We start from the raw sequence: 70,730 nt of genomic DNA on the forward strand, positions 1-70,730 counted from the left end.
AAAAGTTAGTTGTGCTAGCTAACTTCGCCGGCGCTCCTCTCGCCGCAAGATGCCCGCGGCCTGCTCCAGGAGTGAAGGACGTATCCGCTGTTTGTATGCCGCCAATCGGGTGCCAAAACCCCATCGGCAAGAGTTCTTATGGACAGGGCTGGCCTAAGCACGTCCAGGCCCGGCCAGACCCAGGCTCAAAATTTAAATAATTAATAAAATAGTTAATCAATTGCATGGGCATGGGCTTTGAGATAAGTATAATTGTTTAAGAAAGGAGTACCTAACAGGTGATCATCAAGCAATGACCTCTTTATTTTATTTTAGTTATAGAAATATTGTGTGTTCTTACCCCTACTCTGAAGCTCAATTATGATTTTACCCTCGTTTTTGTCTACTTCGTGAGTTTACCTCTACTTTTTCAAAAATAAAAAGTCCGTTTACCCCTATTCTTAACTCCGTTAGTTGCATCTAGAATAAACAAAGTAAAAAAATTATGAAAACCCTTCAAAACAGGGTGAAAAAGACAACAATACCCCCTATCCCTTTCTACCCCATCCCCTCCCGAGTCCTGACGCCTCTCTTTCTCTCGATCTCTCTCCCGACGTCTCCCTCTCTCAGACCTCTAGCTCTAGCGGCTGCAATTCTAGCAAGGGTAGCAGGATTCCGGCGACTGGTGGGTGGCGAGCGGCCAGGGCAACGAGATTCCTGTGGCTAGCAGGCGGTGGGCGGCCAGGATGCTCGGGTGGGTGGGAGGCGCGGGAGGCTGGGGGCCTGGGCGCACTTCTAGTTGGGGGATTGAGCGTGGTGCGAGGCAGTCAAGGGGCACGAGCGCGCAGCCCGTCCAGTGGTGGCTTGGTGTCATGGTGGTGTCGTAGCTTCTCCGGCGTTGGAGCTCCGTAATCCCTCTGAGTTGTGGATGTACTCCGGCGACACGGTTCTTCATGGATGTGCTTGTGAGGGGAGAGGCAAACCCACCGGCCGGCTAATGGTTATTGCAAGCTCTTAATAGCAAGTTGGCACGAGATGCGCAAGCAGTTCTACTAGCTTGGACCTCATATTTATTTTCCTGTGAAAGTATAGGCCTGAATGTTCATTTTTCAAGTTGCTTTGTAGGATGAATTAGTTTCAGTTTTTAGGCACGAGATGCAAGCATTATCTTCCCTTTCAAACAGGCCTGAAATGTCCATTTTCATTTAAGTTGGTTTGTAGGATGAATTAGTTTCAGTTTTTAGGGCGATTCAATCTGAAAATACTGTCTAAATATTTGATGGCAAACAAATCACGAAGTTCTAGGGGAAGCAGGGGCACATTGGCAAGGACAAACTCATCTTCCTTCAGCTCATTTGACACCATTATGTACTGCTAACGGAGTAGGGATAAACTCTTTCTTCAAATTCAAAAAGTAGGGGTAAAATCATAAAGTGGACAAAAATGAGGGTAAAATCATAATTGGAGTTTAAAATAGAGGTAAGAACGCAACAGTCCATTAGTTATTATAGTCTTGGATGAGGTAAGGCAGCCAAGCAAAGCAAGGAAGCTTTAGGCGTGTTTCCCAGCTTATAGGTTGACCTGTATTTAATTCAGTTAATGGAGAACAGATTGTGCTGTAGAGAAGGAGCCCATGAACTCTGCTGAAAGAACTGCTTTCATGATTTGCATCTTAACGCAGACAACATGTTGGAAGACAAGAGTGTATATTGCACTGCAGTTTCAAGCGATCAACCTCTCTGCGCGGCAGCTTCCACTCACCTTGCTCCGGAATATGACAGCATTTTTCTGTGCTGTAGCTTGTCCAATAAGCATGTGTTTGGTTTGAGGATCAAGTGGGATGGGTTGGCTCCGTCACTGTTTTCTGGATTAGGTCCAACCCATCTCGTGTTGGTTGAGTGGGTTGGGTTCATTCTAATTTTTTGTTTGGTTAGATGGGTTGAGAAGGATGAATGATGTTATTTTCGATACCGTTAACACATTCATCAGCAAGCCCCACCAGTCATTTATGGGTCCCATATCTATCATCCACTCTATTTCTCATTTTCTTTATGTCTTTTTTTTCGATTGATGCTTATCTTCTTGCCGCGAGCTACCGCAGCTCCTCGCTAGCCAAGCACCGCCTTGCGCTCCTGCCCTCTGCCACCGCTAGCTCCCTAGCCCGCCGCTCCTCATCGGCCGCCCGAGTGCCGTCCTACCATCCGCCGCCGTGAGCTCCCCAGCCTCCGTCGTGCCTCCTCCCTCCCTGCTGGTCGGGCCTCCCCGAGAGGAGGCTGCCCCTGCTCCCTCCCTGCTGGCCGGGCCTCCCCGAGAGGAGGCTGCCCTTGCTGCACACCCACGCCTCAGCCCTCCCCCACCGGCCACCCTTCCCCGCCAACCAAGCCTCCCCGCGCGGGGGCTGCCCCGGATGCGCCTCGGCCCTCCCCACCGGTGGCCCTTCCCCGCCAGTCAGGCCTCCCCGCGCGGAGGCTGCCCCGACCACGCCTCAGCCCTCCCGACCGGCTGCCCCTTCCCTGCCGCTCCTCAGCCCTTCTTACTGGCAGCCTCTTCTCCCCGCGCCAGCCGTATCTCGCCCTCGCTCCAACCGTCGGAGAAGACGGAGCGCAACGGAATGGAAGTGGGTCGGGATGGTCCGCTCGATTTGGGCGGACCATCTCGACACAGATCTGGGAGGAATATTCTCTATAGGGATGGATCCAACCTACTTCATTTCTGAACCAAACATGGGTCCATCTGGGTCTGACCCGTCCCAACACACTTCAACCCTCAAACCAAACACACCCTAAGTGACGCCTCTAGTGTGGTTTACGATTAGTATTGCCTGTAGTGTGGTTTACAATTATATATTTTGCAGATTGCAGTTTCATAAGAATGAAATCAATCTATCTCTTCATCTAGAGCACTGATCTAGTGACGATATCCCAAGTCCCCAATAGACAAGCACTCTACCTTCCATTCTCTTCACCGATATAGAGTTGGCTAGTTGCCACGCCTACACAGCCTACTACCACCTAGGCACCGGCGCACCGCTTCGACTTGATTGGCATCCGACTTCTTGTTACCATGCGTTGATCGGTAGATACCATGCATGTTTTGGTAGGAGGTTGAACTCCATAACTTTCTCTCGTTTCAAAAAAAAAACTCCATAAATTGTCTATCACTTCTCTCACTTTTGCGCCTATTCTTCTTTCTCCATGACTCCATGGACATGTAAACATCTATCTAATGCACCTACCATTTTTCAGGTCAAAAGAAAAAAGTTGGATTCGTATGTACGTAGTACGTACGTGCCTTCCCTTCTATAGATCAGTCGTCAACAATGATATATTCCAAGTGTGAGCTGAGACGGTGCCGTGCATTTTAGCTAGCATGCACATGTGACTACTAAAGAACCCCTTATCAATACTGGCTTCGAAGCCTCCTTCACCGCCTGTATGACATTCGGCAGTGATGCGTGTACCCCATCACTGACGGTTCTGGAACCGGTGGTGATGACTTATTAGAAAAACAAAAAATGGCCCCACGCCCCACCCCGCTTCCCTTCCCCCTAGCCGCAAACACGCCGTTGCCACCACTCTAACCCGCCGCCGCCCGCCACCACCACTCTGACACGCCGCCGCCGCCAGCGCCGGCCCTGGGAGGGGGCACGGGGTGCGATGGCCTAGGGCCCACAGAGAGGGGGGGCCAGCCCAGGACCCCATGTATACGGTACAGGCCACAACCTGACAACCGGACTAGGCCACCAGCACCAGGCTTTTAGCGTGAGAAAGCCAAAACGCGTACGCTCGTCCGTCGGTCCATTATTCGTGAACGCGAATTGGCACGCGGCACGCCGTCCACCCGTGAGTCACCGAGTCACCGTCTCGCCGATTACCGTGCGTCCATGCCGCATTGCCGCCGGAGGGGATCGGCCTGCGTGGCTGCACTGCACAGTCTGACAGCGACACCGGCACACCGCGCGGCACGCGGCACCGCGCGTGCGGCACAGGCTGACAGGCGCACAGCGGGTCAGCCGCACAGGTATGATCTAGGTTTTTTTCTTGATCGTTTTTAATCTAAATTAATTCCTATGCTAGGTTTTTTTTCTTGATCGTTTTTAATCTAAATTAATTACTTCGGACTTCTAGTACTCGGTACTCATATAGTCGTATTTTTCTTCTAATTTAGGTGCTAGAAACTTAGAATGTTACCTAAGAAACATTTGTCGGGATCTCAGAAAAGAAAACGGAAAAGAGTAGAAGATCAATTTATTGAATCTCAAAAAGGTGCTATACATAAGTTTTTTTTAGCTTCAAACAGTGTTGTGCCTGATGATAATACCGTAGATGCACTTGATATTGAAGAACAAGGGCAGCAATATCAACAAATTAATGATAATTTAAGTGAGCAAGTTGATGACATTGATGATGCTACAGAGAATGAAAATTTACAGCCTTCCTGCAAACCTGAAAATTCAATTGATGATATGCAAGAAGCTTATATTCATGATATCTTTGATCCTAGAACTTGGGGAAATCTTGATAATAAAGGTAGAGATATATTGATTGAAAAGGGGCTGGTGAGAGAATTGAATCTTGAGTTCCCTACAGATGCTCTTAATAGACATTTTTCATATGCTTACTACTCCAGAAAGTTAAGCAATGGTGAGGTGGTTGATAGAAAATGGTTGGTTTACTCTAAACATGTGGATAAAGTTTTTTATTTTTGCTGCAAATTGTTCAAATCAAGTCAGAGCAAAAGTTTGCTAGCACATGATAGATTGAGGGATTGGAAACATCTTAGTTTTAGACTCAAACAACATGAGAATAGTGTTGAGCATATAACAAACATGAATACTTGGAATGAACTTAGGCTAAGGTTGAGCAAAAATAAAACAATTGATGATGATTTGCAACGAGGAATTGCAAAGGAGAGAGAGCGTTGGAGACAAGTTTTAGTAAGAATTGTTTCTGCTGTCAAGTTTCTTGCTAAACATAATTTGGCTTTTCGAGGGAAAAATGAGAAATTATATCAAGATAGCAATGGCAACTTTTTGGGCACAATTGAAATGATGGGTGAATTTGATCCCATGATGCAAGACCATATTAGGCGGATTCAAAATAGTGAGATTCATCATCATTATCTTGGGCATAAAATTCAGAATGAGATGATTTCTCTTCTTGCAGATTGTGTGAAACAAACTATACTAAAGATCATCAAAGATGCCAAGTACTTTTCTGTTATTTTAGATTGTACTCCAGATGTGAGCCATGAAGAACAAATGGCTCTAATTATTCGGTGTGTCAATATGTCAAGGAATGTTCCAAGGGTAGAGGAGTTCTTCCTAGAGTTCATGAAGGTAGATGACACATCAGGAGTTCTTCCTAGAGTTCTTCCTAGAGTTTTTAATGAACTAAAGAATGTATTGGCCTCTCTTGATTTGAATATTGATGATGTGAGAGGATAAGGCTATGATAATGGTTCAAATATGAAGGGTTCTCACCAAGGTGTTCAGAAGCGCTTGCTTGAAATTAATCGAAAAGCACTATACATGCCGTGTGCATGTCATAGTCTGAATCTTACTCTTTGTGATATGGGAAAATCTTGCAGGTAAACTATTATTTCTATTATACATTGTTTTCATATAATATGTCATGTTTTGGGAAAACTTTCAAACTTACTATTTGTTAAATCTTGCAGGCAAGCTATTTCTTTTTTTGGTCTCATCCAACGTATACACACATTGTTTGCAAAATCTACTAAAAGGTGGAAGATTTTAGTGGATAATGTTCCAGGATTGACAGTTAAGTCATGGTCTAATACACGCTGGGAAAGTCGAATAAAAAGTGTTCAAGCTATCAGATTCCAAACTCCTCAAATAAGATCAGCTTTAATAGTGCTAGAGCAGGCTTCAACTGATGATCCAATGGCAGTTAGTGAATGTCAATCTTTGGTGAGTGCACTAGAGAATTTTGAATTTTTAGTTGGTTTGGTTATATGGTACGATATTTTATTCTCTATAAATAAGGTGAGCAAGAAGTTGCGGTCTAAAATTGTGAGTATAGATGATACTCTCAAACATATTGAAGGTGTCATATCATATTTTAAGAAGTATAGAGATGAAGGTTTCACTTCTAGTATGGATACAGCAAAAAACATTGCATCTGAAATGGATATAGAGCCAAAATTTCGTACAAAACGTCAAGGAAAGAGAAAGAAACAATTTGATGAACAAGATGACCAAGATGAGGAAATACAACGATATGTTGTGGACTCATTTAGAGTAGATTACTTCAATGTTATGATTGATGTTGCAATTGCTTCATTGACTAGTAGATTTGAGTAGATGAAAAAATTTGATAACATTTTTGGGTTCTTGTTCAACTCAAAAAATTTGAAATCTTTGGATGAAGCTGATCTTTGGCTGCACTGCAAGAATTTTGTGGAAATATTTTCTCAGGATAACTCATCCGATGTTGAGATCAATGATTTTTTTTCAGAATTAAAGGTGCTACAAGTGACTTTGCCAGATTCTTTGATGTCAGCGCTTGAGATTTTGGAATTTGTTATAGCTGCAGATTGCTATCCAAATGTTTCAGTTGCCTATCGAATCCTCTTAACTGTACCTGTGACTGTAGCTTCGGCAGAAAGAAGTTTCTCAAAATTGAAGTTGTTGAAGAACTATTTGAGATCAACTATGTCACAAGAAAGGTTAAATGGATTGGCTATGTGCACCATCGAGAGGGATACCTTGGACACTATTGATCTCAATACCGTCCTTGATGATTTTGCATCAAGAAATGCCCGAAGAACTATCTTTTTATGAGAAGCAATGTATATTATGGAGTTCTATTCTTCCTTAAGGTAATCATATTAGTTTTAGTCTATATTATTCCTTGATAATTATCAAACATGTTAAATTAGAAATATATTATTGGGTTTGGTTTCGCTTTGTAAGAAAAATTAGCACTTATATGTATTATAAGATTTATATATAGTTTAGAGGGCCCTCGCGACGAGTTCGCCAGAGGGCCCTCGAAAGCTTAGGACCGGCACTGGCCGCCGCCACCCGGAGGGCCACGGCGCACCGGATCCGGCTGCCGCCAGAGCCTGCAGAGAGAGAAAAGTACCACCGCATCCCGCAGCTTGTGCCCGCCGCCCTGCCTGGTCCTTGGACGCCGCCACCACACCTCGCCCCGCTGCTGCTGCTCCTAACTCCCAGTGAGGGGCGAGTGAAGGGGGGACAGGAGGGGTAGCAAAGGGAGTGGAAGGGCTAGGGGAGGGAGGCGGAGAGAGAGGTGGAGGGAAGGGAGGCGCGCGGCAACACTGGGAGAGAGTGGCGGAGGGGAGGGAGGAAGGCGGAGAGGAGCTTGCGGGGAGAGAGAATCGAAGGGGAGGAAGAGAGAAGCAGAGGCTGGAGGGGAGGGAGGGAGGGAGGGAGGCGGAGGGGTTGGGTGGGAGGCGCATCTGGATAAGGTAGAGGGAGAGGGGAGGGCAGACGTGATTAACGAAAATGCCAGTTTAGAAAAATTTCAGGTCCGAAAGAGAGACATCATCGCCAGTTCCAATTTTTACTATCGAATTATGTACCGGCGGTGATGATAGGGCGGATTGCCGAAAACACTGCCGGATTGCCGAAAACCGGTGGTGATAGGGCAGTTGGGATGGCTCTCTCTAGTAGTGTTTTTGGAATCAAATTCCACCTTTCTTTTTAAAGTCATTACCGAGAGTCTGTTTTCTCAATTGGGTTCAAGTGCTAGCTAGCAGTTACATCTTACATGTTGTGTACTAGCATTTCTTAGCACCCCTGGACTTCTATCCAAACCTTGACGAATCACACTCCTCCGAAGAAAGCCTGCAGCAGCACATACAATAGCTTCTCTTATCTTATCTTACTATTACTAATTGGAGACTCCTTTTGAAACCTCCACATGATGCCACCTAGGAATTCTAGATGGACACTCTAGAAAAAGAGAGAAATTCTAAAAATTCTCTCAAGAAAGCAAAACACCTGGCCATTAGTACATTAGGATAATCATTGTAGCTATTGGATCTATTATGTTTTTGAAAAAATTACCCACCTATACCATTATGAAAATAGCCTAAAATAACCCCAAATTTATATCTAAATTACCCACATCTGCCATTATCTAAAATAAAATAAAGTAACCCCTCATCTTCTTCTAAATTAACCACTTATGCCATTATAAAATAATAATTTAAAATAGCTCCCCACCACTAGCATTATAAAAGAATAATTTAAAATAACTCCCCACCACTAGCATTAACGAAATATTTAAAGTAAACCCTTAAGTTTGTATCTAAACTATGCACATACGTCATTATTAAAAATAACATGTGATAAACCTAAATTTGAATCTAAATCATCTTCACTAAAAATATACGTAAAGGTACACCAATATATAATTTTAAATTATTTATTTCTTATATTGTTGGTATAGAAAATAATAATCAAGGTATATACGCATGATGTGCATCACCATTTATAGATATATAGTGTAAGTGAGGAGAATATATATTTTTATGTTAAAAATATAGCTCGGATTTAATGTCTATTAAACAAATTTAAGTGCATATCCGCGATGCAAAGTGAAAAAAGGAGAGATTATAAATGTGGATGAAAATATTATAAAGTAATTACTAAGTAAAATCTATCACAATTGTATGAAGATAATAAGTATATATCTTTATAAGTATTGTGTTAGAATATTTAATAAATGAGAGAGAGTTCAAAGTAGAGTTTTGATTGTTAGCTATATACCCTTATTTTTTTTTCAATTGGAGTCTCCGCATTAGTGAGACACGCTAGGATAAAAAAGATAAATCTTATGAATTGTTACGAAAATCATAAACATCAGGGTAATCCTATAGACTCTAATAATTATAGTCATTAGTCTATTATACTTATACTTTTCAAGGTAACAGTTTTGATTGTTAGCTATGTACCCTTATTTTTCCAATTGGAGATTCCGTATTAGCGAGACACGCTAGGAAAAAAAGATAAATCCTATAAATTGTCATAAAAATCATAAACATTCAGGTATCAATCATGTAGACTCTAATAATCATAGGCATTGGTCCATTATATTTTTAAAAATTACCTACCATTATCATTATAAAAATATTCTAAAATAAACTCCTAAACTTATATCTAAATTATCGAGCTTTGCTATTATAAAAATAATTTAAAGTAACTTTTACCTCATGCATGTCATTATAAAAAATAACTTAAGATACCATACTAAATTTATGTCTAAATTACCCACATACTTTGTTACTAAAAATAACCTAAAACAAACACCTAAATATTAATATAATTATCGGAATGTTCATTATACAGAAATATCAAAAAAATAAATATGTGATTCTAAATGTCTCGAGTTACAATTTTGATTATTTTTAAACAACTTTCTACTACAATAGCTATTAGAATTATTAGCCCGTGTACTAGTGAATACAAAACGAGAACATATTCCTTGGACCTACAAGACACGGCTTCTGGGGCCACCCATCAACAAAAACAAGGAAAAGAATTCACTGCCGACGCCCGACCGCCACCCAACGCGCGCACTGAATATAATTACCACCGGCAAGAAATGCGGCGTGCATCTAATTCTACTTTGGCGCAGCCGTTGAAATTATTTATCCTAACAGCCTGGTCACACTACCATGTCGACGGATCGCCCTGATGACCACTTTAGCTAACAGCGCCACAGCGTTAAGCACCAGTGCCGACTGCCGACAGCCTTATCGATCTGACCTTTCGCCGGAACCGGCCGGGCGGCTGCTAAATTTCATGCCAAGTTTTCCAACCGGCGACGAGGAAAGATTCGACTCGCGAGCATACGCAACGCAACTTGTCGGGCGATAGCATGCTCCACGCGCGCAAAGAGGCAAAAGCCAAACCCGATCGAGCAACGCGGCATCAAGTTTTCTAGCTTAAAGAAATCCGAAAAGAATATCTGCGCATGTGTCCGCGTGATAGGCTAGCTATATAAGCCTCGGCGATCTCGCGTCTTCTCATCACATAACCGATCGAGTAACTCATCAGAGAATTGTGTAGAGATTGATCTCCGTGCTATAAGCTAGATATCTTCAGAAGATTAGAACGAGACAGGGAGAGAGCTGAGTTGGTAGAAGCAGAACGTGAAAGAATATAATGGAGGGCGTCAACCACAAGAACCTGCAGCCCCCACTAGGTGATGCCTGCATGCATGGTCATTCCTAATTTAGGCTAAAATTGTCTTTCAGGACTTCACTGATCCTGTTCTTCGTCATTTGTTTTCTGCTTTCAACTTTCAACTGCTCTTTTATGAGTTTGCTGGCTGACCTGGTTTTGGGTTCCGCTCCATTAGGCTACCCGACGGTGGATTCGGAGCAGCAAGGCGCGGCGTCGCCGCGGCACGGACGAGCCAGAGGGCGGGGACGAAAGACGACTAGTTTCATCGATGGATGGTAAGTGTCACTATTTACTATAGTTATTAGCTTGCGCTTTAATTCAGCTGCCAATGTGACTTCAGTAGAGCACTAGTCCACCAGAGTTAAAATTCGATGCTCACTTTTATGCAAATTGGTCACTGACTGCTATATATGCGTTTGGTTTCATGTTTTTTGCAGCATTGCCGCCCTGTGCTGCTGTTGGCTCTGCGACCTTTGCTGCGAGTAGAGCAGACCAAGCCTCAGGCGGCGTGCACACAGTATTACAGACCGAGCGCCCGCCACATACAGCAAGTTCATGTACACGTATGTGCGTGTGTGTTGCATTCATTAGTTAAGAGCGGAGATGGTGTAAAAGTTTTCCACATTGTTTGTTTGGTAGTACAGCTCGTAGATTTATTTCTTTTTCTGATTGTTTTGAGTGTGGTTTGTGTGGACCTCGGCTTGTACTCTATCAGTTTATGTCCTTGTTCAAAGAAAGTATAGAACATGTATATGAGTTCTATCTTATGTGTCTGGTTAAGTTGGGGGCCGGATCAAAAAGGTTCAGTCATGGAAGTGGAGCTTGCTGCTACCTGAGCTAGAGATATAGGTTGGTTACCCAGTCGATTGAATCAACCCTTGGTGCTGACTTCGCTCCACAAGTCTGACTGTGATCCTTTGGAACATTAGGAAAGGATGAAATGCTCTGGTCTTTGAACATGTCCATCTCCATCCGAGGCTTTTGCTTCAAAGAATGTCTGTTGACCCTACTCTTTGGCAGCATAGAGCTGCCTCTCCTGAAGACTTTTGGTCATGTAGGCCTAGCGGGACAGATTTTGTATTGTAATAATCTAGTTTCTGCTTTCATTTCCCTTATTTATTCACAAATCTATTATACCAAAATATGCATATGCTATTAATGAAATGTTCAGGTTGGCATTTATGTCTAGTGTACGTTCTCATAAAAACACAAAACCTCAAAGAGAAGCCACCAATATTGAACAATGCTCTCTAGCAACACTATGTTTGTACCTTGATTGTGATCCATTACATACAGAATTGGCAATTGATGTGGACCCATGTCATGTTCATCTTAACAATAAATGCATTTATATTTTATTAACTTTACAAAAATATATTCAATAGCATGTTTCCATTGTTGCTCAATGGTTGTTGTGCATTCATTCTAGAATTAACTCCTCACTTGTGTAAATATTATTTTAAATAAAATCAATTAGCAGCCTTCTCTCTCTGCCATTAGATGTACAATCCATTCATTCCTTTGCGTAAGACCTCGTTTACAATTGACTAGATCTTGACAAGTAGCAACTGTCCAATGTCATGCTCTTGGTATATATATTATTGCCAAAACATGGGGATGGTATATTAGAGAGGTGTCATGCATAATAAAAGACGAAAGTATAATAGGCTATCCATACAAAGTAAAAAGTATCTACTATTTATACACACACGCACTTTTTACTCCCAAAACATGAAACACCATGTAAATAGATATGAAAATTCCAAAGTGTGCTATCACAAGCATTCATAGAATTTCAAATCAGAATGAAGTGTAAAACGAGTATGTCCTGGCCAAAAAAGTGTTTGGTCGCGTGCGGAGCATATCCCCTGGAAAGATTACCCTATGTTAAATTGCTAAGCAAGGCATCAACTTGTTTTGTTTCCTAACACTCTTTCTTTTGATAAGATATAACACTGAATTTCGATGGTCCATCCCCAATCTAAAGGTGGTGCTTCCTCCTACAATGACACATGTGCAACATTGCACCTAGTCATTTATTTGCAGCTTTCAACAATTATATGGCTATTACCTATTACCAGTAGCCACGCATGTGCAACACATAGTTTAAAAAAATTACAAAGGAAACCAAGCAGAATTTCGGGAGACCAAAGAGAGATGCTAAGCAATTGAGCGCCACATGAACAAGAAACAGAAATAATTTTATTTTTAAGCTTATATACGTGCTAAACATTAAAACTGTTATACAATCATTTGAGAACTAACATGTTGTGAACAGTAAATGTGTGTTTTTATAAAAAAATCAAATTAAGATTAATACATAAAAAAATAGAAATTGTTCATGATTGTGTTAGAACAAATAAACCCATAATTATGTCCATACCATGAAGGACCTTAATGATTACAATAACTATTCATGTATGCATGCAAAATACATCTAATTTTAAAAAATGAGAATCAATTTCTAGAGTTTAAAACAAATCTAGTACAGAAGTATACAAGATCTAGCCTGAGCCTTGAGGCCATAAACTCCTGCTTCATCACACTAATTCGCAAATGCAACAATGCAACAAAAGTAAATGACTATAGGACCATTTCGCTCCTCAATTCAATACTCAAACTCATCACAAAAATCCTAGCTGATAGGCTACAGGCTGCTATTATCCCCCTCATTCATGAAAACTAATATGGTTTTATGAAGAATACAACCATCCAAGATTGCCTTGTCTAGGCCTTTGAGTACATTCACCAATGCCAGCAATCAAAAAAGGAAATTGTAATCCTGAAGTTAGATTTCAAAAAGGCTTTTGACACAATAGAGCACAGTACTATATATGGAATGATGGACCAGATACGTTTCCCAGCAACCTGATGTGATTGGATCAAAAGAATCATGAGCTCTGGAAATTCTTCAATCCTCCTCAATGGTGTCCAAGGCCAAAACTTCCACTGCAAGAGGGGTGTGAGACAAGGAGATCCTCTGTCAGCTTTGTTATTTGTCATAGTTGCTGACCTTCTGTAATGCGTGGTGAATAAAGCTCATAGTCAGGCCTCTTCTCCTTGCCAATTCCAAATAATGCCTCTTGTGATTTTCCAATAATTCAGTACGCTGATGACACAATCTTGATAATTAAAGCATGTCAAACATAGCTTCACTGTCTTAAAGGGATTCTGGAAGGATTTTCTCAATCTACAAGGCTAAAAGTCAATCATGCAAAATCCTACTTAGTTCCTCTAAACCTCACCATAGAGAAAGCAATTATGTTGGCTGGAGTTTCTGGATGTCAGCTTGGATCATTACCTTTCACCTATCTAGGTCTGCCATTAGATACAATCAAGCTAAAGATTGAAGACATGTCGCCATTGGTTAATACAATGGAGAGAAGAATCACTGCAACATCAAAATTTCTGAACTATGCTGGGAAAATTGAATTAGTCAACACTTCTCTAACCTCTCTCCTCACCTACTCAATGTGCACAATCAAGATCCCTCTTGGCGCTATAGACAACATGGATAGAGCAAGAAGGCATTGCATTTGGTGAGGATCTGATATAAATGCAAGAAGTAAACCATTAGTTGCTTGGAAGAAAGTAAAACCTAAAGATAAAGGTGGATTAGGAGTAATCAATCTTAGAAGTCAGAACTGTGCTTTGCTTCTCAAACATCTAGACAAATTTTACAACAAGAAGAACATCCCCTAGGTAAGATTAATATGGAACACATACTACCCTAATGGAGAAATCCCACATGTTTCTACAGAGAAGGGTTCATTTTGGTGGAAGAACATTATGAGACTCTATGACATGTTCAGAGGCATTGCAACTTGCACAGCTGGAGATGGTACAAATGTACTATTCTGGAAAGATGTATGAAAAAATAATCATCTAGATGAAGCCTTCCCTCGGCTCTTCTCCTTTGCTAATAACCAAGACATCTCGGTGGCTAAATTCCTCCAAAATGATACAATTGAAGATCAGTTTCACATTCCTTTGTCCAGTGAAGCATTTCAAGAATATCAGGAACTTCAAAACCTGATTCAAAATATACAAATTCAAGAGAATGAAAAGGACAAATGGCACTACATTTGGGGAACAGACAGGTACTCATCCAAGCAGTTCTACAACTTGCCCTACAAAAACATCAAAATTCCTCCACCATTCCAGTGGATCCGGAACTCTAAGTGTAGCAATAAGATGAAGGTTTTTTCATGGCTTCTTCTAATGGATGGACTCAACACAAGAAATTTGTTGAGAAGGAGAAACTTTCAAATTGAAAATGGAAACTTCAACTATGTGCTCTGTAGGGAAAATATGGAAGAAACTGCTCTGCATCTCTTCTTCACATGCCCCTTTAGCAGAGCTTGTTGGGAAAAGATTGGAGTGCTATGAAATTTTAATTTATGTTTCTATAATATGATGAAAGATGCAGGGCAAAACAACAACTCCTTCTTCATGGAAACTTTTATCAGTGCTGCATGGGGAATCTGGATGCAAAGGAATAACCTTATTTTTGAAGGAAGAAGGCCCTCTCTTCGAGCCTGGACATCTCAGTTTGTGGAAGAAGCAATACTACAAGCACATAGACTAAAGGATAGCAACAAACAAGCCTTTTTATATTGGGTAAAGTCTATATAGTTAATGTATAGTTTTTTCTTTTCTTTTCAGTTTTCTCTTCGGTGGGGGCACTCTTGTGCTATTGTTGCCCTTCTTGGGCTCTGTACAACGTTTATTTTGTTTTCTCCTTTTAATATATATACCATAGTGGGGGTTTTCCTTGTTGTTTCTTTCAAAAAAAAGTATACAAGATCTTCATATTCATATAAAACATAGTAAATAATAGTTTTAAACTTATAACAAAGATGTGCATATAGCGAGCACTTTGAATGATATGTGCAATCATAAAAAATCATATCAAATTCTTTAAAATCAATCTTAGTGCATAGTGATAGCACACCAAATTATTTGCCAAATAATAATATCAAATTAATCATCTTGATGTCCACAACAAGTTTTCTGGGGATATCATATATATTTGCAAAAAAAATATCAATGATGGCCACAATAATTTTAGTTTAGTTTTTAATTAATTTTTTATTTGTTTATTGCCAGGTCGATTATTCTTTAGGTTTTGTCATTTTTTGTATTAGCCTATTCATTTTGTGCAAGAAATTTAGGTTTGATTTTTATTGAAATATGTCAGGAAATATGTTAGTGCTCATTATTGCCACCTTTTTAGTGCTATTTAAGTGGTATTTTTGGACTAAATCTTATAGTAACCCGCCACTTGGTACTTAAAATAACCCCATATTCCCATATGTGTTGTGTTTTGAACCATATTACCAAATCACAGGAAACACAACATAAATGAAGGGTTTTTGTACAAGATTGGATTTGGGCTCAGACTTTGGATATTGATAGACAAAATCAGGAACATTGGACTGCAGGTTTGCAGGAGCAGCTGAACTTGCACGGATGATATATTCCTCATCCGAACTCCAATTGGGGTGAATTTACTGAGAAAATTACATGCCTCGAAAAGATCTACAACTTTCGTATGAAGCACTCAAGCATTGGAGGCCTACAGAGGGCAGGCCAATCGGCCTATGGGGGTCCAGGTTGATTGGCCTAGCCCGTTTTCAGCCCCGATCGATATGCCCTTCACCCCACAATACCTCTGGACTATAAATATCCCCATTCTCTATCAGCAAGCGCATCCATCCACTAGAACTTGACGAAACCTAGGGCATTCACCAGGAGCTGAGGGCCGCTGCAAGTCTTCGAAGTTATCTAGGAGATGACTTAGGCCAAACCCTAACCACCATGGCCTCCCTGCACAGTTGTGCCATGGCAGAGTTTAGGAGCAGTAGTGGATCATCGATAGTATGTACTCGGAGGTGATGATCTAAATACATCTATTATGTGAGCAATGTTCTTCATGACATCCGATCTGTTAGTGACTCAATGCCTCCTTTTATGCTTTCTATCTATCATGGGTATGCTTGTTCCTAGTCTAGTTCCGGATTAGACTAAATAGCATGCTTTATGTAATCATGGTGATTAGATCTAGTATGCTGACCCTTCTTGATAGCTAGACATATTCCACCTGTGTTCGTGCCCTTAAACTGCGTGCACCAATAGGGGGATCGTGATGGGTCTGCTTCCGTGTAGGGTGTGGATCAGAGATCAACCTATGTTTGTGCAGTTGTAGGTTGATATGCATTTTGGCAATAACCCGTTATAGGTGCATCACTGCAACGGTCACCCACTTTGCATGTTCTGTGAGTCTAAGTTGCTAATCACTTTCTAGCTTGTGGCAATGTTGTCTTTGTAGAATAGACTGATGAGGTCAGTTTGGTTGTTGGTCATTTTTCGTTTTGCTGTTGGAAGCCATATTCCAGACATATCATGTCCTTATCGGAACATATCTGTTTCCTCAAACTCTATCCAAAATTATAAGTATCATCGATGTTGCCATTGATAAAGAACATCAAAACAGATTAGATGTAAGAGTTTTAAAATCTCTTGTTTGTTTCGTAAGAGTAGGAGTTTTAGTGTGATGGAAAATGGGAATTTAGGAGTTTAACTCCAATCATTACATCTTGGCCCTTTCTTATAACATATATTGCAATTTCACTATGCAATTTCCATCACAAATCAAACAAGGGACAAGGTCTAACATGCCCTCTATCAACTCCTACTTTTAATGGGCACGGCGATTAGAGGTCGGAGTTGAATTTGCATGTGAGTTGAACTCTAAGGGGCCATTTTGTTTGATCTTGTAGCTACCCCGCCAACATGTTGGCACACCTTTGTGCAAAGGATTTGGTTGTGGCATTTTCACCATCGTGCAGGAGACGAGATGAACTAGATGTGCTATGTCAAGTCAATTCAATGACTAATTATTTGGCCGGGCGAGTATATATCGACTCCCATGTTTGGTTCGTGCTTAGAATTATGGAGAGGAAATTTTCAGAGGCTCCTATATGGTTTTTGGTAGTTGGTAAGTGTTAAGCTTTAAAGCTCACTAGCTTAACTATTGCAGCCCAACACCCTTCCACCGTGAACGTCCTTCAGTATTCTTCTTACATTTAGTTCAACAATTTTAAAATTATGCGTTAACATTTTAGATAGGCTAATTTAATGTTTTTTGGGTATCAGTATGCATGCTTTGCTTCCCCACCTCGCCTATGTTTCTCCGATACATGTTTCAACATTTCTTATAATTGATTCAATAACTAATGAACTCTTGCTCAATATTCAAGATAGGATAATTTAACATTTTACCAAGATGAGGTACCATGTACTGGTCCCTCCACCTTATTTTAGTCATCCATTTACCATATTACAGATCTCAAACACGAGAAGTTTTATATGAAAAAAATCTGAGGAAGACATAAATTTCTCGACTTTTTGGTTCCTTTTAATTCTCCCAAGAAAAAACATCATGTTACATTCAGCCCATGATGTTATTTCATCTATTTGTTTTTTAGGAATTTCCATCTAATAGCCCAAATTTCCATCTATTGGTATTTTTTTAGTCTGGACTATTTGAACTGGGCTGCAGATCATTCTAATGGGCCGACAAATCACGGGTTTTAGCAGTCCCGCAGCCCGGACAAGCACGAGATCCTCCAGCTCCACGTTGCCCTTTCTCCCCCACTCGCCCGCCTGACCCCGAATCGAGAGAGGAAAACAATGGCGATGGCGGCGGCGAGGAGAGCCCTCTTGACCCACCTCCGCGTCCCGGTGGCGCGCACCGCAGCGGCGGCGGTAGCGGCGGGAACCGTCCCCGTCGCGGCCCGGAGGCTGTTGTCGTCAACTACGGAGGAAACGAAGGGGTCGTTCCTGGACAAGGGCGAGGTCGCCGACCGCGTCGTCTCCGTCGTCAAGAACTTCCAGAAGGTTGAACCCGCAAAGGTGAGCGCGATCTATCCCCTCGCGGCGGACGCTTGTGCGGCCGCCCGTACGTTTTGCTAAGTTCGTGGATCCGGATCTGTGCTGGAGGGTTTAGGGTTTTGAGCGCGCATCGCCGGATGTTGGCTTGGTTTTGTCGAGTGAATTAGGCGCTTCATGAAGAGCTAGGTGTAAATGTGTAAGAGGTTGTGAAGCATTAGTTGAGAAACCGAGTGATCTTCTTAGCAGTTCTCAGATTGGAGATGGAGACCTTATACAGAATGGACTCCACGGCTTCTTTACTGTTGACTATTCGATCTGGTAGTTATATATGTTTGATTCAGAAATTTCGAAGTTCCTTTATTAGTATTGATTAGTATGGCACTCAGTGGACACTAGTCACTGGATGTGCACGAGTCTAATTATCCATGTGGGTTAATAGATCCATAATATCATACTTGCCCCCTGAGTTGTCGAGAAGTGTGTTACCTTGTGCCAGGGCAGTGTTTCCTTGGCTCTGTTTTCAAAATCATGGTAGATTCTGCAGTTCTGAATTTACAGTAGCTTCTGCAGTTCTGAATTTACAGTAGCTTCTGCAGTCTTTGCTGCCCTGTTTCTTTTGTAGAATTGAGGAGCTGAGAAAATTATTGCTAAACCTAACCTCATGATTGCGAAGACGTCAAGTGGTGACTGAAATGACAAAATCTATGCTTAGATGGATGCTTGAGGCATTGTCTGTCATATGGGAAATTGAGCCAGTTTCTTATTAGTTATTTTTTGTAGTGCTTGGATGTGTTTGATACCTGAAATCACCAAATTGTGTAATGTCAGTATTTTCCACCTAAATATCTATAGGAGGTTATCAATGATTCCCCCTCTCTCCCCCCCCCCCCCCCCCCCCCCACACACACACACACATTGTATTGAATTCTTGTTGATAGGAGTTGACTGTTGTGCTTTTGTTCAAATTGTAGTGCACGTTGTTTCATGATATAAGCACCAAAGTTATAAATGAAAATAGACATTCCTTTCATGGCTCATAGGTTTGAAGTGAGTGTAACAGCTCCCAGTTTCATGCTTAATGTGTTCTTAGTTGCAACTAGGATGTTAGCAACAAAGATTTAATCTGTTAAATTATTGTCATGCACTGCTGATTTTATTCACATTTCAGCTCTATGTTAGATGCTTGCTTTGATCCATTTCCCCTTTTTTGGCTACCTAAACTTGGCATGAATGTATACTTTGGGAACTTGATACTAAACTTGCAGTGCTTTGGTATAGAGAATGTTACGAGGATAGGAATCTGCAGTATTGTAGATGTTGACGAACCTTCTCCATCAAATCTTGCAGGTGACACCTACCGCCCATTTCCAGAAGGACCTTGGACTTGACAGCTTGGACACTGTCGAGGTTGTGATGGCGTTTGAGGAAGAATTCGGCTTCGAGATCCCTGACAATGAGGCGGAGAAGATTGACTCCATCAAGACAGCGGTCGACTTCATCGCCTCACATCCCCAAGCAAAATAAGAGCATTTCTTCTTTCCCGTTCCAACGCACTTTTGTATCCAAAACCTGTATGAGGCACGGAACCGATTTGCTGTAGCTTGCCCAAGTGGGTGCATGGCCTGAAGTTTTTCTGGCTGCACCTGCCAATGGATAGGAAGTCTGTTCTTTCTCTGTGTTGATCATGTTGGAATAAACCGGCTACCAATTGGTGGTTGTGGATTTGTGACCCCATTTGCAGGTGCTGGAACACCTTTTGCGGCCAAACTTGTGCACACGGTGCATGGAAGTCGTCAGTAGTAATCTCTAGATCCATTTTTTTTTTCTGTGTCTGTTGCGCAAATTCGTGGTGCTGGATGGATTGTAGGATAAGCGTACACAGCAGGAAAGGGGTTGGCAAGATAAGCTGTGTGCGAAGCGGTAGATTACCGATTTTGGTTTTGAAATTGGCTACTTCTTTTTGGAGGTAGTACGCCCTCGCCGATAGCCCTGTGGAGCAGATTTCAGTTTACCCAGTTCATGCATGAAAAATGTGACGACTGCATTTTCCAAACATGTAGTCTCGAATATTTTACCACTACCATTTTCCAAACATGCCATTGACATCAACAATGGCCGTGCTGGAATTTTATCCTTTTTCTAAAAAAAAGTGCATGAAAAATGTGACGGCTGCAAGTATCCTAAGTTCCCTACTGGCTACTGCAAAAGCTGGAGCATTTCCTCGGCGACATTCAGAGCACACGCATCAGACAGTTGAGGGAACAGCGGGATCCAGGACAGCGGTTGTAGGTTGCGTTTTTTCCCTTCTATTTGTCAATTATAGTATACGCATACCTTTTCTCCGAGCGAAATGTACACAATCTACGCACAGGTGTCCGACGCAGCCTACAGACGCGCCGATGACCCTACGGCAGCTGAAGATTTTGGACTCCTAGCGCAGTACTACAATAGTCACGGCCCGTCAGGCAAATCCAACGAAACGACCCGACTCCCGAGCCCCAACTCCATTGCCTGCCGATTGATTAATACCTCAAGCTCCGCCACTACTGCCCGCCTCTCTGCCGCGCATGTGATCGGGCGAGCGAGCCCCCGCGACTTTGCGAGCACGCGCGCGCGAGAACGGCATGGATGTTATCCCGGCTGACGGCCCTCACATGGGCAGCAGCTAGCGACGCTTTTCCCCGGCTTGGCGCACTCCACTCCAATGGGTGGGGGCCTACGCCAGGTGGCCAGCCACACACGGGCTCGCCTAACAACAGCCGCTGCTCTCACCTGCCGGCCGCCACGCTCCAAGCGCCATGGCCGGCCGCCTGGCCTGCATGGCCGGCGCGGCGCGGCCACGCGCCAGAAGCTACCAAAACTGCAACCGTTGTCCGGATCCAACTATTATTGCTCGGCCCTTCGCTACCTCTGGTTCAATGTCATGCGGCTGAATGGCTGATGTAACAGGAATTCCCTCTATCCGTGTGCGGTGTGCTGCGTCTGCGTTGTTCCCTCACAAGGCGAACAGGGTCTGGAGGGAGGGGCAAGGGAGCCACTACATTGTACATGGCATTGTAGATTGAGTTGGAAGTGGTAGAGCAGCTGGAGGTTCACCTGCACTCATGTTCCATTCCATCTCTTGGAGGTGGTAAAGGTTCATCAGACTTGGAAGTGTGAGAGAGCAGCCATGAAGAGCAGAGGTTTGCGGCTGCTCTGCTGCGTGGCAGCGGTGGCCGCGCTCCTCTCGGAAGGAGGCCAGGTCTGTCACTCTCTCCCTCTCGCATTGGTAATCGAGCACATTGGCATCTGCCGTCGAGGTCCGATCTCTTTCTATTCCAGGCTGCCGCTTATTATTACGTGCCGTCGCCGGGGCCAGCTCCGGCGCCTGCCGCCTCCCCCGCGACGAACTCCTCTGCTTCTCCTCCACCAGCCCAGCCCACCACCTTCCCGACGGTGAGTGTAAACCAAGTAGTACAGTGCATACTCCTCAACCGAAGAATTCGGCCTTGATTCACCTTCGTGTTCATCGATTTTTTGCAGTACGGCGTCACCCCCGGCAGCCTCCAGCCCCAAGGTCCGTACTGAAAAACGCAATAACCTCTGATCGATACGAATGGTTCACGCATTAGTTGCCGATGAATTAAGGGGAAAATGAAGGTGCTGCTGTGTGTTGCATTGCGACAGAGTGCGGCGGTCGGTGCGCGGCGCGGTGCTCGGCGACGGCGTACCGGAAGCCGTGCCTCTTCTTCTGCCGCAAGTGCTGCGCGGCGTGCCTGTGCGTGCCGGCGGGCACCTACGGCAACAAGGCCTCCTGCCCCTGCTACGACAACTGGAAGACCAAGCGGGGAGGACCCAAGTGCCCCTAGGCAGCCGTGTGGCGACCGTCTCCCTCTCATGTATGAGACCTTGCAGCTAGTTTCTTCAGTTCAGTTCAATCCTGACGGGCAAACTCCGACCGAGATTGCTGCTGAAGTGTTGTGCGCCGGGGTTTGACCGTTTGAGCGCTCATGCTGCTTGTCATCGTTGCATATGTAGGCATTTGCACACCGATAACCGATCGATGGAGTGCCGTTTGGCTTATGGTTCAGTTTCGCTTAAATCCGGAACCTATAGTTTGCAATATTTTTTTTTAACGAAGTAGACAGAAGAACTGTTGATTATATTAAAAAGAAGTTCCAAACTGAATAATTACAGAGGATTAAAAAAGCAAAGAAAAGACAATTGAAATAATAATAATTACATTTTATACAGTGCACCCATCAGCAGCGCGTCAGAAGAGCTGACACATGTTTCGCCTCAGCCATAATCGCAACATTTCATTTCAAAAATAAAAAGAAGTTTGCAACATGCGAATTCACACGAATTTTCTTTAAAAATTAAGCGGTTCGAACTTCTCGCGTTTAACATGCTGATCTACTGGTGGTTCTCGAGAGAGGAAGGAGGACCGGGGGACCTGAGAGGGATGGCGCGATAGCGAGATGCCACGAGAAAAAAAAAATGCCGATGTGCTGTGAGCTAATAGAAATAATCTGGGCCAAACAGCCCAAGAAGTAGGTGTCAGATGGACGCGGGCTTAGCCCAAACTGGGTCTCAACAGTAGGTTAGCATGTCGGCCCAAAACGTGGAATGCATTCCGGACCTTCCGGTGACTTCGGGAACCATCATAAAAGCCACCCTGCGCGCGTGCGCCCGTAGCATTTCCCCTCTTCCCGCCTTTCCAAAAAATTTCCGCCCGAAACTCCAAATTCCACCCGCCCCCACATTTCGCTTCCCACGAAGAACGCGAGAAATCCAATCCAACCCACCACGATCCCATCAATCCAATCCAATCAACCCCGCGTTCGAGCTCCTCCCGATTCCCCAGAGCCAGATCCTTCCCCAGCAGCGAACAGCGCAGGAAGTCTCTTCTCGGATCAGATGGGGAGGCCGCGGAAGACGAAGGCCGAACCGGAGCCAGCTCCCGCCTTCTCGATTGGTAAGCGAAGCCCTGCCGCCGATCTGATCCCCACGATTGATGGCGTTTACTAAGGACTTCGTGTTTGTTTTGGGGCAGGGAACTGCAAGGTGGAGATCCACGGGGGCGGATTGCGGTGCGAGAGCACGGAGCAGGCGCTCACCGTCTCCGGGCCTAGGGGGGGCGCCAAGGTTGTCGTCTCTGGTACGCTACTGCGCTCCTCCGAGGATGTGGAGCACGCCCTTTATTCGGTCTCGAAGTTTAATCGAAATGATTGATTCATGTACTGACACTTCATTTTTTTGGGTGTGTGATGGCGGTTGTGCAGTTCATGGGGATCAGAAGAGTGCTTCGAATGGCGTTGGTGAGTGAATTGCAATGTCTACAACCATTTTTCGTTTGGATTCAGTTGTGATTCTATTCATCCCTGTCATGCAATTTTGTATCCTATGTGTAGGCGAGGGTTCTCAATTCATCCTCCTCAATCCAAGTGATGCAGATAGCCAAATCAAGTCACTGCTTCAGGTAATCAAGTTTGGAACATTTGTTTTAAGCTTTAACCATTCCGTGTGGCATCATGAGTTAGGAAAAATGTTGTGCCTCGTCAGAATTTTACATTTCTTAAGATGGTGGAATGCTTGGTTAGACAGCATTCAGAAAAAGGGAAAGTTGCAAGAAATTATGACCATGAGCACTTGTTACACTTACACATGATATATGTGCCAATATCGTATTAGTTCATGTGCATTGTTCTTTTGATATTTGCAGGAAGTATTGACGATTTATAAACAAGAACTTCCTTCTATGGACTATGCTGCTGACACTGGGAGAAACTCAGGGTTTCTTGAAAAATGCACAACTAATGGGTACAGACTTCCTTTTCTTTCTTTATCTTAACTTCATCCATAATCTTGGGATGTTACTTAGTATGACTAATGGTACTGATAAAATTATTTTCACTTGAGTTTTTTCCTTGACAGCACTATCATATTTTGATTATGGTATAATAAAGAGTTAATGTCCTGATTTATGTTCCTGTTACTCAGGAAGTACAAGACTCTAATTCTGATGTCTACCCAGGCTGCACAGCATGAAGAGGTAAACATCTTTACAATTTTACCAGTGTATTTTTCCATTTGACCGCATGGTGTGTAAACACTACTCTCTGGGCTGTTTTGTCTGATAACTCATTTGCTATTATTAGATAATTGCACAAAGATTCTGATATCTCACTAAACATAAATTTACCAAAAATTAAACCAAAAGACAATAAATTAAAATGCTTCAAATCAAGTGGAGAGTTCATGTGCTCCTAGGTTATTAAGTCTTAATCGAGTCAAGTTGCTAGAGGATTAGGACGGACTTGTCCACTTGGTCACCTAGTCAACCAACTTGTCCCAACTAGACTCATATAGTCTACAGCATGACATAATTTAAGAACATATACATCTTGTACTTGTACCGCATGAGATTAAGAGGAGATGAGTTGGTTAATTACTTGTTTTTAAATTTTAATCGAACATTTAGTTCTACTACTTCCTAGTGAGCTTCCATGCTTGAGATTGACAGGCAACACCATGTCGCCTCAACAGGGGCCGTGATTAGTTGCACTAGTTGACAATTAGTCACTCGGGTTGGGGTCTACTAGGTCCCATAATTGATTCATTCTGTCCAGTCACTACCCATGTATTGCTAGATGGCTAATTATGGACTAATTGGCAACTTGAAAACATCACTGGAGTCTACCAATGAATTGATCCTGACAATGCATTAAATTTTGAAATTTGATTGCACAATTTATTTCCTTTTTCATTAAAGTATGTCTTAATTATACTACTTTATGCCACTTTCCAATTACTTTAGTACACTCTCTGTTGTGCAAACATTTATACCTAATGTGCACTGTTAATTATTGAGTGTTGACAACCTAACTTTCTGTTAATAACTTTGAAGAACTATTGAGTAAAAAATTAGCGTGCCACATATTTTCAATTGTGATGTGCTTTTGTTGGAAACTTGTTATAAGATCACTAGTTTCCACATACTAGTGGTATCTATCATTCTCCTTAAAAGCAAAGTGTACGTTGGATAGTATGAAAGAGAAATGAAATATTCTTCCGGCTTGAGTTGCTTCCACTCAAACTATTATGATGGGTTTCACTGAGGACAGCTACTCCTTCATTCAGGTCGTAGCTGCTGTGTCATATCAGATTGTGCCAGCTGACACTCAATATGCTGAAATACCTCTGGCAGTTGTGAGATCATCTCATCAACGTGCGGTATGCACCCTTTTGCAAAGTTTCATTAAATTTATTTGGATTCTTTAGTAAAGTTCAATTACCTCTAGGGCTTTCTTGACTGTTACCCATAATCATGTTTCTTATTAGGAGCTGTAACACTGACAAAGTCACTCCAACAGTATGAGATTTTCACATCTTGTTTCCTCTGGGTTTAAAATTTGTAGCAGATATGCATGTTTTTGTGGGACCAGTAATGGAAACTGCTTGCCTTGTGCACACCTGAATTTTACTTTCATTTCAGTAAACCTACTGTGCTTTGCATGATTAAAATTAGATGCTAAGGAGAACAATTTTGCTTGAATATTTCAATACTTAATCTTAGACACATACTCTTTAAACGAATGCTTGGAGTTGCCTATGAACTCTATTCGAAGCATTTCATGGCTGACCCCGGTTGTTTTCATGTACAATTCAGGGTATTGGCCACCTCTTATATAAGGAACTATCCCAGAGGCTTCAAAATGTTGGTATCACAACCATATTCTGCTGGGCGGATAAGGTCTCTGAGGGATTTTGGCTAAAACAGGCAAGTAAAGAGCATATTTGATAAGCCATTTTTTTCGTTTTTGGTGCATATGTTGTTACTTAGCAATTCAACACTTGTGTTAGTCTTGTGATCATTTGTTAATCTCCTAGGTTTAAAGAAGAAGAAATGAAGCCAGCATGCAATACCAATTCATAAGTGTTAAGTTTGATAATTGATACTATATTTCAGACAGTGTATCCTAGTAGGGTGACATGGCTATGTGATGGAAACAAATGCTAGACTTGTTATGTTAGTGTGTATATTCTGCAAGTCTAGAACTAATGTAAAAATTTATTCTCCTTCCCGATCATCAAAAAATAAAAAAAATGTTCTTAGGTTCTATCATGATTTCTTGAGTACTTATGTACTTGATCAAGAACTAATAGTATGTTGTGCTTATGTGATTTTGCTTTATACCTTGAATACACTGCAGGGTTTTGTATCTATTGGAGAAGTGGATACTAGAGGTAAGATTCGAAAGATTCCAGTAAGGGCTGATATAAAGAGAGCATTATGCTTTCCTGGAGGATCAACACTTATGGTTGCACACCTCAAGAAGGAATTGCCGATCCTACAAGCATGGGAGAAACCCCAGACATCTCCACTCCACACTGTAGTGCCAGATAGTAAGTCTACATTACTTAATCATGCAACATTTTAGGTTTTCAAATCTCAAATATGCCTTTTCTGGAGCCTGTGTCATGTCAAATTTAAGTCTGATCTCTGGTGCAAGCTACATCCTATAAACTTCTTATAAAGTATACACTCATAAATTTTGTGTCAGGGACATTGTTTTTCTATTTTGCTTTGTTCTAAATTTATCTGTAACCACAATTAATCCAAATGAGTATAGAAAAACAGAGAATTATCTACATTATATGCATCATTACGCTAAGACAGATTTGTAGAGCACTGAGCTCAGATATTTGTCCTCTGTTAATATGTTCTCTTTAAAGCAACCCATTGATGTGATATATATGCTTGAACGAATCTTTTTTATTGTGCACACTTCAAATTTATTTTTAAGTTAATTACTGATATTGTGAGAGTGAAGTTGAATTTTAGTCAATAATCTTCTAAACTATCATCATTATCCAATGAAAATAGACATATATATAGCTTTATAGATGATTGGCTTTGGTACAAATGCCAACTTAACACTGTATAAACTTCGTAGCATTCAAAACAAATTCAAATTGTTATGTTTTCTATTGTTTTATAAGGTTCTTCATGCAGGCATTTCTCCTGATGATACAGATGACAATATGGTCCTCCAGACATTTAAACACCGTAAAGTCAGAAAGACTGCAAATGTAGCAAGAACTGGAGTTCACATTGATTGCGGTGAAATTTCATTATCTGAGCAAGAGCCAAAGAAACGTATATATGAAATGTCTTCATCATCACTAAAGTCAAAAAGAATAAGGTGTAGCAATGATGGTGGCAATGGCCAAGACATGAATCAAAGTGATGCACATGACAATTACTTCTGCAGTTCCCCTGGAAATTCAGTGCCTCTAATTCCAAAAGAGAATCGTGCTCCTAGCCTGGGAGTTCATTTTGAGAACAAAATGTCTGGAGAGGAGAAGGCTGTTGTCCATTCTAATGGTAACCCTACAATCATGCTCATGAATATTGCAGATGAACAAAAGAAGGCACGCCTTACAAAGGTAATATATAATTATATATGATAAGTTCATGTCACATTAACGTTTGAGAAAAAATAACCAGCATGCCTTAGGTTCAGGAAAGCTTCAAACACGGATCTTGAAGATATGGTCATTCAGACAATGAAGTAAATTGCACTTTCTTCTCAAACAGAAAACTGCATACTCATGACAGGCATACATACAAATATGTCATGAGATGAGATTTAAACTCACAGGAAGTTGCGGAGTTTTTACATGGCAATAAGTTTTATCAAACTTGTTTCATTAATTTTTTTTGTGATCACGCAAATCTTGCATGCCCTTTTTTTCTCTTTTTTCAACAGTGCAATGCTTTGCCTTTTTGCTGCCTCTGAAATATAATAAGCCAACCATTATGGTGCAGGTAGTTGAAACGCTTGGTGGGTTTGTTACTTGCGAAGGACATGCATGCACACATATTGTTACTGGAAAAGTTCGCAGGACTATGAACTTCTGTATTGCTTTGTCCTCTGGGTACGCCTCCTTATCCTTGATCAACCAAATGACACTCCAGCTTGTTTAACCTGTAATAAAATATGGTATCTTATTCTTGACTGAGATCCAAAGTTGGATATGGTGTTTTAACACCTACATACTTTTTTTTCCTGATTTTATTGTTATTTAACTAATTTAAAATTTCATGTGCTCCTTGCAGTGCTTGGATAGTTTCCCCAAACTGGCTAAAAGAAAGCTTCAGACAAGGGCAGTTTGTAGGTGAGTTGAAAGTTGACATTAAGATGATTATATAAATATTATTGTGAACGTCTGTATATTGAAGAGAAAATATCAATGGTGCAGTTTGTGGTCTTCTTTAGCCCCTGGGGCTTCTGTTAGAATGAACTATGTTACTATATCCTTGTTATTTTTGGTAAAAGAACACTACCTAAAATGGACTACAGAATACAATGGAGTCCTTATCTTCTGTTCCACCTTTCTTCTATTTTGCAGGAGAAGCACAATATGTTCTGGAAGATGAAGAATTTAGGATGCAATACAAGTCTGTACTGAGGGATGCAGTTATGAGAGCTAAAGAAAGGCCCAACTCCTTATTTTCTGGCTACACTTTCTGTCTGTCAAAGTACATTCAGCCCTCTTTTGATGTTCTCTCATCCATTATTAAATCTACTGGGGGCAAGGTAACCTCATTTATAATGTTCCATTCCAGCATCTTATATGCATAAGCTTTTTAAGAGAAGCACGAAACAAGATTCAAGAATTTATCCAGATCCCAGATAACTTACGAACTTGAAGTAATCACCTTGGAAGGGCAGACCTTGCTCAATGCAACTCCTAATATGTGGCTTGAATTTATGCTATCGCATACTTAAAGAGCTAATGATAATAGTAGTTCAAAAACAAAACTTATAGGCATGCATATTTTTTATGGCAGGAGAATGGTTTTGAAATGATTTTTGAACATAAAGACTATCCATAAATAAAATAAATGTATTAACTTGAGATGAATTTGGGGTTTAATCCCGAAATCCTGCATGAGGCATGCTTACTAGCTTAATTTTATAGAAAGAAACATGATTACAGATTACTCCTTCATTTCAGACTATCTTTCAGAATTACAGTTATTCATGTCTATGTTTCTTCTTGAACAAAATTCATGTCTACACGTTTGACAGATCATAAAAAAGCTGAGCGAGTTAGATGAGCCGTCCCAGACAATCTTTTTGGTGTGTGAAGAGGAGACAGAACTTGCGTTGGTTGCAGCAAAACGTGGCATCAAAACATTCAGTAGTGACTGGTTCATGAGCTGTGTCATGAAGCAGGAACTTGACCTTGAGGCGCCTCAGTTCACTGTATCTCTCTGATGTGGCAGCAGCTGAAGTCTTGCTTTTCCTAAGGCATCTCTTCCTTCGGTTCTTCTCTTGGTTCGTTGTAGATATACAGATTTTCTTATTTACCTAGTTGCAAAATGTAAAGTAGTCTCAAAACTAGTTTTGGTCCTGTGAAAGTGATTGCCTGTTTTAAATCGAAAATTACATGCAGGAGCTATTCCAGTTTTGATGTGTTTTTGTATAAAACCTTGGCATTGAAAATCAGCACTAAATATCTAGAAATTCTTATGTTGTTTGACGGAGGGGAACTAATGGAGAAATAGAGCCATCGTTAGCATTATTATCTCATGTTCAGGCCAGGACACATCACGGCACATCTTTCCCACCGCGGCCACGCCGTGTCGCCTCCAGCATGCCGCCAAGCCGTCTTCTACAGTTCTGCTGCTGCTCCGGCGCGCTACCCACCCATTCTGCAGCTAGCAGTCGCACCGTCAATAGGCTGCTCCCATGCGGCACCTCTTACAATCATGTCCATACCTGATACCTGCTTCGGACGCCCTCCCATGGCCTCTCCTGCATCTTCCCTCTCGTTCCTTCTTGCTGCAGCCACCTTGAGTCCTTGACCTCCATCCGGCTCTTGGTGCTGGTTATGCTCATGGATTTGGAGGCTCCGCTTGGTTCCCGGCCTGGCACTTCAACTCGCACCTTCTAGGAAGATGCCCGGATCGAAGGATCCCGGATGCCTCGGATCCGCAATCTTCTAAGAGCAGGAGGCGGCGGCGGGAGCTCTCTGTTGCCTCCACCGCTGCTGACTCCAGAACCTCAAAAAGCGTCCATGTCTCCAGCTTCAACTTCAAGGTGATCCTCCTAGTATTAGAGAGGAAGGTCCTGCAGCCTGCAAGGTGCCACGGGCGCCATGAGTCTGTTGTCCTGGAACTACAGAGGAACAGGAGGGAGCCTCTGCAGCCCTAAGATGCAACATCTCTCCCGTTTGATTGTGTCTACTAAAGCCCAGGTAATTTTTATTTCAGAAACTAGGGAAAAAAAACTAGAAAAACTACTCTTGTTCATATTGTTCCAGTTGAATGCCTTGCAGGAGGCCTTTGGCTGCTTTGGAAAGAAGATGTGCCCTTGCAAGTAGAACAATCTAGTTCAAATGTTATCTTAGCTAGTTGTGAATATAAGCCAACTGCTACGAAGTTTATCCTGCTCGTGTTTGTGGTGATCCCTATCACAGAAAAACTCAGTCTATCTGGCAGGACATCATGCTTTTATTGTAAAATATCCTAATATTCCTGCTTTCTGTATGGGGGATCTTAACAATGTAATGCATCCTAATGAAAAGCTAGGTCTTAGACCTATTAATGTTGCTCATATGTCTAATTTCTGTCATCTTGTTAAAGATTGTGGTTTTATGGATTTGGGTTATAATGGTCCTGCTTATAATTGGTCTAATAAACATTTCAATGCTAATCCTACTTTTGAGCGACTGGATAGATGTTTAGGTAATGTAGAATGGTGTGCAGTTTTTCCTTCAACTGCAGTTTTTCGTCTTCCTATGATTAAGAGTGACCATGCTCCAATACTAGCAATGCCTCTTGCTTCTACAAACAAACCTAAGAAACTTTTCAGTTTGAGAATTGGTGGTTAATGGAAGAAGATTTTCAGAAAGCAGTAGCTACAATCCGGCAAAAATCTTCAGCCCGTCCTTTTCACCTTAAAACAAGGTGTCTGCTGATTTGCAAAAGTGGAGAAAAAAGAATCCCAGTCTTAAACTTCAACTGCAAGCTATCGAAGAAAACATCCTCAAACTTCAAAGTCTTCATCCAACTGTTCAGAACCACTCTCTAGAAAAAGGATCTTGTACAGCAACATCAGGTGATTTTGGACAAAGAGGCAGAATTTCATAAACAAAGATACAAAAAGTTTTGGGTAACTGATGGAGATAGAAATACCAAATTCTTTCAGCAAGCAATCATCAAGAGAGCAAGAAGAAACAGAATTCTATTTCTTACTGATGAGTTGGGAAACCCTTTAACAACACATGATCAGATTGCCACTTGTTTCAAGAACTACTTCACAAATTTGTTCCCAAGTCAAACTAATCAATATCAGACTCACTATTTCTCTCAGCAGAACAGAATAGAAGAAAATTTATTGACTGACTTCACAACAACCATTCTAGACAAATCTGAGTTATGGACAATTATAAAGATCATGAAGAAGGATGCTGCCCTAGGACCAGATAGATGGTTTTAATGTGGCCTTTTATAGAGCTGCTTGGGAATGGATTAGGGATGATGTTGCCAACCTGGTTCATAATTTCTATTGTACATGTCAGTTGCTTCCAGATCTAAACAACACTTTCATTGTGTTAATTCCTAAAAAGAATGCTCCTGTGATTCCTCAAGATTTCAGGCCTATTAGTCTCTGCAATGTCATTTACAAGATCATAGCTAAAAGCTTAGCTGATAGGATTAAGCCTTCTCTTCCTGATAGAGTGCCTTTATCTCAGTCAGGTTTTATTCCTGGTAGACATATTTCTTCTAATATTATTATTGCCTAGGAAATTACTCACTCTTTTTCTCTCAATTCTTGGAAACATAAAGGCTTCCTTCTTAAGATTGACTTAGCTAAAGCTTTTGATAGAGTGGAATGGAATTTTATTACTGATGCTATGCTTAGAGTGGGGCTTCCTTTTCAGATTGTTAATCTAACTAAGGCATGTATTTCTACTCCTGATTTTTCTGTTCTTATCAATGGCCAACCTTCGGATTGTTTTTATTCTCAAAGAGGGATTAGACAAGGTTGTCCTTTATCTCCGTACCTTTTTGTTTTGGCAATCAATGAGATTTCTTTCAGCCCGCAAACTTCCTTGCAACATAACCACCTCTCAGGAAATTTCCTTGGTCAGAACTGCCCACCCATTCATTCTCTTCTGTTTGTTGACGATCTTCTTATTTGTGGTAAGGCCACTACTGCTAAGGCTACTTAGATTAAGCTTATTCTTGATAATTTCTGCCATGCCTCTGGTCAGACTCCAAACTGGGCCAAATCCTCCATTCTCTTTAGCAAACATGTTGATGTCTACACCAAACAAGAGGTCAAGAATCTTTTCCCTGTTCCTTTGATGAACGCCCAAACCACTCATCTTGGTCATCCTATCATTTTTTCCTATAAAGACAGAACCAAAGCCTACAGTTTCATTTTCAAAAAGTTCAGAGCTAAGCTTACTGGTATTAAGGCAAATAAGCTAAATCATGCGGGTAGAATCACTTACATTAATTCTGTTTTGGCTTCCATTCCTATCTACTACATGCAGAATATCTTGTTCTCTAAAGCATTTACATAGAAGATCAATTCCATCCTTAGACTCTTCTGGTGGCAAGGAGTCCAAGAAGAAGATTCCGTGAAACCTTTTTATTTTAGGTCTTGGGATGACACCTGCCAACCAAAATTAGCGGGGGGTCTTGGTATAAGAAACATTCACACTGTTAATAAGAGTTTAGTTCTCCACTCTGCATGGTTAATTGCTACTAATAAGGATCCTTTCCTCACTTCTGTTCTAAAGGCAAAATATTTTCCTAGTAACAGTTTCTAGAGAACTAATTGCATTGGAACTAGGTCTGCTTTTTGGTCTTCTATCATGCAGGTTAAGCATCATCTTCATGAGCAAAGTGTGCTGCAGATTCATAAAGGTAATTCGAATATTTGGACAGATCCTTGGTGTGATAATTGGGAAGATATTCATAACCACTTGATAGATCCTCATGTTAACAGACATCTTCCAAATTTAGTTTCTGATTTATGGAATACTCATCAGTCCACTTGGAATGAAAATCTGGTTAACTCCACCTTCTATCAACCGGTTGCTGATGCCATCCTTCATGTTCCTAAGGTCTGTTCCAATTCTGTTGACCAACTTTGTTGGAAACCTTCTTCCAAAGGTACCTATTCCACCAAAGAGGCCTACAAGTACCTTGCTTCTCAGGCTTCTCATTATTTGCAAAGTCAGGGTTCTAGAGCTATCTCTGCGACGGCTCTTTCTATTCTTAATCGAATCTGGAAGCATAAAACCATTCCTCCTCGCATCAAGGCTTTTTCTTGGAGGCTTATTAGGCACTCTCTAGCAGCTGGTCAACGAGCAGCAACTTTCAGTACTAGAATTGATAACACCTGCAAACTTTGTGGTACTGATGAAACTGATTTCCATTTGTTTTTTGAATGTGATTTTGCTAGAGCGGTTTGGTTTGCTGCTCCTATTCCCTTGAGAACTGACATCTTGTTGAAAGAACTAGATGGCCTTCAAAGTACTTTGGAGGCAATCTTATCAAACAACCTCTCAGATGATATTTTGCAGGAAGTCTTTACTAGGCTTTGGTATCTTTGGAAAGTAAGGAATAATTTTAGGTTCAACAACAATAAATGGTCTATTTGTAGACTAAATCATGAAATGCATGCAGACATTGCTACTTCCACCTTGTTTGTCTGTCATGCAGGTTTCACATCATGGTCATGTCTGTGCTGTTTTTTCAGCACTGCTGTCTGTACATTGGGGTCTTCTGACCCTCACCCATGTACATTGCTTTTAATCTTGAATGAAGTCCTTTATAAAAAAAAAAACTGCTCTCCATCTCGCTGGGAGGTGCTAGACTGCTAGTAGTGCACGTTCGGATGGGGTTAAGTGGCCGCATCTGGTCATATCAAGTGCAGTAAAAAACTAGCTCGAAACAGGTCCATATCCATACCTGAATGGACTGTTCGGGATCACCTATCTTCAGAAGGATTTTTTCACAACGAACGCATCCAATCTGATCCATTAGACCTTAGACCATGTTTGCGTATATTTTCAAGAATTTTGTTACTGCACAAAAATCGGTACGAAAATGGGTACATTTCAGTACCTGAATGCACCATTCGGTTCCGCTAAAATTCCGATGGATTTTTTCACATTGAACACATTCAATCTACACCATTAGATCCTACACCATATTTCACTACTAGAAATCTTCCGATCTACGATGAAAATTTTACGGCACATGTCAAAACGTCATAAATTTATGATGTTTTTTCTTAAAAACATCATACAATTTTGCATCTGAGCAAATTTAATGATAAAGTTATGAAATTTCATAAAAGTTGCCACCGAATTCAAATAGAAAACGTCACTCACTGATACATGGTGGTTTTGTAACGATATAAGGTCCATGGAAACATCATAAACCCACATGTAAGTATAAGATGATAAAAGGGAGGGCAAATAAAAGGAAAACAGAGGGAAAATAAAAGGAAAACATGCTCCTCCTGTGGGTCAAACCTGTCATTGATCAATTGGGAAGTCTTGAGCCAACCGCTATGCTATAGCCACTTCTCATTTTGTATCCTTAATTTTTTTTATAGTCGATAAGCCAGGCTTACATGGGTCCCATATGTAAGTATAAGGTGAGTTGCTGCAATATATTTTGATACTTGGCACGAGAAAAGCCGTGCTTCCAGGAAAAATCAGCGTGCTTGGCGCGAGAAAAGCCACTCCCCCCTCCTTGCGGAAATCGGCACCCATATCCGCAGCTCAGTAGTGTGGTGGCCCGCGATAGGAATAGCACATTGGACCAGAATGGAGAATGAGACGAACTCCGATCAGGTGGGCTCCAAGTTCCAATTGTTGCGGCTTCTTGTCCCGATCGTTCTTGGGACTACAGGTTATGGTATTAGGGATCTGAGTTGAAGGAACTACATTTAAATTTCATGATGTAGTTAGGTTTAAATTCGGGTCGGTAGTATGAATTGATAGGTTCTTGTGTTTTACTAGCTTCCACGGTCGCCTAGAGTCATTAATAGCTTCAGAACGGGGTCGCCTGGCTATGACATTACCTTGGTGGATCTTGAAGATGTTTGCGAGCACGGGATGGCTGTCCATGTGAAGTATGATTGGACATTTGACAACCCTAGGCGACGTTTTGCATGTTGCTGCAAGGTAAACGACAACTTGTTTTAATTATCATAGATCTTAGGATGCTAGACTAAAGGTAAACGTAACTCGTGTCTGCAGGAGGAAGGGGAGGAATGCGGACCATTTAAGTGGGTTGATCCTAAATGGGATGCCAGGACTAAAGATATTCTGATGAAGTTGATGAATAGGAAGGAAAAAGCTGAAGAGGATGCAAGTATGTGGCAAGAAGATTGGGGAAATGCTATGAGGGAGCTCAATGAAACTACCAGTGAGCTGAAGAAGGTGAAGCGATACCATGGGGAGATGACTTTGCAGCTGATGAACACGAAGTCAAAAGCTAAAAGAGATAAAAGGATGTGGGAGCAAAAATTGTGAGAGACACGTGATGGGCAGACAATGGAGAGGTAGACCTTCGGGAAGGTCACCTTGGAGCTAATTGGGATGAACTAGAAAGCTGAAAACAATGCAAGGATGTGGAAGGAAGAATGCGCAAAGGCTAATATGGAGCTTAAAGAGACTGCCGATGAGTTGCAGAAGGTGAAGCGATACCTGGAGCAGGCTACCAATGTGGTGATGAAGGTCAAGGAATCATTGTAGGAGGCCAAGGATTAAAAGTCCATTGAGGACAATTAAAGATATAATGTTAAACTAGCCATTGTGCTTTTTTGCTGTAGTACTTGGGGTTGTTGCTGTTGTGATGTTTGGTGTTATTGCTGAGGTAGATGGTTGAGAGGTGGGATCGTGCTTGTATTTTGGTAGCTGATGGTACTATCTTGCAAATTAGGATAAGTATGAATGATGATTATGAACTTTGTAGTAATAAATGAATATGATATGCCATCTGTTTATGCCGCTTTGGTTTAATGGCTATTCAATTTGATTCCAGCATATTTACCTTTCAGATACTCCAATATTCATTTACCTATGTCCAACGCTGCATAACTGATGATCACTAATAATATTGATATTAGTACTATATATACAAATGCATTGTCTGATAATACAACGAGCGGCACGGGTGTTACAATATGAAAGATCACTAATCTACTCATAGCTAGGCAACAACCATGTTACTCGCAATCAAATCCAGTCCTAAGAACATGTAAAATGTGGATCGCGAGATCTTCATCGACGCCTACCACATTTCTTAGTCCTTGTTGATAGAGCTAGTATGGCTCCTATGGGTACCGATCCATTCCTAGGAAGTAAATGTGATCTCCCTTCAAGTTAGGTAGGCCACAAATTGCATGCTCTTGTACAACAATGCACTAGCTTGGTCCAAATAGGATGAACTTACTATGAAACTCTAGAGCTATCTCCTAGGGAATCGGCTCCCAGATATTATCGACGAATGAATACAGAGTAAATTCCACCACCTCTCTCCAGTTGATGTCCCAGCTCCAGGATCTCTAGAGCCTATTCTCCCGAACAACAAAGAACATTCGGTCTTGACCTGGGAGTAGAGAAGAGTTTCCCATCCCAAGAACCCATGATAATTGGAGTCCAACAGCTTGAGAAGGTGCTGGAAGATGATGCCCCAAGTAGATCCGCATATGTTCAGAAGAACGACACTACAAATCTTCCCAAATGCCAGATGTAGACGGGCAACGACTGTAGCTGTGGACAAGATCTCGGGAGCCATAAGTTGGTTAACACAAGGAATGAATTGGTGCTAGTAGAGGTTGCCAAACCCAAGATACAAGCTTCAAGAGAACCCCGATGGCACCATGTGGGAAGTTAAGGAAGGTCAATGTGCTCCTGATGGGACAAAGGATGTAGCAGGAGCGCAGTCTGCTCGTCGAAGGCATCGATATCGACAAGGCGTCCAAATCCGCCACAACCAATCAACCTAGACCTTTTCTCAGCTAATGTTGGAAATGAGACCACAAAAAGGTGATGATCCACGATGGATGCAAATGCCACTGCTCCAGAATCACCAACATTATTGGTTTTTAGAATCCAAGGGTCAAACGATAGTGCCTCACTTGAACGAGCACAGTCCCAACTCTTACAGATTGCTTTGAACCTGATGAAATCTCTTGCATCACTGATCTTATTGGCGATGCTTACAATGAGATCTGGCATAAGATTTGCCCATGAAGATCCCATGATTGAGGAGAAAATGAATGGACAACCAATGAAGAAGGTAGAGGAAGAACTATTCGTGTACACCAGATCTTCTTATGTAGCTGTTGGTTTCCATACCAGACTTTCCTTTATAACCGTGATATTTGGTTATTCCCATGCTTTTGGTAAGTGGCCACATAATCCATGGGCACATTCGATCTTAATACAATGCACCGCTTTAAATGCAATGTCTTGCATAAGAAAACATGAAATGAAATTGTGCATCGTGAAATGAAATTATGTATTTGTATCATAATGCTACTCGCAATGGGGAGTTTCATTCTTATTAATTAGCATGCCACATAGGATCAGGGTTCTCAATTTCATGTTAACCCTTTTTTCGGTCCTCATTGAAATCACTGAAATCTGCGAATCAGTTTCATCTGATGAAACCACATGTACACTGATGCCAACTCTTTATGAGTCATAAAATTAAATGCTATTTAGAGCCTATGAAACCACACCATGAAATTATGCACAGGAGAGGTAGTTTCAAACACCCTTTTCATGTTTTTGTTACTTTATGTGGCTACCTTGGAAACATCACTATGAAACCTCCCATTGAGATTAGCCTAATCAACCTAAAACCTCTAAAGATTGGCAATTTTGGAAATAGCACCATGAAACACTCCATCTAACTTAGTTGGGCTGGTGGGGGGGGGGAGTTGTCAATGAGGGCAAGGATAGTGGAGGCCAGTTGTCAATGCGGGCATCACCACTTTGTATTAATTACCCCGCTTGTCGGCCTGCTTGTCGAGTAAGCTACTTCTTCGTTCTTGCAACCTCCAAAAAAAACCCCAGTCCGGCAGTGCACATCTTCCTCTCCCAATCATGGCATTGTCTCCTATAGCGATGACATATTCAGGCCTAAGACTGCCACAAATATAGGTCAGAATCTTCAATTTTGCACATTGTTTACATGTGTGCACGACGGGTGTCAGGGGATAAGCTCGACGAGTACATGTGTACCTTTTGTTGGACTGTTTGGCATATAACACAAGGCATTCCTGCAGAAACAACTCATGCGATGTCATGAGTGATACGTTCCCTGCACACAGGTGTGATTGATGTAAGAAAGAGAAGAATATGACCTTATGGGCAGTAAGAAAGATGTTGCCACTGTTCATTTCTAGTACTTATTAGCATCAACTGCATGTGGAGAGAGAGAGAGAGAATAATTATTGGCATGTTGGACAAGTCGATAAGGTCGGATAGTCCTTCAGACACACGGTGCAGGATGTCATGACAAATCCACCTTATGTGTGCTGCGTGGCTCAAAAGGCTGCCAAAGGCACCATCGATTCGCACTAGATGATTCTCTCAGTGCAGCGGAGCCCAGAAAACGTGAACTGGTCGATACGACAAGACCAAGGCAGAATATGTCATACCACATGGCCCAAAAGGATGCGAATCACAACTTAAAATGCATTTGGAACAGATCATTAAAGTCTGGTAACGGGCGTTCACGACCGTGACTGTCGGAACAACGTGCATACCACAATGTAGGGATGTGTCGATTCAAGACTGGTAATGGATGTTCAGGAGTGGCCATTTCAGAATGACACACATATCCAAAGAAGAAAAACAATCAACCAAGGAAGAAACACGCATCTAGCTAATCAAAGGGAAGCACATAGATTCATAGTGTGGGGGCCTTACTCTGATGGTCCCGCTGATTACCTGTATTAGTCCCTGGATCAGTAGACTAATACATTTCTCATCACAAATTAGTATCGTAAAAATAAAAAAACACATAAAATCATAGAAAAGAGGTTTCACCTTTATGTAGCGGAAAGTGGTGCAGTTACCCATTCCATAGGCATAATGAATTTATAGCACCTGATAAGTCCTAACCCTGTACAAATGAAAGCAAGTCTGAGTACACTTATGAATGGTACTAAGCAAATCCTAGTGTTGAAATTATATTAAATGCTAGGGATAATCAAGAAAAGGATATGTGGTTTGTTTTTTTATTAATAAACCTATTTCATGCAAGGTGAGGTGAGTTTTGAAAAAGAAGAGGAACAAAGTATATTCTTTTTAAGTTGTTGGCTCTAGAGGGGGAATCTTACCTCCCCTACTAGTTCCCAAGTTTTAAAGAGCATCAGAGGCCATCAGGGTCCTACTAGACTAGCTTGTGCCTTATTTCACAATTACCCTCTCTTAGGGCCATGGCCCTGTCTCGCCAACACACACATGATTACTAATTAATGGGAGCTTTGACTATGTGGGCTCATGATCATGAGCCTTGGCTATCCAGATAGATTTATGCAGAGGTGTATACTTTACCCATACATTCGATCAGCCCATACCTCAGCTTCAGGCGGTACTGACCTATGAGACCCGTACCCACTGGCATCTATTTCTAGACAAAATTCCCTAACTCCATCCACAGATACGACTGTACGTCCACACATGGACACTTTCCTAGGAAACAGATGCATCATAACGTGGCACACAATGCTACCAGGTCCTCTGAACCTCAACCTGTGACCCATGCCAATCGGACGTGGGACTATGCAAAGGTCCTGCTCCAGTCTACCTGTTGCCCACCGTGACCCCTTGGGATGGTTTACTAGGTTCCGCTGGTGGGGTGTGAATCAAGGCCTCATATGGATAGGCACTCCCAAAAGCTGTACCTTTTTGGCACGTATAGTTTTATGTATCACTAGAAAGACTTTCCCGCAAGCCGGTGCTTATGTGACCAAAGTAAGCTTTTGGGACAAGATCCTCTACCCCTTTACTCCATTGTCTTGTCCTTAATAGTTTCTAACTCTTTAATTGGTAGATTGTATTTACTAAACTCTAAACTCACACATTTGGGGGTTTCCCATAAAAAGCATTGTATTAATGTTGTTTCTAAAAATTCTATTTCTAAATGACACTCGATCATGATCTAGTCATGATCGGGGTCATTGTTAGGATTTTGGGCCAGAAATGGCTTCAAGTCAAGGTGAGAAAGGGATATGGATGGGTTTCCCTGTAGAATATGCAGGTCAAGTTATTATCTTGGTAAATTTTATTATCTAGAAATATAGGATAAAAATATGATCAAGGGGTGGGTGCTAGGACTTGCCTTCATCGACGTTTCCTAGGTTGACCAGGGTCTTGACTTCTCGCCTTCTGGATCCTCATCTTCTTGTTAGAGCCTGGTCAGGCTAGCGCTTCTATACATCTTCTTGATAGCCGGACCTTCGGCTTCACATCTTCTGGATCCTTAGCTGGGTCTTGCTCATGTGCTCAGATCACACAAGCATATAAACAAATAAATAAATATACAATCAATTCTAGCAATCAATGTACGATTAAAGAAAATGGAAAAGGACGGTTGATGGAGGTTTTGGGAATTATCAGATTTCTAAGGATAATTCCTGGATAAATGATGAATGGTTCATTAATTATTTAGAAATAAGTTTCTAAATTATATTAATGGATGTAATTGTTGAATTTCTAAGAGAATTAGATATGGATTTTCTAGGGTTTGGATGAGCGGCATAACGGCTAGGTTTGGATGATATTTAGGGTTTTTAGTTGGGCAGCATAATGGCTAGATTGGGTTGATATATGTGATTTGAATTGGGTAGCATAACGGCTGGGGTTTGGAATGGATCCTAAGTGTGATTCGGGCGCTAGGTGTTGTGAATAGATTTCAAGGCTAGGAAACTTGCACGATGAGCTCGGCTTCGACCCGGGGTCTAGCCCTTTGGCAGGTGGAGTGTTGACAAGTTTCCAGGGGCTTAAGTTCGTGTGGGTGCTACTTGATTGCTAGAGTTAAGGGCTTGAGAGCTTGCACGATGGGCATCATTTTGACCTGACCTGATGCTAGAGGTTAGCTATCAGGTGGAGCCGGGAAAGATCAAGTGGAAGCCAAAGAATTTGCACAACGAACTCACTTTGACCACTAGGGTGGAGCTCGGGCACGATCAGGCAGATTGATAATCGAGGCTAGAGCTTGCTCGACAGACTCACTTCAGCCACTAAGGTGGAGCTTGGGAAATGTCACCAAAGATGGGCATGGAAATAGGCTTAAATGGCCCTAAGATATTTTAGGAATTTTCTAGGAATTTTTGGAAGAGGAACAACCAATGCGCGAATTCTTGTGTGCACAGAAAAGGGGTTTTTCTATTATGTGTGGGCTAGATATTTTGGAAAAGGGTTTATATAAGATGAACAATGGGAAAAGATTACATGGATATGTTTGTAATATTTTTGGGGAAATTTGGAGAATTTGTGGAAGTGTGGAAGGGCTTGAAATGGAATTTGGTGTGCACTTACCTTGGTGGCCTTAGCGTTTTTAGGTTGGCTGATGCATGGGGTTGGGATGCCCGGCACATTGTGTTATGCGCCAGCTCAGTGGACATCGTGGACCAGCGCGGGTTGGGCGTGCGGCCCAGTGGACCGTGCTCAGACACGTTGGGGTGTCGGTGGCTTGATGACGTTGGCCAGCCAGGCTCGCTAATCGGGTTAAGGGAAGGAGAGAGAGGATGACGGCCGCAGACAGCAACGACACGGCGGTGGCTGAGTCGCGTCGGGGTCGGGCACCACCGTTGGGGCACGATAGGCACCGCCACGCGAGGTGCTGGAATCTCGCCGGTACGGTAGTTCCGGTCGCCGCCGACCCTATGGCTACCACCAGTGGAGAGGGGAGGAGTAGTGGAACACGTTGGTGATGTTGTGGTGGTAGGAGAGGGGAGGGAGGAGGCGCGGCACCTAGGGGATAGGGCACCGCCCGCCTTGGGTTGTGAGGCTCCAGTGCGGGGGGAGGGGAGGGGAGGGTGAGGCGCTATTTATAGGGGTGGAGGAGGCATGGGAGGGCACCACATCTCCTGTTAGGGCGATAAGGGCAGCTGCTGCCATGGCAACGAAGGAAAGAGAGAGGGGGATGCTTTGACTAGAGCGGGTGAGGATGGCTGTGGTTGTGGTGGTGCAAGCGGCGCGCATGTGTGCGCATGGTTCAGTCTGGCGGCAGGGGTAGGGGAGGAGAGGGGGAATGGATGCCTTTGGGGCCAAGGATGGGTGAGGGGCTGCACGGTGGTCGGTGGAGATAAGGTTGCAGCGGCATTAATGGCCGGTAGTGTCGGTGACCCAGCAATCTACCGAGGGGTATCCTGAGGTAGTAGATTTGTTGGTGGGGTGTCGTTGGACCTGGAACTCAAAGGTAAAAGCGAGGACACAAGACATGGATTTATATAGGTTCAGGCTGTCAGAGTAGCGTAATACCCTACGTCCTATTTGGGGTGTTGTATATTGCGCCCTACGCTTGGGTGTTGTTTGGTGTTGAGGATTTGGTCCTCTGTTGTAGTTCTAAGAGGTCTTCGCCTACCACTCTAGGGACCCCTACCCTCCTTTATATACTTCAGGGGGTGGGATTACTAGTCAATTACAAGGTAGAAGTCGTAGAGGGATTACATGGTATGAGTCATAGTAGGATTACATAGGAATCTTAGTAGCAGTTCGTCTTCTTCCTTCCTTGCGGGTACTAGGGATTTATCCCCGACAAGCCCCCGAGTGCTTCGTAGACAAGTGCAGCAATCCTCGAGTATTTTTCAGATCCTCGTCGAGTAGTTCTGGTGCTCTTCGAGTACTTTGTCTGGTTTAATCTTCAAAGTGCTTCAAGGATGCCACGAGGCTATGATGTGCTCAAGCCCTTGATCGTCTTGAATTTGTAATATTCTTCTTTGGAATGTTATACGGAGGGTGGCGAAAGTCACACTCCATATGGAGTAGCCCTCGAGCCTTAGGTTGAATCGAAGAATCAGGCTGAGGATCAATAAATCCTTGAATTTCATCTTGAAAAAAATCAACTATTGGCTATAGCTTATCAGCCCCCGAGCCTTGGAATGGTTAAATAATCAAACCGAGGGTCTTTAGTCTTCATGCAAGTCATCATCCGAGTAGTTTTACAACATCAAGCCCCTGAGCTTTTAAGCCAGGTGAGCTGTAGGAGCCACGTCGAGTAGTTATTTGGCGCTTAGCCCCTGAGCTTGGAAATTAGCTTAGCCATTGAAAATATTTCAAGTAGTAATTGGTGCTTAGCCCCGAGCCTGGGAGATAGTGGAGCCACTAGTGGTACGATGAGTGTCGTAGAAAGTCGTCGCTGAAGCTTAACCTGCAAACAGAGATGCATACATTAGGTAGCATATTTATAGAATTTTGAAGATACTACTAAAATTTATTCAGTGATGAATGTAAATGTTGTGTGTCATGCTCTTGTTTCGGCCATATTTCTCCCGAGTAGTTAGACAGTTAGGTTTAGGCTCACAGCCCCAGTTTAGCCCTTGCCATTGCATGTGAGATCTTTGTCTTGTTTGTACGTATTGGCACTGCTACTACAGAGATCTTTGTCTCACATCCTAGAGTTTAGGTATGACAGAAGATCCGAGACTTTCACGAATTAAGGCATGTTCTGCTCGAGGAGATTAGTGAACGCTAAGAGAAGACATTTAAAATAAGTAGTCGGCATTGAGATAAAAAGATTGCGCGATTGCGCCTAAAGAAGTCATTGAGACTTTTCTACCTTTTGGGCAAGGAGAGCACGTGTTGCCACGCATAGAATTTGATATGAACCCGCTAGGGTTGAATCCCAATCTTTTGATGAGAGAAGGTGGATAACTCGATTTGGGGATGGAGATGACGTTCACGGCCTGACTACAACCATCCAAGGATGCTGTGCCTTAGCAACCGATACACCACCTCCAATGGTCGTCGCGATCTTGTGGAGCACAATTAACCAAACCACTAGGGTAAATCCTACAAGCAATCGAGGAACAAGCAAGAACAAGTAGAACAAGCAACTCAATTGCAAATATGGAGATAAAAATCAATCTGAACTGACAAAGTTGGGGTTCTAAATCGAATAGAACGGATGGTCTAGTCGACACACGCGTCTACAAGGAAGTAACAATGGCTAAACTTTCAACAAAACAAAACCCAATCTATTTGTGGCAGCTCTAATCCTTATTAATACCTAGGAGGACAACCATGGGGGTCCTGGTGTCGTGCTCCAACCCTAGGATACGTCCTTATTGAACCCAACTTGATACAAGGCCCATTGGGCCAAAATAAGGCGACACAACACCTTTGATAGAAAAATCTATTGGTAGTAATTTGATCATTGAGACTGACTCAAGAAATATATGGACATGAGTTCAAATCCATATGAAAATAGACTTCATAAGGATTCCAAAGAGTACTTGAACGTCCAAAACAGAGTCCGGATGAGGTCGTGGCGGCCGTTGCAAGTTGGCGCAGTGCTGCAGTCCGAATCCAGCCCCAAAACGTATTGGATTTGATTTCTTTCTTTCCTTGGGCCAAAAGTGACGTGGTGGCTTGGTGGAGGATGTTGGGAATACTTAAACTTGGCCACCAATCAACTTCTTTGGTTCTCCATGCCTTTCATGTATGTTTAATACTCTTTCTGATCCACGTTTATATTTCTGAAAATGACAATGAACACACATCATGGTGCAGCATCAATTTATCAAATGGATCAAATACAATCATGATAAAGAATTATTTTACCTATGAATCAAAAGTTGCTAATGTTGTTGTATCCGAGCAGGTGATGTCCTCATCATTCTCCCCTTCTTGGTTGCAAGTCGTCCTCGACTTGCTCCAATGACATTCAAAGGTGCTTACTTTGATGTTGGAACATGGAGCGATGGCTATGCTGCACGGCCATAACCAGCAATACTCCCCTTCTTCGGGTTTACCCTGTTGCATAAGAGAAAAAACTAGGAAAACTTTGCAAGACATTATTAGTGTTAGTGCAACCCCCTATTTGATCATGGTATTGTAGCCCAAAAGGATATTTCAGATTAGAGCAAATATATACTTTGTGCACCAAATATTCTCCTTTGCTATCATATTTGCCAATTGCATAAAGCAAATAATGATTAAAACTTTGAAAACCATAATCAAATTTAAGTTTTTCTTTTAGACAATTTAGATTACACATAATATCAAATTCAATATAACCCAAAGTATTTCAAGAGGACAACAAATTCAGTTCATCTTGTGCACACGTAGTAGGATGAAAAAGTTTATCTTTAACACATTTGTATGGTTCCAAATCAAAAGTATCACACTTATTTGCTACTTGTGGCATAGGAGTAAAAGAATCATCAACACACAAGTCCTCTTTATTATAAGGAATAGTAAGTAATTCATCTTGTGATAAAAGTAAATCAGCAGGAGGTTCCACTATTTGTTGCTCTTGATTCGCATGTAGAGTGGACAAATTTTGGATATTATGGGTCACATCATTCTTGCAAGTATTCACAGATAATAGAATCTCCTTTTCAGCATTGAGAGCAAGACAAAACAATTGACCAATATGTCTCTATGATTTGCTAATTAATAAGGTTCGAATTTCAGAATTGAGCCCTCTCATGAACCTACTCATAACATCTTCCATGCATTCATCCAAACCACCAAACAAGATACAAATTTTAAAATCATGATAGTATTGTTTCACAGTTCTACTACCTTGCTTCAAGTTGTCTAATTTTGCATGCAAATAATCAGCATAATATGTAGGAATAAATGCATCTCTAAAAATAAATTTGAAGTCTTCCCAAGATTCTGAAACTTTGTTACACCAACAAATGTGTTTCCATTCTAGCAAAGCATATTCATTGAAAACATTAGAGGCAATATAAAACTTTTGTTTCTTGGACAGGTCATACTCATCAAATTCATTATCTACTTTTAGCTCCCAATCAATGTAAGGTTTAGGATAAAACTTACCATCATATAACTGCAAGTGTTGAATGATATCCTGGATATGAGGGTCTACTTTCAAAAGGTTAAAAATCTCCGTATCACCTGCCATAATTAGTAGAAAACAAGAAACACAAAAGTAATATGTATATATCCTCTTTTCAACTACTAGGATTTGTCTATTGTAATTCCCTCAAACTCAACTTGTTCAAAACAAGCCATTACAAGTTCTTACCAAGCCAAATAGGAGGTGATGGCAACCAACAAGTGTGCAACCGTGGAGTGAAGTGTATCAGTGCTGCAGCAATAAAAACCTGTAAAGTTGTAGTCGAATATGTGGAGCTTTAGGTGGGCTGAAAGTAATTTACAAGGAAGTACTAGAACCACATTAGTTTCAAGCAAATTGAACAAACGCTTAACGACGTTATTGTGTTGGTCCTAGGCTAGTACGTGCTAGAGACGCGCGCCTGGACACAAACGAAGTCACTAAACTGCAGCAAAGAAGGATCACAAGGAGAGGAATAACAACAAAATAAAAACTCTTCTCTTCTTCTTTCTCTTTCTTTTCTTTCTATCTTTCTATCTTTCTTTTCTTTCTTTCTATCTTTCTTTTTTTTCAGGTAGCACAAACCTGAAATTTTGCAACAAGAGATAACAAGCTACTTACAACAATTAAATGTTTTCTTGGGAAGGGTGGTTCAGTAGCAAAGTCAAACAAGTGGTTGTTTTGCAAATTCAGCAGATGCGCTAATCTACAGGGTGATTGCGAAGTGCTCAGAATGAATTTAGGACCAAGGTCACATCCGTTGGAAAGAGCACAACTTAAGGTTTCCAGACTGTATTTAAACTCCTTATTCGGATCTTGACAAAGAAAATATGGTGCTTTTCTTTTCAGGATGAAACAGGACTCCGTATCGAATTCTTTTTTTGAACTTGTTGGATTTTCTTTTTGTAGGTGGAAGGATGGACATGGATGAAACCTCAAAGGACGTGGTTAGGTTAATGGTGGTAAATAAAATAAGGGAATTTGAAAATCTACTCTAATTCGTGGAGAGAAACAAAGAAACTCTAATCAGAGATGGTGACACAGACGTGACTAGAACTCGAAACTCTAAACGACTAGACGCTAAGACCAGCAACTTAACACGATGATGCAACCGTTAATTCAATAAGCCATAACTAAGTAGTAATAGTGAAAGGCTCAAAGGGTGTTTAGGATTAAGGGAAACTAATCTACTAATTTTTTAGGATTTTTCTGGATTATATGAAATTAAAAACAGTGAAGGATTGGAAGTCTCTCACCATCAACCTTGCTCTGATTACCAACTGATAGGAACCCGCTAGGGTTGAATCCCAATCTTTCGATGAGAGATGGTGGATAACTCGATTTGGGGATGGAGATGACGTTCACGGCCCGACTACAACCATTCAAGGATGCTGCACCTTAGCAACCGATACACCACCTCCAATGGTCGCTGCAATCTTATGGAGCACGATCAACCAAACCTATAGGGTAATTCCTGCAAGCAATCGAGGAACAAGTAAAAACAAGTAGAACAAGAAACTCAATTAAAAATATGGAGATAAAAATACATATGAACTCACAAAGTTGGGGTTCTGAATTGAGTAGAACGGATGGTCTAGTCGACACACGCGTCTACAAGGAAGTAGCAATGGCTAAACTTTCAACAAAATAAAATCCAATCTATTTGTGGAAGCTCTAATCGTTATTAATACCTAGGAGGATGACAAGGGGGTCCTGGTGTCATGCTCCAACCCTAGGACACTTCCTTATTGGACCCAACTTGATACAAGGCCCATTGGTGGGCCAAAATAAGACGACACAGCACCTTTGACAGAAAAATCTCTTGGGAGTAATTTGATCATTGAGGCCATCTCAGGAAAGATATGGATATGAGTCCAAATCCGTATGAAAATAGACTTCATAAGGATTGCAAAGAATACTTGAACGCCAAAAACGGAGTCCGAATAACGTCGTGGCGGCCATCACAAGTTGGCGCAGTGCTACAGTCCGAATCCAGCCCCAAAACGTGTTGGATTTGATCTCTTTCTTTCCTTAGACCAAAAGTGACATGGTGGCATGGTGGAGGACGTTGGGAGTGCTTGGACTTAGCCTCCAATCAACTTCTTTAGTTCTCCATGCCTTCCATTTATGTTTAATACTCCTTTTGATCCACGTATGTATTTCTGAAAATGACAATGAACACACATCATAGTGCAGCATCAATTTATCAAATGGATCAAATACAATCATGATAAAGAATTGTTTCACCTAGGAATCAAAAGTTGGTAATGTGGTTATATCCAAGCAGGTGATGTCCTCATCAGGATTTGTGCCTCCTTAGGGTGTAGCCGCTGCGAGCCTCCAGCACTTAGTGCACCAAACCTGTGGCCGTAGCCTCCAAAATTCGATGTACCAAGCCTGTTAGCGGAGCTTTCAAAACCCAATGTACAAAACCCATGGCTATAGCCTCCGTACTTCAGTATACCAAGCCCATGACTATCGGTTAACATGCCCTAGGAATAATTGGCAAAGTGTAGCTCTGGAGGGTAATTTCTCGACACGTCTAGAGGCTTACACAAAAAAGTACTCGGTGCGTTGCTCTGCATGTGGAAAACAAGCCGAAAAAATTATATAAAATAATTAAAGAAGTAACTTAGCTTGATTCGTGGACGATTGTCAACGAAGCCGTGGCCGTCGTCGTGAAGCCGCGACGATTGTTGATGAACGGAGTCGATTCTGACTAGTTGTTGATCACGTGGAACCCGTCCTCGACTAGTTTGTAGTCGAGACGAGAAGTTTTAGATAGTTGTTATTGTGTCACCGAGCGTTCTGGTGAAGCTAGCGCAATCATGCATGCTGAAGTCCCACGTGTCTTTCTTGAGTACGTGTAGTGAAGAGGAACAGATCTCCTGGTGGCCTTCCTAGTACGTGTACTGAAACTCCAAAAAGTAGCCTTGCACGGAGAGTACTCGAGCTGATAGCTTTCTCAATCCGTGCATGAGCAGTAGATGGAATATTGATTGGCCTTCATTGCTTCAGTATAGGATTCGGCAATTGGAGGCAATTAGCTTAAGATGCATCTTGAGTGACTTCGACTCGGAGATGGAAAAATAATTCTGCTGGTAGTTTTCCTTCCCACGGGCGTGGAGCAGTAGCGGACCATTAGCCTTGAGCGACGCATAGAGCCACGGAGGATGATCAGCTATAGCAGTGCGACCAGTGTTGTAGCTTTTTGCATGCAAACAAGCCGACAACCGATTGATCTCCTGCAAGCTTCTCGTATCCGCTTCAAATTGGAACTCGACGACTTGCTTCTCATCGAGTAGATTAATTTTGAAGATGAGGTCCTTCAAGCTCGCCTGATGATTTCAACGATCACTCCTACCTGGCGCGCCAGATGTCGGTATTTTATACCCGACAATCTACCGAGGGGTATCCTGAGGTAGTAGATTGGTTGGTGGGGGATCGTCGGACCTGAAAGTCGAAGGTAAAAGCGAGGACACAAGACATAGATTTATACATGTTCGGGCCGCTAGAGTAGCGTAATACCCTACGTCCTGTTTGGGGTGTTGTATATTGCACCCTGCGCTTGGGTGTTGTTTGGTGTTGAGGATTTGGTCCTTTGTTGTGGTTCTCGGAGGTCTTCGCCTACCGATCTAGGGACCCCTGCCCTCCTTTATATACTCCAGGGGGTGGGATTACTAGTCGGTTACAAGGTAGGAGTCCTAGTAGGATTACATGGTATGAGTCGGTTACAAGGTAGGAGTCCTAGTAGGATTACATGGTATGAGTCGGTTACAAGGTAGGAGTCCTAGTAGGATTACATAGTATGAGTCATAGTAGAATTACACAGGAATTTTAGTAGGAGTCTGTCTTCTTCCTTCCTTGCAGATATTGGGGTTTATCCCCGATAGGCAATGAGGTGGCGTCAGCGGGGAAGGGCAGAGGGGGTGACGGCCTTGGGGGTGAAGGTAGCGTGGGGAGCTGCACTTGCGGGGTGGCGTGGCGAAGGGAGGCAGGAGCGGCGGCGTGCGCGCGACGGTTTTACCGCGGCGGAGGTGGGGGAATGCCTCGCCGCCGGTGGCGACGCTGCTGAGGCGTGGCCACATGTGGGAGCAAGCCGAGCCAACGCACGCTAGGCTAGCGCGTGCGGTGGGCCGAGCGAGTTGGGCTGAAGGCGAGTTGGGCTGGAAAGTGGCGAAGAAATGACCCAGGTGGAGGAGGGCCGGAGGCGGAGTGAGCTGGACCGAAACGGGAGATTGGCCGAATCAGTGGTTGTCAGCCTGATTAGTGGATAGGGGTTTAGATTATTTGTTGAAGGGGTTTTTGAATAGGCTTTTGTATTCAAACTTGAATTTGGTTCAAATTATATTCAAGTTTGAATATAGCTTGAAGTATAGACCGGATTTAGATATAGGAATGGAATCTTTCAGAGATTTTAGGATCTAGAGTTATTGGGATAGGGTTTATAGGTTCGGGCTCATACTGAAATGGTTTTTGAATATTAAATCTAGGATTTTCGAAATGGAAGATGTTTCCAGTGGGTTATCTCCTAAGTTCTTGAAGATAATGAGGAATGGTATTGATAAAGACAAGATCAAGGATTTGTATATTATATTTGAATAATATTCAGGGGAGTTTGACATAGAATTTGAGTAGGATTAATATTCGAATAAAATTCAAATATTAATTCTAAGGGTTTTAAAAGAATGGTTTATTGATTGAGAGAAAAGATTGCCAAGAAATTTCTAGAGCAATCAAGTGCAACACATATGCTCATATTTATGCAAGGTTTGTTTGAGAAGAAAAAGAGTTTTGAATGTTTGGGAAAAGAGAGTATGTTTAATTTAAATAATGTTTTAAAAAAGTTCTTATTTTTAAATGCTCTAAAAAGTGGGATGTTACACATAGGTTCATTTGGTACTCTAGTTAGGTTTGTTCAGCACGCGGTAATACCGTGTGGAATTGTCTCATTGTTGTGTTACTTATTAGAAGCCACCAACGTAAGCTACACAGGAAACTGATCTTCATTTTACACTTCATATTGAATATGTAAGATGTAGGTATCAATGACTAAGTTTTTGTAGGTTTTGTTGTTGGCTGTGGTGCCAAAATGAAATCTATCACGCCTGGAAGCAAAAGCCTAGGGATTTTGATGGCGCAGTAATTATACTGTCTATGATTCCTTACAGTTTAGGGTTGCTTTTTGTTCATATCTTTGCTAGTTCTTTAGTATCTGTTGCTGTTTAACATCTATTTTCCAAAGTAAAAGAAATTGAAATTTGAGCTTCATAACAACTTTGTAGACAAATATGAGTTTTGAATTATTCATTTTCTTATGTGAATATTGTTCTTAGACCATTATAAATGATGTGTTGCAGATTCTAACAATCCCCGAGCTGTATTTCACAAGAATCAGAAGAGATACTGAATTATATATTGTCTCTATTTGTCAACATCCCAAAGTAAGGGGTAATCTTGGTCAGAGAAAATATACCGGGTCTGGTTTTGTGGTTGGAATTGATGGCAAGCATTGTATTGTACTTACTACGAGAGATAATATCATCAATGAATCTGATAGAATATTTGTAAGCTTCAGCAATGGGAAGGAATTTGAAGGTAACATTTTGTTTCTGGTGGCACACGATCAAAACTTGCTGCAATTATGGTCCGTAATCTTGACTTCGAGCCTGTGGAAGTACGGCCCTCTGTTGTTGAAGCTATGCAGTTTGAATCTGTAGTCCATATGGGCTTTTTTTTGCTGATAAACATAAGCTCAACATAAGCAGTGGTGCTGTTGGGTAAGGATTTGTGGATTCTATTGTTGTTTTAGTTCTACAGGACTTGTTCTCTTTTACTAACCACTTGTATATTTGTAGATTGATATATTATGTTTTTCAAGTTGAGGAAAACAGCTGTAGAAGATTTGTACACTGCTGCTCCTTGAGGAATTATGATCATATTGGTGGTCCTATTTAAGCATAGCAATCCTAAACACTACTAAAAATATCCAAAAGTCTTGCAGAGGCAAAATAGATATTTTACCAGATCTATCATTCTAAGATTCAAAACACAATCATGCCCGCCTGTGGCGGAAAACTGGTGATAGGAGAGATTTATTTGAATTTCCAATAATGAACCAGGTTATGGAATGTATGTTTTCTTTATCTCATCAGGTAGTTATTGGTTATTATTACTTAGATTTTGTTGATATCTTTGCATAGGTTATATATATAATATATGATTGAAATATGCTAAATGGTTTAGTTTTTTTCTAGCTACTTTAGAGGTTAGTCCTCATTCAATTTGTGAAAACAACGGGGTCAAGATCTATGTTTCAAAACCGCGTATTCAATTTTCGAAATTCTACTTCCAAGATTCAGTATTGTATTATGTTTAAATTTTGAAATGGTCACTGAGAATTTATTTTACGTGTTTTCGTAAATGTAAGAAGTTAAAATTTCATAAATAAAAACCTTTTGTCCAGTGGCAGCATATTTACATGACACTGTCTCCCACTCTCCCGCCGGCACATACAGCAAACAAAACACAGCTACGAAATTTGATTGAAAAAGAATAAAACAATAAGGAAAACTGATTGGAAATTGAATGAAAAATGATTGAAAACCGACTGAAAAATGAGAAAAAAACTTCATACAAGGTGCACGATGGGTAGAGGAACTCGCCCGGGTTTGTTTCGCCACCAGTTCATAACTTCATCAACAGTATAATCAAACTCATGGAAAAATGGCTGCACATGCATATACTACGCGATCAGCTGATCTGTAATGGACGCACAGACGTGCCCACGCATGGATGCAGAGCGGCGATGTTCAACTTGGAGTACGGCGCTGCTCGGGGGCGGTGGCTCGGGGAGCACAGGAGTAAAGGTGGTGGCCCGGCTCTGCGCCGCCGCAGAGCAGCACCGCCGACGGCGAGCTGCGGGCGACGGGCGTACGCGCGACAATGCCGCGGCTTACTTCGGCGCATTGATTGGCTACAAGGCCTGGCTCGCCCACGCCGACATGCTTCGCCTCCACTCCAGCCTCTGGCGCCGCCGAGCGCTGCTTCACACGAACTGTACGTGTTGAGTCATTCGCTTAGATCGATGTCGTAACTGCAACATTCTGCAATACGTATTGTTTCAGTATAAATTCACATTGCCGTACGTACCATTCGTAATTTTTCTCCATTATATGCCAATCAAGACGCTAAACCAATTTGTTGCGTATACATGGTGTTTGCTACGATGCGTTGTCGGACTGTGCGCTGGCAGCTGAAAACAAGATTCAAAAAGACTCGCCCCTTCTTCGTTTTGAACGAAACGAAACGAAACTCAGGCCTCACGAAAACTTAACAGCCGCAACTCGTGTCCGATTTCGTAACGAAGCCGCGTTCCTACATTCCGCGCGTCGGATCCACGCGTGGCGCCAAAGTCGGAGCCGCGCCCCTCGTACGCCGTCGTCCCCCGCGTCTATATAAAACCAAGCAGCCGGCCCGGAGCGCGAGATGCAGCAACGATCAACTTCTTCGTTCTTGCCCCCCCATCCCGCAGCGCGTCGACGATCTACGATCCATCCCACATCCATCTCGCAGATCGCAAGCCCTGTTCGACTCGACCGGAGCCCTACACGCGACCCGCGGCTGATCAGAAGCCGGCGAGAAGGACGATGGCCGCGGCGGTCAGCTGCTCGGACAGCGGCAGGACCCACAACCACCTGATGATGACGACGGCGGCGGCGGCGCGGCCCTGGTGTGCACGGCGCCCGCCGCGGCCGCCGCCGGCGCGGCGCTCGGTGGCGCCGTGGGAGAAGGACTTCTGCGAGTCCCGCGGGGTGCCGTGGCGGAAGGTGACGGACCCGGACGTGGGGCTCAACGCCGACGCCGAGGGCGGCGTCGCGCGATGGGACGACTCGGGCGCCGTCGAGGCGCTGCTTGCCGCCAAGAAGCGCTACTGGGCGGAGATCAACGGCGGCCTCAAGGTCGTCGCGCCGCCGCCGCCGGGGCCAGGCATGTACTGCGACGAGATCGTGGAGGGTGGCGTGGACCCCGAGCTGGACGCGGAGTACGAGGCGGAGCTGCGCGCCATGGAGGACGCGTGGGAGGAGAACGTCAGGCTGCAGGAGGCCAAGCTGCGGGACGACTTCGTGCCGGTGCCCACCGGATGGGACGTCGACGGTTGACAAGGCGGTTCTGGTTCATGTGCTGTGCATGATTCATCCATGAAGCTCTGAGCTCTCCGTTGCTTCGTCGCGACATAGATAGCTAGGGTTCAAGAATCAACGACCACCGATCTTATTCTTTTCATCGCGCTGTATGTACGTTAGTTGTGAACTTGTGATGCATGTAACTACTGATCAACCCTCTGTGTGGGTTAATTCAAGAATCAAGGACCACAAGACTTATGGTTCTCTCTGGATAAACATAGTTACATCTGATTCTCTTGTTCTTGCAATAGTGCATCCTTTGCGAAATTGTGTGACAAGGGTTTAGGGTTGATCAATGCTGCTACTCGGGAATTAATGGAACTCCAAGCTTTAGTTTCACCAGCACATCTCAACGAAGAACTATCTGACGAAAGGGTGTTTCGGCACAATGGAAAACCTCCGACTACAAAAGAGCATTACATTCTGAGCTTCAGCTCACAAGAAGATGACGGCTTTGCTACTGAAATTTGGCACAACTTCTCACCACAACAGTGCAAGTTCTTCTTATGGCTCCTTCATCGACGACGGCTGAGCACCAATGCCCGTCTCAACTATTGTAATATGAGGCCTGATGATCTGTGCCCTTTCTGCCCCGAACAAGAAGACTGCTCGCACCTGTTTATCTCATGCCCGCGAACCAAAAGCTTCTCGGCCTCTCTTAGCATAGACCTTGGTGCAATGACACATGTGCACGACATTGAGCAACTATGGATTGCCAATCCTTTTCTGGAACCAAATCAGAGGGTGAGAACGACGGTGTTAACTTGTGTTCTCTGGAATGTTTGGAAGTGCAGAAATGCAAAGGTATTTAGAGGTGAAGACGAAACCAATGCTCGGATCTACAGGCGCTGCTACGACGATCTCCGTCTCAATAGATGCTTTTCTTCATCAGACAAGGATAAGCTTATTGGGTGGAGTAGTTTCTTTTCTTAGAATAGGATAGTGTTTGCTTGTTTCCTTCTCTTTTTCCTTTCTCTGTTCAGCTTCCTGCCTGGACATTTTGTATCTGACCTTTCTCCTTTGTAAATTGTTTCCGATAAGATTTAATAAAATTCAGGCAACCTAAGGGTTTCCCTCAAAAAAAAATTGTGTGACAAAACTTGAGCGGATCGTACATCTCTTCTGTTCTCCTTCCTATCAATAATCAATGATATACACTCAATCGTGTCTTCGTGATGCTAGCATGTTGCATATCATAGTTTACTAGTTACCTGTCCCGGGCCGTTTCTTGGTAATCGTTTCGAAAGCCGAGCCTGCACTCGAACCTGCAGATCTGCAATCTTCGCGGTTCCTTGAGCAATCCTCTTGACTCTCAACAGTCAAAATCATGTGCAACGCCATGCGGTTTGGCCTACTGCCGGCGCACATTTATAGATGGCTAAACGGACGGTCCGACCCGGCATGATACGAGCACGGTTTGGCCCGGCACGTTTAGGACCGTATAATGATCATGTCGTGCCGTGCTGGCCCGCGTGCCGAAGAAGCAGCCCAGGCATGGCACGCTGCCTTCTTAGGCGGGCTCAGCACGACCTTAACGGCCTCGCCATGCTCGTGCCAGCCCGCGCGCACGGCATCAAACCAATCCTTCTCCAAAATCAGATTTAACACAGTAATTTAAATTTTGCAAGTTCAAAATGGAATGGACTATTGTGCTAACCACATCACAATTCTCACAAGTCATACATACACATGCACAATAACACAAACACATGTGAATTCAAAAGAGTTCAATATTATTTTGAGCTGTTTGTTTTGCTACCTCATTAAAAACCTTTATAGGTAAAAACTCACACCTCCTGAGAAAATCCTACAAAGGAAAAAAGAGTACAATCAACTCTATAATTGTTCAGATACATCACAGTTGCATTACATTTAATCATCAAAATACAAGTTCTTAAATGATTCTTCAAGTTCTGGATCGTCCACGGTATGTTGCAGTCTTGAATCTCCTTGCTCCTAATCCTTGATCAAAGCCAGCATCTCCACCATCTCAGGGGCCAGACGACGTCGCCGCTCCTCAATGATCCTGCCAGTGGTACTAAATGCAGACTTTGAAGACATGGTAGAAACAGGCACAGTCATAACATCCCTAGCTAAGATAAAAAGAGCAGGATAGGATAACTTATACTCATGCTACCGGTGCAATATGTTAAAGTCGTCATCATACTGGTTGACAGTGTCATTGTCTAGGTACGTAGACAGTCCAGATGCAGCAGCAAAAGATGCACCAGTACTAGTAGCTTGCAACAAAGCACTTGCAGATATTCTCCTAGATAGGGAGGAGGATGCAGAACCAGAACTCAGGCCAGCCAAAAATCTTAACCCAAGCGGTCTTTTTCTCACCTGTAGGTCCTGGCTATGTGGCCCTCTGCAACCTCACAGAACCAAACTTAGCATGATACTTGGAAAAAATTGTAGACAATTCAACCCTTAATCAGTTAAGTAACAGAATAATCATTTCCATTGAGCTAAGACAATAGCTGAAGAACATTGCTAAAACCTGTCATCTTAGCTCTAGGATCCAATATAAATGCAAAGGAATAAAGCATAGGTATATCACACCAATAACATAAGTACTTAGCCTTCATGGGTGCAACAACATTTTTGAGATCATCATCATACTTATAGGTACTAAGATGTCCATCTATCTCAAGAACATGATGCAATACTAATGGAGCAGTAGGATAATAAATACCAGACAGAACAACAGTAGAATCATAGAACTGTTCAAGATATAACAAAATCTTTTCAACAACGTACCAGTGCGTTTCTGTCAGGAGTGGCTGGCCTTCAACCAAAGGGTGCTGAGTGGTTATAAACACAGAAAATGTATTCTTATGGGGCATTAGATGCTTGAGCATGAGATAAGTTGAATTCCATCTCACATCCATATCCAAAGCAAACTTACGAGGACGGACACCAACAGCAATGCAATAGGACTTGTATGCAACAATACGTTGATTAGAAGAATTTAGGAATGAAATTGCAGTTCTAAATGCACTAATCATAGGCTTGAAAACATCGAGATCAGCCTTAACAATAAGATTAATAATGTGACAAGCACAACGCTGATGCAAAAATAGTTTTCCAACATAACCAGACAGTGAAGGACTGAGCTTACCAATGGCGGCAGTGTTTTTGCTGATGCATTATCCAATGTGATAAAAAAGATCTTATCAGTTAAACCATAATCAGAAATATCAGAAATAACAGAAGTAATACGCTGAGCAATATTATCAGTATTATGAGATGCATGAATTAAACGAAGGCCTAGATCTTCTTCTCCAGCTGCCAATCAGCATTCACATAATGAGCAACCCTACTAAGGTGATCTTCCTTAGCATTACCAGGCCATATGTTAGAGGTAAGAGCAACAGAGGAAATAGATTGCAAAGAAGCCACAAGATTAGTACGACGCTCATCAAAATACTTATCAAAATCTCTGGTGTGGTTTGTCTCGACACAAAAGTAAATCTAGGATTATGAGCAACCTGAATATACTCCTCAAATGCATCAAACTCACCAAAGCATAAAGGAAGATCTAGTCTAGCAATCAACCTACACAGCTAGGTACGAGCAACACCAGCATTGTACTCCCAGAGATGGACAGAGCCATCAAGATTGTACTTGAGTTGGGACTGAGCTAACGTGTAGCTCCTTGCAAGACTGGGCACCTTGGAAGGTGCCTATGCAAGTGTCTAGTACTACTAGAGGAAATACCAGAATAGAGTTTCTTACAATGGATGCACCTAGCACCAGTTCGTACCCTCTTGCTACTCTTTACCTCGTACAGTGGCTCAAAGTCGTCGCATACCTTAGAGGTGCAAGAACGACTCCTCTTGCTGCCCGTACTCTCCATCCCCATCCCTGTCTCACCTCTAGCACCAGCAGCAGACGGTGGCAGATCTCCACCATCAGGCTAACCATTGGCATCGGGGACGGGGATGTTGACTAGCTCACGCCGATCCGCCTCCAAGTCAGACTGATCATCTCCTCCAAGTCAGACTCATCATCTCCGGTCTCCCCCATCATACTCAACTCGTTATTGTAGCAGGTTGGATAGTCTGCCATCGTCGGCTTCCCGGCTCCTCAACAGGTGTGCACCGACGACCCGCAGAGACAATCACACGGAGAAGCAAAGAAGCACGTCAGCACGGTAAAGGAGAAGCAGAGAAGCACCAGAGCACGGTAGCGGAGAAGAAGAGAAGCACCAGAGTTTGGCTTACCTCATTCTCGAGTGCACCCAGAGCACTGGAGTCGCCATCGATGTCGTCTATCCACCCACTAGAGAAGCACCAGAGCACGGTAGAGGAGAAGCAGAGAAGCATCAGAGTTTGGCTTACCTCTTCCTCATGCGCACCCGAAGCACCGGAGACTGAGAGGGAGAAGAGGCGGCGTAGAGCCGACTCACCGAGAGGGAGGAGGAGCCGGATCTGCGAGGAGAGGAGCGAAGTCGATGAGGGAGGCGGCGTAGAGCCAACTCACCAAGAGGGAGGAGGCGACGGATCTGCGAGGAGAGGGGCGGAGTCGACGAGGGAGGTGGCGGATCTACGAGGGGAGGAGCGGAGTCGATGAGGGAGCTAGGGAGGTGGCGGATTTGCGAGGGGAGGAGCGGAGTCGATGAGGGAGGCAGTGCATCAGCGAGGGGCGATGGGAGGAGTCAATGAGGGAGGTGGAGGGGCGAGCCAGCGGTGAGAGAGGGAGGCGGCGGATCTGCAAGGGGAGGAGGCGAGGAGTGGAGTCGATGAGGGATAGAGGGAGGCGAAGGGGCGAGGGAGCGGGGGAGGTGGCAGAATGGAGGTAGGGTTTGGGGGTGGGGGAGGGGGGGGGGGCAGCCGCCGGCCGGTATATATATATACCCATGGCGATGGGCTGAGCGGGCCTTAACAAGCTAGGCCACCCACTTAATTGTGACGGATCAAATAGGGCGTACTGTGTCGGGCCAGCACGCGAGCTGAGAGAGCGGCCCAGCACAGCCCATGGTATAGGCTGGGCCAACATGGGCACGATGGCTGCCATGCAGTGCCGTGCCGGGACTGGGCCAAAATCCCGTGCCGTGGGCCGCCCACATGCCATGGGCGTCGCCGCCTCTAGGGGCAGCAGGAAGGCTGGTCCGGCCGCTCATCGGGGTCAACTGCACCCAGCGGGAGCAAGACTACCTCCCGTAGCACATATGCATCTGCACTTGCGCCGGCCGCGGCGACGAAGATCGTCTGCCAGGAGCACGCAAAGATGGCTATCGGCGTCGTGCTCAACCGGCAGAGGCACTGCAAGACAGCTAGATAAGCACACAAGAAGGCTCTAGACGAGCACTGGCGCGCCCAAGGTGGCAAGCTTGACAGAGGAAATGAGTTGAAGCTGCGCGGGGGAGCCTGTTCGAGTACTGGCTCGGTGCCGTCCTCTACCGGCAGGCTTTCCTGCCGGTTGTCGGAATCGGGGCCGACGGCAGCCAGCTGCAGTGCGAGCACGTCTCGCGGCGTCTGCTTGCGCCGGCGAAGATCGACTGCCAGGACCACGCAATGATGGCGCTCGGCGTGGTGCTGAACCGGCAATGGCCACTGCAAGACAAGCACAAGCAGGAGCTCGACGAGCACTGGCGCGCCGTGCACGCCCAAGCCCGGAAGCTTTGACTGGGAAAGGAGTTGATTCGTTGTAAATGATATGAACGCACTGAGCTGTGGGCCTGTGGTTGCTTGTGTCTGTAAGAACTAAGAAGCCCAACACGCTTATTTTTCTTGGAAAAATTGAACACCCTCCATTTCTAAATGTTTGTCACTATTGATTTTTTGACACGATATTTAACAATTCGACTTCTGGAAAAAGTTAGTGAACATATGCAAAAGATTAGTCGACCTTAAAGTACCTTTGATGCAAACAACAACCAAGAAAATGAGGGTTTCACAGCATACCTTGCAAGTTCCTCCGCTCGCGTCCCACCCGGGGGCAGCCTGAGCGACCGCCGCCGCGCCCCTACAGCACCTTCCCCTCCCATACCTTCACCTCACTGCCTCACTGCCACCGGATGCCCGCGCGGGTGCAAGGACGGCGGCGGTGAGGTCTCCTTCCACGCGTTTACCCTCCCGAGTTGTCCTTCCCCAACAAAACCTAGATCCGGTTGCCGCCAGCGACGGCGGTGATGGCAGTGGTGGTGGCGGCGGCGAATGCGGTAGTGCGACGGTGGCAGCCTACAGTGGCGAGTGCGGCAGGGCAGCGTCCCCAGCGGCGGGTGCGGCAGGGCGGCGGTGGTGGCCCGTGGCGGCGAGTGCGGTAGGACGGCGGCCCACGGCTGCGGTGGCACGCTGAAGCCAACATCTTCGGCTTGTGGCCACTGTTGGGTGGGTGGGGGGAGGGGGGGTTGCATCCGATTGCCAGGATCTGGTGGAGCGACCAGGGTTCGGCTGTCGCCGTGTAGTGCTTTTCTTGGGCGTGCAGGTTCTTGGGCAAAATCCTAGCTCGGTCGATCGTTTGCCTGTGATGATGATGCCGTGGGCATCATTTTCCTTCTTGAAGGTGTTGTCGTGAGGACCTCAACCATTCACGGACAGATCCAGGTGAAAACCAAAGAATCGACTCGCTGGTTTGGGCGGCGGTAGCATCTTGATGGTGCTTTCCTCTTGAGGCGTCGTCTTGGAGTCCTTGATAGTGACACCATGATCATCTTGGAGCGATGGCGGTGCTCGATCTGTATTCGTGGTAGAGATCGACTCAGTGCGGTTTCCAGAGGATAAGGATTACCAGGCAGCACATGACCGTCGACGATCCTAAGATCAAAAGTTTCTAAGAAGACAGTTGATGTGAGGCGTTTTGTCACTATATAAGGACCAAAGCAAGGTTGAAGGAAGAACGTAGAAGAAGTTCGAAGCTTAGTCTTTCAAGTTTTCTTTCTTCATTTCTTTCTTTCTTGTCTTTTGTGTTCCTTGGTTTGAGATTTGGAGTCTAAGTACTAGTATAATTTCTGGCTATGAGGCCAGATTTGTTTCTTTGTGGTCGTAGACATTCACATATGAATGTTCGAGATCGGATATTTTCCTTAATCAAAAAACCAAGAAAATGAATTTATTATTTTTTTTGAATCAGAGAAAGATTAAGTCGTGTCCAAAAGTCAATAGAGGACAAACATTTAGAAACCGATTGAGGATCTATTAGGAAGGGAGGGACGAGTAAGAGGAGAAAGAAGGCGATTTGTTATGTGGCCACCGACATGTAAAAAAGACGCATGACTTATGAAAAGTAAACTGTTTTAACAGTGACAGGAATCAGGTGCCCGTGTCCAGTCCTTGAGTAGTTGAGGGTCACTGGGTCCTGCTACATTCGAGAGAGAAAATGGGCATGCTGTTGGGCCTACCCTAGGTTTGTTCGGCCCATCAGAAGTCCAGGTGTGCTATCTTTTGCTTCTTATTTTGTCCCTATTTCCTTTATTTATGTTACTTTGTAATCCTCGTCATTAACTGGGTATTAGATGTTTTATGTTTTATACACATCAAAAAATTAAATAGAAGATTTAATATTTTTCAAAATCTAATTCAATTGTTTGGTATATCATGCTCAATCCGCTTGCCAAACTTTACTTAATTTGAAAGATAGAAAAAAATAAATAAATCGGTATATGTTCCGGAGTACCAATGGATTTTAGAAATCTGTCTACAATAACTTTATATGTTACAGACTGATTTTAAAACCGTCTACAATGAATAGATACATCTAAATAGTTGTTATATGAAAAATACATGTAATGTATAACAAATGTTTTCTTTTAAAAATAACACCATTTGTAATATACTAATATTGTATTACCACTGATGGATTTGCACGACGGGGTTTAGTTTAGAGGGTCGGCAATATGTACATCCGTTCCATGGTAGTGCCACGCTGCCACTTGCTCTAGCTTGTGGCTAAATAGGAATAATGATGCAAGTTAAGTAAGGAATGAAACGACTAATTAATGTAATAACCCCATGACGTTCTTGAAGGTGCCGAGCCACACCAATCACGCGCTGCCACGCCGCATGAATGCATGATCCACCTCTGATGATTTCTTCCAACTGAATTGGAAAAAGTTAACGCTGCGCGCGCGGTGGGACGATTTGTTTCATCTAACTACTACTCCTGTTTAATTTCATCGCGCCCGCCCGGTTGGAACGGCGTGTCATATATGTTGCGTGGTTCCATCACCAGTAGTCCTCGATCAGGGTCACACAGCAGCGTGCTGCTCGTCCTAGCCCATCGGCCAGTCATTTTCCTGTTGTGGATCCGTCACTTGTCGATCAGTTGATCGACCAGCAAATCGCGTCCCGAAAAAGGTGGAGTTGTGACAATAGGAGGAAGAAAGCTGGAAAAGGGACCGGGTGTGTGTACTCCTGCATATATAGTTCGTTTATTTACCTCAACAAGTACACAAATGCAGGCTTTGATTTGAATTGATTTCATAAAAACAAAGTTTAAACCTACATGTTTCTTTTATTAATTCTCTCTAAAAATGAGGAAAATGCGTGGTGTTACTTGTTAGAATCTAAAATGGCAAGAGATGGAGCTGACTCCGCGAAACTAGCTAAAGCAAAAATGGTACACAAAAACAGCACACACGGCTGATACACTACATTTGTAGAATGCAGAATCTGTCGCACTCCAAGAAAGCAACAACATGGCCAAGAGCGTTAATAAGAGAATTCCAGCGAGCTAACGCTACGGATCAGCAGTCCGCTAGCTGCTGACAGGACGATGTCGAGATGTCTATATAATATATGCCACTGCGTCCAAATAAGAAAGATGGATCCATCGAATAGGCGCAAGGCAACCAACTGAAATGATGTGTGCGCAATCTCCAAGTCTGCTTGGATACATTTATACAAAATCTTTAGTTCGGTCGTGTGCCGTAAGCTGGCCGTGAGCTATGGCATTCCAATCAGATGCGATTAATTGTCCCTTTATCTCCATCTGTTGTTTTATGCTAGCAGTGAGTTACGGCATTTCAATCCAATGCGATTAGGTGTCCCTTTCTAACTGAGATGGCCACGTTTAGCAAAATGGAATATTTTTCAATTATGTTCTATTTCCCTTCGATCACCTTCCGAGTTGTTTCAGATAGAAATTGTAAGAACTTATCATGTAAAGCAATATGTTTTTGCATTTATTTGCAATGCTACCTCTCATGGCAAAATTTTTGTTGCGCATAGTAATTTCAGTGAAGTTCAATAACTATAAGTCTATAGTATATACGTGATGGTTCAAGTCCATTTCTTTCATATTTTCAAACAATTCCCAAAATAAGATGTGTGTCATTGAAAGGAAACTGGTAACGTTGCCTTTGAGTTGGAATCGTTATTTACCGCTAATTGATCTGCTAAACACTGATTACATCTTATATCGACATGACGATAAACAGAGAGAGGCTGGTGCACGAGCCGCCACGGCTCCGGGCGGCAGGGCGATTTCACGGGCCATGGTAAATAAAGGAAAAAATAATAAAAATGTGGGTTGGGGGCCCCTAAAAAAATGAAGAGGCTTTTCCAATAAGAAAAATGGAGAGGTTAAACTAATGTCGGTGCTGGCCATGAAAAAAAATTGTTGTCGGTGCTGGAGGCACTGGGCCAAGTAGTGATATAAGATACTGATCGCTCGCTATATAAGGAGGGCTGTGGGCAGCGGTTTGCTTCATCTAAGCAACAAGCGCAGAGTTTTGGAGAGACGTGTGAGCACAAGCCAGTTGATTCAACAGTAGCCTCCTGACGACAGGCAGGGGTCTGCGAGGAGAGAAGATGGCAAGGCAGGGCGCAGCCTCCATGTTGGCTACCGCATTGCTCCTCGGGGTCTTTGCCAACATCGCTCCAAGTGATTCCCTTCTCCCTCTCTCGCTCATATATTTTTTCTCTCGTTTGCTTATTACAGCATTGTTTGCATTTCAAGGTAGTGTTTGTATAGTAGCTACAGACGACAATATGGGACTTCAGTAGAATATATACAAATTAATTTTATTAACGGTAACTTTTCTACACAAAGGTTAAAAACATTGACGTTGTGTTAAAAACATGGCACGGCTAGCTAACGGCTTTGGTATAGCTAGGCCGTTAGCCTCGTGCTTCATGGCACGGCTAGCTAAGGACTTTGGTGATCCATAGAGATCATACGTGGACTATCCATCCAACGGCCGTACTGCAGAGGTTGGATCAAAAGCGTTATGCCATCAGCCTCGCGTGGCCGCGTCCGGCCTCTCCCTGCTCTGGTCCGGCCCTCTAGCTACCATTTGACGCCAGCTCACAGTAAAACAATTAGTTTCACATAACGTTAACTGTCACAAAGATTCCAGCACGTACAGATCGACAAGCAGGAAAAAAAAAGATGCAAAGCATAAGCGTGTATTTGTGTCGTCGTCCTTGCAGGCGTGGAGTCCATCGGGGTGTCCTACGGCATGAGCGGCGACAACCTGCCGCCGGCGAGCACCGTGGTCGGCATGTACAAGGCCAACGGCATCCCGCTGATGCGGATCTACGCGCCGGACCAGGCGGCGCTCGAGGCCGTGGGCGGAACGGGCATCCGCGTCGTCGTCGGCGCGCCCAACGACGTGCTCTCCAGCCTCGCCGCCAGCCCCGCCGCCGCCGCCGCATGGGTCCGCAACAACATCGCGGCCTACCCCGATGTCACCTTCCGCTGCGTCTGCGTCGGCAACGAGGTCGAAGGCGGCGCGGCCCAGAACCTGGTCCCGGCCATGGAGAACATCCGCGCCGCGCTCGCCGCCGCGGGGCTCGACGGCATCAAGGTCACCACGTCGGTGTCGCAGGCCATCCTGGGCGGGTACAAGCCGCCGTCCGCCGCCGAGTTCACTGACGAGGCCCAGGGGTTCATGGGCCCCGTCCTCGAGTTCCTGGCCCGCACCGGCGCGCCCCTCATGGCCAGCATCTATCCCTACTTCACCTACGCCACCAACCCATCCGCCATGGACCTCAGCTACGCGCTCTTCACCGCCCCGGGCACTGTCCTGCAGGACGGCACCTACGGGTACCAGAACCTCTTCGACGCCACCGTCGACTCCTTCTACGTGGCGATGGCCAACCACGGCGGCGCCGGCGTGACCCTCGTCGTGTCGGAGAGCGGGTGGCCGTCCGCCGGCGGAGTCGCGGCGTCGCCGGAGAACGCGGCCCTCTACAACCAGAACCTCATCAACCACGTCGGCCGGGGAACGCCGCGCCACCCGGGCGCCATCGAGACCATCCTCTTCTCCATGTTCAACGAGAACCTCAAGGAGAGCGGCGTGGAGCAGAACTGGGGCCTCTTCTACCCCAACAAGCAGCGCGTCTACCCCATCAGCTTCAACTGATGAAGCTAGCTTATTAGCTCTCTCGAGCTCCACGTCGTACTCCATCCTCTCGATCTACTACTCACCGTACATCAATAAGTATATACGTATACGTATATATGCAACATTTATAATTCTGCATCCCAGGAGGTTGTGTATTGTAATGGGATTGCTTTGCGACCACTGGGAGTACCGAATGCTACTCTCAGATGCGTACGCCTTGAGGATTATTCTTACCTCGAGAGATCATGCATGGTACAAACGACTTGTGATCAATTATTGTACTGTTTCGCATTTTATATATTCATTTAATTCATTTTCTCATCTCTGAAAAATGTATTCATTGAAATTGCAATTTCGAGGGCTTCGAGGATTTCATGAATCTCATACTCACTGGTTTGCATAGCATTGTACTCCCTCAGGTTTTAAATATATCACTAGTAGAGAATTCACCTTCCATACGCCCCATTTTGTCCCAGTTTAAAGTTGGCCCGGGACAAAAGGTTCACCAACCGGGATTAAAGCTCGGTCACTGGTGAGGGGCTCACCAACCGGAACCTTTATCCCGGTTGCAAAGGCTAGTGGAAAAAAAGACCCTGGGAGGCCTTTTATTCCGGTTTGAAACAACAACTGGGGATAAAAGGGTCGAGAGCCTTTTAGTAATACCAACCGGGATAAAAGACCCCCTTTTATCCCGGTTGGTGTTTCAAACTGGGATAAAAGGGTCCCCAACGGGGTGGCTGAAAGAGGAGTAAATCCCTCAAACCCTTTTATCCCGGTTTGTAATACCAACCGGGATAAAAGGGGGTCTTTTATCCCGGTTGGTGTTTCCAACCGGGATAAAAGAGTCCCCCACGAGTTGATACAAAAGGATTGCATCCCCTATATAATTAGATGTGCTGTGTAGGTGGGATGGCAAGGAAGCTACGCGCGAGGCTGGAGGTCAATTTGCACCTTACCAACCGGGACTAAAGGCCAATTCTCTACTAGTGTATATGGCATTGAGTATAAGAAAATTAGTTTATTTTTAACTAATTGCTCATCATAAACGTCATAGATTTAAGGAATGAGACGATATGTGCTAACTCGGAATCGTCCATGACAACTAGAGAGATGATACTATACTGGAATGATTAGAAAATGTGATTTTTATGTCTCTTCACTTGCAGGGCGTGTTCTATCTTCTTGAGGTAGGGCAAAGATGTACCGTGCGAGCCATATATAGATCACCCGTGTGGTGTCAATACAAGGACTAGTGCCTTTTTAAATTCATCCAGCCACACCTTTTGCAGAACAATGCACGGTTATATAGGATTAACATTTAACAAAAGAGATGAATTAAGCTATAAAAATTGTAGTTGACGCTACTCCAGAAAAACTTTGTGCTGGCGACTATAAAAGTGATTTGTGCAGACAGATTTCGCACATGCCAGCATCCTTCTGCCAGCACAAATACCATGGCGAGTGCCCGCCTACCAGCACATATAGGTCTGTGTCGGTGGGCATCTTTAGTCGCCCGCCAGCACATGTACTTTCTGCGTTGGTGGGTGCTTATGCCGCTTGCCAGGAAAATAGATTTCGGCAATTAATATCTGTCTATATTGATCAATTTTTCAGGTTGACAAGCCATCAACATCGACTTTATTCTCCTTCAGTATTGATGAATATGTGGATGATGAAGAAATAAGCTCAAATCCCAAAGTTTAACCAGTTCCTTTAAATATTAAAGACCAACTGTCGGCTATGCTGCAAATGCTTCGTCAAGGCACAATGACTCTCATGGAGGATGCAAAGTCGATACAGAAGTTGTATAGGCAAATCCGAAATCATCTATCTCCAGAGCTAGCGTCAATGTTGACCTTGCAGCCTTCATTGAATCAAACTATATCCAGGTCCAATCAGCCAAAAAGCTCATAGCCAACAGGCAAATATATCAGCAGGCAAAAGCTCAGTTGGAAATTAGTCGACTAAAAGCTAAGGAGATCAAGCAGCAATTCGACAACTTAGTCGCCTCTTCCACTTATGCAGAGCAAAATCTAAAAGAACTAGAAACTCAACGAGATCGGCTGTTGCAAGAATTAAACCGAGTCGATCAGGAAATCACACCAACCAAGGGTCGGATCAACAATTATCCTTTCACCATCCAAGAGAAGAAGAAGGAGATGGCAACTTTCGTCAATGAAGCTTGTCGCCAACACCAAAACATTATTAAGATCTCAGGACATGAAGCTAATAGCCGACGTGGATCAGATTTGCTTGCGTGAGATTGAGGCCCTTGAGAAGGCTTTGTAAAAATACTTCACTCCCTTCTTTACGTCGGCTTTTACACAACTCTCATGCACCCATCTTGCTTGCAATGTTTGGCGACAACATTATGTATCAACCCAGATGCTAAAATAGTATTTCTTTAAATATCTTCCATTTAAAGCTTTTGCAAATACCTCTCCTTCAAGGGTTTCTAAAATGTACGCATTTCCAGTGACACAACGATTGACTCGATAGGGTCCTTCCCAATTAGGTGACCATTTTCCAAACTTGTTATTCTTAGTCCCTATCAGCAAGATCATTTTCCAAACTAGTCCCCTTCTTGAAAACTCTTGGGTACCACCTTTTTATTATAATATTTGGCAACCCCAACCTTATCAGCTTCAATTCGTTCCAATGCAACTAGCCGAAAGCTGAAAGCTGATCTTGACTGTCAACCCTTGTTGACCTGATTTTGACTTCCCAAGGCGACACCGCTTCATGCCCATAAACTAATTGATAAGGTGAAACTTTAATGGCCCCATGATAAGCCATCCGATAAGCCCATAATTCATCATTCAATGTTGTGTGCCACTTCCTGGGAGTTTCATCAATCTTGCATTTTATCAACTTGATCACACTCTTGTTGGAAGCTTCTCCTTAGCCATTGGCTTGAGAATAATAAGGTGAAGAATTTAACAATTTAATCCCCAGTCCATCAGTAAATTCCTCAACCTCTCTAGACATGAACATTGACCCTTGATCAGTTGTAATGGTTTGAGGAATGTCAAATCTATGGATGATATGTTCCTTGATGAAATCAATGACGTTACTTGAATTGGCATTCTTCAAAGGCATTGCTTCCACCCACTTCGTAAAGTAGTCAGTTGCTACAATTATAAATTTATGACCTTTACTTGATGACGAATAAATTTGGCCAATGAGATCAATTCCCCATCCTCTAATCGGCCAAGGCTTGACGATTGGATTCATAGCTGACGCTGGTACTCTTTGAATATTTCCAAATTGTTGACACTCTTAGCAACCTTTATAATACTTTAAATAATCCTCCAGCATCGTCAACCAATAATATCTAGTCCTTAAGATTACCCATCGCATCTTATGAGCCGATTGATGAGAACCACACATGCACTTCATCTAATGTAGATTTGGCTTCTTCTGGACTTAAAGCATTTCAGTAGGATTCCATCAATCGTCCGATAATACAAGGATTCACCGAGTAACACATATTTAGTAGCCTTGTATTGTAATTTATTGGTAACGGATTGAGAAGGATTCTTCAAATATTCAATTATTTCTTTTCTCCATTTAATAGTTCGATCAGATTGGTCAGTTTGGTCAATTTGCTCAGTTGTGGCATTCATAATCGGCTCTGTCAGCCAATACCTTGACACCATCTGAGCCAATCGATTGGCATCTCCATTCTGCTCTCGTGGAATGTGATGCAATGATATGATCCCAAATGCTTCCAATATATGCTTACAATCATTGAAGTATTCTTGTAACAAATCATCCTTGCATTCATAAATCACCAGTAATTGATTAATAACCAACAATGAATCACCAAAAATCTCCACGATGTTGGATCTTGATTCTCTTAAAATATGTAATCCTTTCAACATCGCCTCATATTCAATCTGATTATTAGTCATCCCCTTCTTGAAAGGAAAAGCAAATTCAAATGTTGCCCCCTGAGGCGACACAATGTATAAGCCGACACCGCACCCTTTGTCACATAACAGTCCATCGAAGAATAAGACCCATTGAACTAGCTCAATCATATTTATTGAATCATCTCGATGTTGAACGTTAAAATCAGCCACAACTTGAGCTTGAACAGCTTTAGCCGATTCATACTGTAAATCAAACTCAGTTAGAGCCAAAATCCATTTGCCCATCCTTCCTTTCATGATAGGAGCTGATAGCATGTACTTGACCACATCGGCTTTACATACCACCATGCACTCAGAGGTCAACAGATAATGTTGTAACTTCGTGCACAAGAAGTATAAGCACAAGCATAATTTCTCAACGAGCGGATATCTTGTTTCTGCATCCAAAAGTCTTCTGCTTAGATAAAAGACCACCCGTTCCTTCCCATCAACTTCTTGAACCAGAACTGACCCGATCGCCTACTCACCAGCTGATAAATATAATTTGAACGACCGATTAGTTTGCGGTGCAATCAAATCCAAGACGGCTTATTGCTTTTCTCCCAAAATGAACTCTTGATCGGCCTTTAACTTTAACAACGGCATGAATGGTTCGATACGTGTTGACAAGTTGGATATGAACCTTCTGATAAAATTAACCTTCCCAATAGAGATTGTAACTCTGTCTTGTTCATTGGTGGAACAATAGCATTGATAGCTTTGATGCTCCTTTGGCCAACTTCAATCCCTCTTTCATGTACCATGAACCCCAAAAACTCTCCAGCTGATACACCAAAAGCACACTTATTTGGATTCATCTTCAAACCATGTTTCCTCATACACTCCAATTTTGCGTAAATCGGCCAAATGTTCCTCAAGGGATTTGGATTTCACTACCCATCATCAATGTAAAACTCCACAATCCTACCGATGAGACTATGGAAAATATAGTTCATAGCCTATTGATAAGTCGTACCAGAATTCTTCAAACCAAAGGTCATAACCAACCACTCATAAAGTCCAAGAGCTCCAGGACATCAAAACGCAGCCTTTGGAATGTCTTCTTCTGCCATTAATATCTGATTGTACCCCGCGTTCCCATCCATGAAACTCAAAATCTTATGACCCAACGCTGCATCAACCATGGTGTTCGCAACTATCATCGGGTATTCATCCTTTGGTGTAGCTTTATTCAGACTAC

At 43.3% G+C, this 70,730-nt stretch overlaps 5 protein-coding genes and 1 long non-coding RNA gene across 8 annotated transcripts; 5 read left to right on the forward strand and 1 right to left on the reverse strand.

Annotated features, from left to right (window-relative positions):
* The first annotated feature begins 9,992 nt into the window (after window positions 1-9,992).
* Window positions 9,993-10,926, forward strand: LOC117847794 (uncharacterized). Its single transcript, XR_004638715.2, has 3 exons — window positions 9,993-10,178; window positions 10,335-10,434; window positions 10,597-10,926. It is a non-coding gene; the product is annotated as an uncharacterized lncRNA (long non-coding RNA).
* A 6,850-nt stretch (window positions 10,927-17,776) lies between these two features.
* LOC117847008 (acyl carrier protein 2, mitochondrial) lies at window positions 17,777-19,789 on the forward strand. Its single transcript, XM_034728143.2, has 2 exons — window positions 17,777-18,076; window positions 19,403-19,789. Exons 1-2 carry the CDS (start codon window positions 17,855-17,857, stop codon window positions 19,577-19,579), a joined length of 399 nt encoding a protein of 132 aa, XP_034584034.1. The 5' UTR covers window positions 17,777-17,854; the 3' UTR covers window positions 19,580-19,789.
* A 1,068-nt stretch (window positions 19,790-20,857) lies between these two features.
* Window positions 20,858-22,225, forward strand: LOC117850867 (uncharacterized). Its single transcript, XM_034732749.2, has 4 exons — window positions 20,858-21,296; window positions 21,377-21,490; window positions 21,578-21,611; window positions 21,722-22,225. The coding sequence occupies exons 1-4, from the start codon at window positions 21,225-21,227 to the stop codon at window positions 21,901-21,903; spliced, it is 402 nt and encodes a 133-aa protein (XP_034588640.1). The 5' UTR covers window positions 20,858-21,224; the 3' UTR covers window positions 21,904-22,225.
* Window positions 22,226-22,718: 493 nt separating this feature from the next.
* On the forward strand, window positions 22,719-30,661 carry LOC117850866 (uncharacterized). 3 transcript variants are annotated; one of them, XM_034732748.2, is made up of 15 exons: window positions 22,719-23,012; window positions 23,091-23,195; window positions 23,320-23,355; window positions 23,449-23,516; window positions 23,760-23,857; window positions 24,038-24,089; window positions 25,178-25,270; window positions 25,707-25,817; window positions 26,251-26,443; window positions 27,075-27,487; window positions 27,870-27,979; window positions 28,161-28,219; window positions 28,454-28,641; window positions 29,137-30,307; window positions 30,374-30,661. In XM_034732748.2, exons 1-14 carry the CDS (start codon window positions 22,955-22,957, stop codon window positions 29,323-29,325), a joined length of 1,773 nt encoding a protein of 590 aa, XP_034588639.1. In that variant the 5' UTR covers window positions 22,719-22,954; the 3' UTR covers window positions 29,326-30,307; window positions 30,374-30,661. The 3 variants fall into 3 exon arrangements, with proteins under 3 accessions (XP_034588639.1, XP_034588637.1, XP_034588638.1); XM_034732746.2 differs by having other exon boundaries at window positions 22,720-23,012; window positions 27,054-27,487; XM_034732747.2 differs by having other exon boundaries at window positions 22,720-23,012; window positions 27,054-27,487; window positions 30,389-30,661.
* Window positions 30,662-56,790: 26,129 nt separating this feature from the next.
* On the reverse strand, window positions 56,791-58,586 carry LOC140222190 (zinc finger BED domain-containing protein RICESLEEPER 2-like). Its single transcript, XM_072292390.1, has 2 exons — window positions 58,549-58,586; window positions 56,791-57,463 (listed from the first exon to the last, which is right to left on the reverse strand). Exons 1-2 carry the CDS (start codon window positions 58,584-58,586, stop codon window positions 56,791-56,793), a joined length of 711 nt encoding a protein of 236 aa, XP_072148491.1.
* Window positions 58,587-63,966: 5,380 nt separating this feature from the next.
* LOC117847451 (lichenase-2) lies at window positions 63,967-65,936 on the forward strand. Its single transcript, XM_034728670.2, has 2 exons — window positions 63,967-64,150; window positions 64,699-65,936. The coding sequence occupies exons 1-2, from the start codon at window positions 64,078-64,080 to the stop codon at window positions 65,631-65,633; spliced, it is 1,008 nt and encodes a 335-aa protein (XP_034584561.1). The 5' UTR covers window positions 63,967-64,077; the 3' UTR covers window positions 65,634-65,936.
* Window positions 65,937-70,730: the final 4,794 nt, after the last annotated feature.

The sequence above is a fragment of the Setaria viridis genome, chromosome 3 (assembly GCF_005286985.2).
Source record: "Setaria viridis chromosome 3, Setaria_viridis_v4.0, whole genome shotgun sequence".
Classification (NCBI taxonomy): domain Eukaryota; kingdom Viridiplantae; phylum Streptophyta; class Magnoliopsida; order Poales; family Poaceae; genus Setaria; species Setaria viridis.

What these genes read in the sequence shown, in the direction of transcription:
- LOC117847008 (XM_034728143.2), top strand. Translation starts at nt 17,855, where the DNA reads ATGGCGATGGCGGCGGCGAGGAGAGCCCTCTTGACCCACCTCCGCGTC. An exon ending in AGAAGGTTGAACCCGCAAAG is followed by an intron (nt 18,077 to 19,402) that starts GTGAGCGCGATC and finishes CAAATCTTGCAG; the next exon opens with GTGACACCTACCGCCCATTT.
- LOC117850867 (XM_034732749.2), top strand. Translation starts at nt 21,225, where the DNA reads ATGAAGAGCAGAGGTTTGCGGCTGCTCTGCTGCGTGGCAGCGGTGGCC. An exon ending in TCCTCTCGGAAGGAGGCCAG is followed by an intron (nt 21,297 to 21,376) that starts GTCTGTCACTCT and finishes TTTCTATTCCAG; the next exon opens with GCTGCCGCTTATTATTACGT. An exon ending in AGCCCACCACCTTCCCGACG is followed by an intron (nt 21,491 to 21,577) that starts GTGAGTGTAAAC and finishes GATTTTTTGCAG; the next exon opens with TACGGCGTCACCCCCGGCAG.
- LOC117850866 (XM_034732746.2), top strand. Translation starts at nt 22,955, where the DNA reads ATGGGGAGGCCGCGGAAGACGAAGGCCGAACCGGAGCCAGCTCCCGCC. An exon ending in GAGTGCTTCGAATGGCGTTG is followed by an intron (nt 23,356 to 23,448) that starts GTGAGTGAATTG and finishes TCCTATGTGTAG; the next exon opens with GCGAGGGTTCTCAATTCATC. An exon ending in TTAAATCTACTGGGGGCAAG is followed by an intron (nt 28,642 to 29,136) that starts GTAACCTCATTT and finishes CACGTTTGACAG; the next exon opens with ATCATAAAAAAGCTGAGCGA.
- LOC140222190 (XM_072292390.1), bottom strand. Translation starts at nt 58,586, where the DNA reads ATGGCGACTCCAGTGCTCTGGGTGCACTCGAGAATGAG. An exon ending in TGGGTGCACTCGAGAATGAG is followed by an intron (nt 57,464 to 58,548) that starts GTAAGCCAAACT and finishes ATAATGCATCAG; the next exon opens with CAAAAACACTGCCGCCATTG.
- LOC117847451 (XM_034728670.2), top strand. Translation starts at nt 64,078, where the DNA reads ATGGCAAGGCAGGGCGCAGCCTCCATGTTGGCTACCGCATTGCTCCTC. An exon ending in CTTTGCCAACATCGCTCCAA is followed by an intron (nt 64,151 to 64,698) that starts GTGATTCCCTTC and finishes TCGTCCTTGCAG; the next exon opens with GCGTGGAGTCCATCGGGGTG.